The sequence below is a fragment of the Lepisma saccharinum genome, chromosome 26 (genome assembly GCF_977018435.1).
Source record: "Lepisma saccharinum chromosome 26, izLepSacc3.1, whole genome shotgun sequence".
NCBI lineage: Eukaryota > Metazoa > Arthropoda > Insecta > Zygentoma > Lepismatidae > Lepisma > Lepisma saccharinum.
Genome location: NC_139254.1, coordinates 59196329 through 59257276, shown reverse-complemented (window position 1 = coordinate 59257276; position 60948 = coordinate 59196329). Strand labels below are relative to the sequence as shown.

At 43.0% G+C, this 60948-nt stretch overlaps 2 protein-coding genes across 2 annotated transcripts; both read left to right on the top strand.

Moving 5' to 3' along the window:
• The first annotated feature begins 10545 nt into the window (after positions 1-10545).
• Positions 10546-14775, top strand: LOC145979683 (uncharacterized). Its single transcript, XM_083112647.1, has one exon. It carries the CDS (start codon positions 10546-10548, stop codon positions 14773-14775), a length of 4230 nt encoding a protein of 1409 aa, XP_082968773.1.
• A 4587-nt stretch (positions 14776-19362) lies between these two features.
• Positions 19363-20694, top strand: LOC145979682 (uncharacterized protein F54H12.2-like). The gene has a single exon (XM_083112646.1). It carries the CDS (start codon positions 19363-19365, stop codon positions 20692-20694), a length of 1332 nt encoding a protein of 443 aa, XP_082968772.1.
• Positions 20695-60948: the final 40254 nt, after the last annotated feature.

Genomic DNA, 60948 nt, shown 5'->3' with positions numbered 1-60948 from the left:
GTTGACGACATAATTGTACAATCTCACAAAGTGATTATTGATTATGTTGTAGATTTTTGGATACCAATAGTTGTTGGTTTGGACGTGAAAATGTGCAGAATGCTCAACCTGTGTTGTTTCATCTTGTATGTGGAATTTAGGCTATTGCATTTGAAGGAGACTGGTTCAATACTATTATTAGTATTGCTTTCAGTGTTTTTCTTTAAAAGTGTGAATTGCACAGAACAAATATTAGTGGCATATTAGAGTTAAGAGCTAAAAGGAAGAGCCCATGGACTGAAGTGTATATACTCATAGTAAGCATATTTCCCGGGTTCGAATCCTGGCCTGGATATGGATAAGGTACTTTCACCAAAGGTGACCATAGTTAAGCTTTGACAATTTTTTATAATTTTGTGTTGAGAGATACGTTCCTAATAATTTGTATGTGAAACATTGGAAGCATTGGTAACATTCAAAACATGGAACCGTTTTAAAAATGTAATAATAACTACGTCATAATTGTTGTAAAAAATGGCTGAAAGTGGGCAACCTTGCGCACAGGGGTACCAAAGGTGGCCCACTATTAAAAAATATGTTTGCTAGTCATGTAGATGTGTCTCGAAAACAAGAAACACTGTGTTAAACAATAGGATATGTATTATTAGAAAGAAAATACACCTGTTGCTAATGGTTATACAACATATGAAATGATTGTAATGTTTGGAAAATTGCATGCGTTGTCTGATAATATTTTTGAACCAATATCTCACAGAAAGTGAAAATGATGTTAGTGAATTGTTGTCCGGTGTCCTAGCGCTACTTACACCAACAGAAAATGATGTTAGTCAATTGAAATCCAGTAGGTCAAAGTTTTTCACTATTTACTTCGCCATTGTGAACCACCTTCGGGACAGTTGCATGACATGACATTATTGTATAACAGTGACTATAAATACTATGATACGTTTAACTGAGTATCATCGTCTAAAAGATATGTCCATACACTGACAAACAATGTGCAATGTGTGTACTATGCCTTGCATTTAATGAGTTTAAATTTAAATTTTCTACTCACCTCCGTCTTACACCAGCCACAAAAAGGGTGTCACTCAAAAACAATAACGTCTGCAAAATGGCTCCTGTGCACGCTAACAGCTTGGTTTTTGGTAGTGTGCACCAGAGTGGGACTGCATTCAATAAACTACTGCCATCTTCCGACCAAATGTTGTACGAACGCAAATATCGTGTGGTGGGCCACCTTTGGCACATGGGCCACCTTTGGTGAAGGTACCTTATTGTTTGTAAGTGTCCAGTTTCATCATATCACTCATTCTCACCTTCGCGATCAGCCAGAAGTGGCAGAAAAGCGAATTAAACTAACCCAAATAAATCAACCAATCAACGTATAGTATGATAGCATATGTTCTATAGCTTTCGCAACGTTTCAAGTGGTATCATAGTAGACTGATTAGTGTCATTAATACCCATTAAGGGAAGGAAGGATCCTATAAACTAAAGTCGCGACCTCCTCTAAAGTGGGTCATAAAATTTGCATCCGTTACGAGCGGGCGCCGGTTCGATCCTCTCCCCCTTCTCTCTTCGACATAAAGGATCAGCCTTCTTAGCGAGTCAGAACGTGAAGTTATTTTAAGAACGCCTCCCACATAAGGTCTGTAGGTTTTTTTTTGCACATCTTCAGAGAAACCTCTACGTCACGCTTTAAAATTAGACTTTGATATTTACAGTGGACTATTTTTTCTCGAACTTTGACGATTTGAATTATTAGGTTATGCAAACATAAGTTTATTTAAGTTGAAATCATCTATAATGATACATCTCTCTCTAGCCTTTTAAAACCCGAAGATCATGTCTGCGGCAACACAAACCTTCCGTCTGTCCTATCCTGGGCAAGATCAATCCAATCTTTTCCATCCTTATCGCTTTCCTTCAGGTCCGAATCAACGTTATCCCTCCATCACCGTCATGGTCTTCCTAATGGTACCTTACCATCAGGTTTCCCAACAAGACTCTTGTTTACTCTTCTAACCTCTCCCATTTGTGCCACATGGCCTGCCCACTTAAGTCTTCTTGATTTAATCATTCTAATAATATCCGGACAGGAATACAAATTATGCAGTTCTAAATTATGTTTCTCTTGTCTGTAGCTATTAAGAGACGTCCTGTTCGGTCGCACCATAATGGTCTAAAAGGAAGAGTTCTCGAGCTTTTGTAATTGCGTCTGACATTGCCGAATTGTCATTGAAAATTGACAAGTGTATATAGTGTATTTGTTAAAACAAACTTCATTTCTTTGTTTGAATAAAGAGGAAACAATATCGAGTCCACTGGCTGAATGAACGAATAAAATGTGGTTCTTAGCTGCGAAAGATGGATTATGATGAACTGTAAATACATAATGGTATAGTACCTTACCCAGATTCTATAAGAAGAAAATACCTACAAAGAAAAACACATTATGTTCTGAGTGAGTTAAGGCAGTGAGAATAACAAGCAAATCTGTACCTTAGAACCTCCAATACTGTGTACAGTGGCAGGTTGAACGATAGGGCGACAGTATCGACAGGGCAAAGGTTTACAGGAACGCTTGCTTCTACTAACTTTGAAGAAAGGCGAATAATAAATGTGGATTTTTCCGATTACTTCTTAGAAATGGTATTTGACTGGCGAGAAAATCACCTGACACCTGAAACTAGAAGATCAAGTTATAGCCCCAGTCACCACTTTGACACCACCTGCTCCAAACAATATACTGAATTTAATGTCTTAAGGATCTTAGAAAGGCTGTGATGGAGAATGTAGTTGCATGCAAGCAGATTATGTGTCCCTTACCAAGATGTTTCCTGTACGAATTTCATTCTTGTCTTCAGTGTTTCCAGATAAGACAATGATGAAGATGTCGTTGGTCAACATGACAACGATGAAGTCGAGGAACTCTTTGATTCAGACATGTCTTTTTTGGTGTGTTACCTACAGGAGTGCATTACCATACTTACAATCCGATTTAGTTTGTGAACAGAACGTGACACGTGAAAACAACAGCCTGCCTGATGAGACGGCAAATACTAAAGAATATTGTCATTCCTTACATACCAAACCCATTTGCCAAATTCCATTTTGTTACAAGTCAATTCCATTCTCATGCGAAATATTGAAAGTATTCGCCGTGCTTCCAATATGGCGCCGTTACCTACCGTGTCAATAATCTGGAGAAAACTTAACATGCTGTAATTGATGTTAGCAGAGTTAAAAGAAAAATATACAGCGTGTCCACAAAAACAATCCGTGATTATTAAAACATATACCATAGCTCTCGGTACTCATATTTATATAGAATTGGTGCCATTAGAAGCAGAAACTCAACAATTTTAATACCTAACTACCTACCTCTGTGGCACTCAATGTGTGCTCCTCGTGTCACGCTGCAAACATCAAGGCGATATTCCCACTCATGCGTTACAAAGTATCTACAGTGACGATAGTGGCGGCAATGATACGACGTTCCAGCTCTTCCAGATGTTGAGGTAGTGGAGGTACGTATACAAGATCATTTATTTGACCACATAAGAAGAAGTCGTATATATATATATCACATCAAGGGACCTCGGTGGCCACTTGCAGAACACAGCATCTTTGTTTCCGGAGCGCTCAATACATCTTCCTTCAAGTTTCTCATTTAGAAAATTCCGAACATCGAGATGGATTATTGAGCTCTACACAATTTGCTTCTAACAACAATGCCATTTACAATAACACATTAACAATCGACAGATTTCTCCTTTTTTTATTTTTTCATTCTTTTATTGTTATGCCAGCTATCGTTGTAGTTAACGCCAACAATTGCACATCCGCTAAAATTATTTCGTAATATACATAATTAAAATTTTGTGGTCGTTTATAATCACGGAATGTTTTTGTGGACACGCTGTATATCAAACAGAAAGATATTGTCAATTAGTTCTTTTGAAAGTGAAATCTGGGATTTATCCGCCATTTTTCAATATGGCGTACCTAGAGGCAGGGTGATCGCCTGGGACTTTTGGTATGTTGTTACTAATGCCACTAGGATGTTATATACACCAAACTTCAGCTTTTTATGAATTAGTTCCTTTATTTTTCCTAGTTTGACTGCACTAATTCAATACTGGGGGGGGGGGGTATGTCAAGGACATGGTGCATTCAACCACAGTGACACTATGGAACAGCTTGGTGAAAGGATTACAGTAGCCACACATGCTACAGGCCACCTGGCGGGAAATCGAGTATTGACTGCGCATCCTCCGTGCGACTAGTGTGACATGTAGAAATGTACTAAATGTACTAAAGTTATTCTGAATGTACTAAAATATACTATTTGTACTAAATATATAAATTACTACTTTCACAGAAACTTTATGGCTATGTATATTCATTTGGATACATCAAATATATGTGGAGTTACAGACAATTGCAATTAGAGCGTTTCAATTCGGACATTCTGTACATACAGGGTGTCTCATAAGTAATAGCGCAAACTGACACAGGTGAAAGTACACGATAATAGAAGCAAAAAAGTCTCAGTAAACATGGGTCTGCAAAGGAGCCGTTTTCGAGATAATCGCGAATGTGTGATTACAAGCCGCCACTGACTTCATTGTTTGTAAACGTCGTCCTAGTTGGTAAAATGCTAATAATGTGTGCGAATGTGTGAGTGCAAGCCGTCATTGATTGAATTTTGTAAACATCGACTGCTTTACATCTTGCGCGGTCCAAGGGTTGCTCTTTGTTTACAAAACATAACATTTCCGAGAGGTGGCGTTGGAATCAAACAGAACCAACTAGGACGAGGTTTACAAACACTGAAGTCAGTGACGGCTTGTAATCACACAATCGCGATTATCTCGATAACGGCTCGTTTGCAGACCCATGTTTACTGAGACTTTTTGCTTGAATTATCGTGTACTTTCACCTGTGTCAGTTTGCGCTATTACTTTTGAGACACCCTGTATAATAAATAGCCTTAGGCGTACATGAAAACTTGGTATTCTGTTTCACTTTTTATGGAATTGCCCTTATACGTATATTAACAGCCAGTTATATTGCGATAGCATAGCACCGAACCCAACTGACGGTATGAACCCTTTTTCCATACAATGCACCACAAAAAACAGCACAGAGTTTCCATACCAACCGCATCTTGCCATTGGCGACACGTTTTTCACCTAGTCATCGTTAGAGTTCGTTACACACAGCGTTCATGAAATCAATTAATTTACAGCGCCCGGGCAGGCGGCAATATGAGATACAAGTTTTTTCGCCGCTTCCCTTCGTCACGCTAGGTAGGGAAAAAAATCGTTTAATTACGAACAGGCAATTGCGCGTATAACGACGATTTACATGCGACAAACATGGCTACATTCAAACAAGGGGATATTCTGTTAATTGAGCGTGTATGATCGTGTTCTTTGTTAATACCACACGCACAATTTGCTTTCCGGATTATTTGCATGCGGTGTTGTAGTCGTAAAAACTATATTGGTTGCTTTGTTCTCTAATTTATTATTATTTTTAGCCAGTTGGTGAGAATTAAACTTTTTGCTTTGGAGAGAGTGTGCTGGGAAATACGTCCGATGAATGCGAATATTTATTACTATTTCTGACGCTGATCACACGGTAACATCAAAGTATGAATAACTAAATCCAATAATTCATTAAAGTTCGCAAACTAATATTTTTTCTAGTATTCGCTCTTCCACGGCTTGTTGCAATGATATTTTTTTTCAAAAATTATTATTGAATTTTGAATAAAAGCTTTAGTCTTGAATTCTTGTTAACAAATCATTTATTATGACTAGCTGAATACCCGGCGTTGCCCGTGTATTCATTTATCCCAATCTTCTATTACACAGGAAAATAATGAATTTATTAATTTAACTCAAAACTTGATTATAGACAACATTTTGAGTTTCACCTCCAGGAGCAAGAATAAATAAATTGAACGGCATTGGGGGTGTCGCTATTCATCTTCGCGACCCCGAAAGATATGGATTCCACACTAATATCGGTCGTTTTCGATTACTTTTACATGTCACCCCTTCCAACCCCCACCCCTATGGGTGTCAGGGGTGTCTTACTCCCACAGTATTTCTTTCCAGATTGTAAGTCGTATGGGTACCAAGTTTGGGTGAAATTGCTCCAGGCGTTTGAGAGTTATGCCGAAACAAACATACATTGTATATACTCACATCCATCCATTTTTATATATATAGAAGATATTTTATATATATAGATATTTCTTAATATTGTGTATTACTAACACAATTTGCAAAATATCAAATTATACACATGCGTTCAAACTTTACTATATTATATCTTCATACCACATAATAAAATCAACAAGAAGTTTCCATGACATCAACTATATATAACTAACTAACTCTCTAGCCTTCTTAAACCCGAAGGTTCATGGCTGCAACAACACAGGCCTTCCATCTTTCCCTATCTTGAGCAAGTTCTATATACTCCTTTCCATCCCTACCGATTTCCCTTAGGTCCATCTTAACGTTGTCCCTCCATCTTCGTCTTGGCCTTCCTACAGGTCTCTTACCATCAGGTTTCCCAACAAGAATCCTGTAAACTCCTCTTTCCTCTCCCATTCGTGCCACATGGCCTGCCCACCTAAGTCTTCTTGATTTAATTATTCTAATAATATCTGGACATGAATACAAATTATGTAGTTCTAAATTATGTAACCTTCTCCACTCACCTGTCTCCTCATCCCTTTTAGGTCCAAAGATTTTCCTAAGGATCTTATTTTCAAATACTCTCAATTTATGTTCCTCTTTCAATGTAAGGGACCAAGTTTCACATCCATATAATACTACAGGCAAAATTACGGTTTTAATAGTTTTTATATATATATAAAATTTGAATTTATGGCTATTTCAACCCATGTCTGCATCATAGTTCTTCCAAGTAACATATAACAATATTGCCCTTGGTTGCAAAAGAAAAACAATAACAAAAATAATATATCTGGAGCAAGAGAACGGAAACAAGTATATGTGCAAGTAGTAAGGCGAGACGGCTCCACTAATTAACACGTGAAAGGGAATGGGATTGTGTGGAGGGGAGAAGCAACTGCTGTTACCAGCCATTGCAGCAGCGTGTGCTGCATTACTCAACCCACTCACTCGATTCAAATTCTCTGTTGCTATGCGCGGCCTTGCTCCAGAGATAACTGCGACAACTGGTAATATTATCAAACTAAAGAGTGACTTGTGCAGTGTGATCCATTAGTATTTCCATGCAAATTGTCCATCGCCATATTCGTGCACTTTATTTGACCCAATAAGAGCTTCAAGAATTAAAAGAAAACTCAAAACAAGCTGTTGACAACTTTTGCACCAGCATACATAAAAATCCATCGCTTAAAAACACATACGATGTAAGAGAAAAATTAATGAAAGTAGTCATGGACAATTTGTCGAGCTATACTAGTGGATCCCACTGTACAAGCCTTGGCCCTCTCTCATATTGACTATTGCAATAGTGTGTACGATTGTCGTGCGATGCTGGCAATGAGAATTCGAATAATTCAGAACCTATATGTACGATATACAGGGTGTTTCACTCGCTCTCGGCCCCTGATTTATCCTTATAAAAATCAAAATGTTGGTCATAATGCAATGACATTTGCTAAGGACATACCTTGGTGTATGGGAAGCATGGTGAAGTCATTGGAGATGGCCCAAGAGTCTCTCTAGTCCTCGCGTGGGCATGCGCGTGCGTCTGGACGATTCTACCGTTCAATGGCAATCGTAATGGCGTGTGCTTTAAGTCTGAGTTCTTGCGTTGCTGTTGTGGTGCACCCAGTAGTTAAGGGGTAGCCATAGCACGATAACCAATCAGTATCGATTACCTTAATCGATTTCCAATAATCGATAAGTGATCAATACATTTTTTTTGGGTGAAATCGATTTTTTTAAAATTAGGTGTGGGTGGGGGGTGTTTCCAAATAAGGAGTTGTATGTAAGGGTATGTGGGTGTTGTTAACCTAAGATAGTGATTGATTGATTGACAGGTGTCATATTTATTTATAGTTTTTCCAAATAAGGAGGGGTTGTATGTTAGGGTATGTGGGTGTTGTTAACCTAATATAGTGATTGATTGATAGGTGTTTCCAAATAAGGAGGGGTTTGTGGGTGTCCTAATAATATAGTGATTGATTGATGTAAATGATATGTTTGTAGATTGTTGTATTGTTAAACCTTATTATAGTTGTTAATATTATTGATAATAATATAGATTGATTGATCGATTGTTTCTATAGGTGACGTCATCGTTTGTACTGGGTGGGTGCATGATGTCTCTGGTTGTGTTGTCGTTGCTGCTCTGTGCTTGGTGTGTGCGTGTTTGTGGTTTATATAGTAGCGGTGTGTTTGTGGGGGGTGAATGCGTGCGCATGCTCTGTGGGGGAGTGCAGGTGGTGTCGGCAGCTGTGTGGATAGAATATTTTTAGGCTCTGCGTGGGAGCGTCGACATCTGTGAGTATTGAATTTTTTGCTCTGCGTGATATGTGGACGTGATGAAAGATAATACTCTGTGGGGGGTTCGTTGACATCTGGCGGATGTTCGTTTCGAATGTCTCTCTCTGTGGGGGGTAGTTTTGGCGGCATGTGTCCAGTTCAAATATACATCTCTCTCTGTGGCGAGCGTTGGCATCTGTCCAAATATATCTCTGTGGGGGAGCGCAGCTGTGTTGTTTCCTGCGAGGTTCGAATGATTCTCTGTGGGAGAGTCCGGCAATGGTGTCTGGTAGTTTCAGTAACCGTTGCGATGTTGTCGGGCGAAGAAGCAGAATTGATAACTTCAGCGTTGAATGGTTGCGGTTGTTTTCCGGGGTATATTGATTTGTATTGTATGGCTGTGATATTGCAAGAGTACACACCAAGGAAGCCCGTGTTTTGTGCTGGTTGTTGGGAAATGCCGCCTAACCAGGAGGGTCATGTATGTTTGACGGAGCATTTTCGTTATTGTGATTCGGAGGAAAGTCGCGACGATAATTGTGAGAACTGTATACGAAGGAAGGTGAAAAACGCGTGCGACTATTTCCGCGATCCGTCGAACGCTGAGCATGTATTTGCATATTACGAGCCAAAGCATGTGGAGGTATGTGGAGGTTGCGACAAAACAGTAATGGAATTGTACGGTGGTCTTCAGAGAATGATCGAGGACAGTGTTTTGATGGAGGATCTTGTACGTTGTTTGGAACGTAATGAGAAGCTCAACGGTCCGGAGTTGTTTTGGGCTTTACGAGGAGAGTAAGGTGAGGAGAAGCAGATGTGCGAAGCAGCTGCACATTGTGTTTTTTTTGTTTGTTTGTTTTTTGTATGTTTAAGTGGTTTGGTTTGGTTTTGTGATCATTTGTCGCGAGGGGATGAATGCGAGAAGTCGTGCGGGGTCGATGGGTAGAGGTTTTGACGGTCGCGTGGGTGTTTTCTGTCGTTTTCTCCGAGAGGGTGTTGTTCGTACTGACGAGACAGGTATATTGAATAGCGAGAGGTCGCGATTGGCTACATTTAAGAGGTGGGGTGTTAGGTTTATGAATCCGAAATCTCTAGCAAAGACGGGTTTTTACTTTATTAGGTTACCGGACGTAGTAAAGTGTGTGTTTTGTGGTGTTGAGATAGGAAATTGGGAGTTTGGGGATAGTGCAGAGAAAGAGCACAGGCGTTGGAGTCCGTACTGTCCGTTCCTGAGGGGTATGTTTGTGGGGAATATTGAAGCGGAGTAGGCACGGGGAATGGAGTTTGACGATAACGTCTGTGTGAATTCGATAATGTCGCCGTGTACGTGTTTACCCGACAGTTTGGATATGTACTGTGTTTTCCGCAGTATGACCAGTTATACTCCCGAGTACGCTGTGTTTTGTATTGGTTGTTTCGAGGGTTACCCAGACGGCGAGGCTCATCCGTGTGTTAGGGAGCATAATAGTGTCTGCGGCGGCCGTGGTGTAGATGGTGACTGTAATGTTTGCGTGCGGAAGAAGATACGAAGGTGGGTTAGCTACGCCCGACAGCCGGAAAATATGTATCATATGTTTGCACACTTTACTCGCGACCACCGTAGATTAGTCGACGGTTCCGGCGGAGACGACGATACGACGGGAGTGGAGTTTATGTTTTACGAGACTTTGCTTCGATTGGTTGAGTTGCCATCGCTGATGAGGGAGCTGGTGACGTGCATCGCGCAGAACGAGTGGTTGCACGGACAAGGTAAGTGGAGCAGTTGATGTACAATGTGTGTGTGTGTGTGTGTTGGCACCTGGCCATCTGCGAGGATCGAATTTTTTGCTCTGTTGTTGGCATCCGGCCAGCTGCGCGGATCGAATTTTTTGCTCTGTGGGGGAGCGCAGGTGGCCGGATGCGCGGATCGAATGACTTTCTCTGCAGCTGTAGATGCGCATGCGCGCGCGATCCCTGGAGTTTGGGTAGGATATAAGGGACCGTCGATCGGTGTGAGCATCTTTTGCGGTAGGGAGGACCACAGGTCAACCAGTACGCTATGGTGTTGTTGAAATCGGGTGAGATATACGTGAGCGCCTGCGATATTCTGTTGGACCAATATGAAAGGGGAGAAGGTGGAGGATCGGAGAGGAAGAGGATGATTCTACAGGAGATTATCCGAATGATGGGTCGTGGCGAACCATGCCGACGTCTTGATTTGCTGGAACGTTTGATGTCCGAAGTGCGTAGTTTGGACGGAAACCAGGAGGGAGCGGGAACGTCGTCCAGTAGGAGGGATGACGACACCGGCGGCGACCGCGATTTCCTGGTAGAAGAGGACGACGACGAAGAAGAAGAAAAAGAAGAAGAAGGACAGGAAATGGCACCCCACACGAAGTATGTGGACATCAAAGAAATGAATGTTCGTCGAGTGAAAAAGTATAACGCTACGTGCACTACGACGACCTTTACCTTCAGGTCGCCGGACGAGAGCGGAGATGTCATGAGTTGGGTGCACGAGGGGTTGGATGCTGTGCTGAACCACATCGTGGATCGACACAAACCATCGGACAAAGTGGGCGTAGTGTTGGAGAACAAGTCTGACGAGTCGGTTCGACCGATTGGTTTGTCGTTACGGAGAATAGACCAACTGGGTGCTGATATGTTATGGAATGTGGTCGCCAGGGTGTTGCAATCGAACGCCACGTTCTTGTCGACGGATCTTCTACAGCTGCGTGTGTCCGTGATTGGCATGCCTGTCGGTTACGGACGACAAAAACTGAACTCGCGCGAGCTTGTAGCGCACGAGAGATACGCAAAAGTGAAGAGAAGTGTGGTGACTGTGAAGAGCGAGACCAGAGGTGAGAAGATATGTCTGGCCAAAGCCCTGGTGATCGGTCGGATGTATGCGGACAAAGAGTCAGATCCTGAGTATTTCCGGAAATACCACAAACAATTTAAGATGGGGCGGAGAGTGTTGACGTCATCGGCGATGGAGTTGTGTAGAAAGGCCGGGGTATCACTGGAGTCGACGGGGGGAGGTCTCGCCGAATTGGCTGCGTTCCAGCGTTATTTTGGAAGTGAGTACAAAATCTTTGTGTTCAGCGATCTGGAGAAGCCGGAGGTGTTGTTCGCCCAGGAGGTACCTCAGGCAAAGAAGTCGATATACCTGTTGCTGAATCAGAGAGACAACCACTATGACGTCATTGTGAATCCAGTGGCTGCGTTCTCGATTCCTTATTTCTGCGAACGGTGTTACGCTTTTTCCCGAAACTTGCGGCACGTGTGCAAAAATATGTGTCATCTGTGTCACACGTCGCCCGTGTGCGAGAAGGAAGATGTGGTGCATTGCGAACGATGCAACAGGATGTTCAACAGCGATGTGTGCTACAATAACCACCTAAGCACTCGCTACGGCGGGGGTACGGTGTGCACGCAGATACGAAGCTGTACGGGATGTTACCAATTGTTGGACGCCACCCATCCGGAGAGTGCAAAGCATCGTTGCGGCTACAGGTATTGCAAGACGTGCAAATCACAACGCGAGATGAACCATCTGTGCTACATGCAGAGGGACAATGGAGGTGGTGAGGAGATCAGCTGCAAGAGATACCTGTTTATGTTTTATGATTTCGAAGCCACGCAGTGCACACCCTATGTCGGTCGACCTTCGACATATGTACACGAACCATGCTTGTGTGTGGTGCAGCAAGTGTGCAGTGTATGCATCGAGGACACAGATATGATGAAAGATTGCTTACAGTGCGGTATTCGCCAGCACTGCTTCGAGGGAGAGGATCCTGTGCGACAGTTTATGGACTACGTGTTTGTGGAGCGACCCTACTTCAAGAGGATTGTGTTGGTGGCCCACAATTTCCGAGCCTACGACGGTATGTTTGTGTTGTCCGATTTGCTTAAGAGGGATGTGGAAGCTCCCGAGGTGATCATGGACGGTACGAAAATCCTGTTTATGAGCGTGGGGAAGAAGTTGCGATTCCTGGATTCCTTGAACTACTTGCAGATGCCCCTGTCGAGTTTCTCAAAGACGTTCGATTTGGAGGAGACAAAGGGGTTCTATCCGCATCTGTTCAACACCAAAGGAAATCGCGACTACAAGGGTCCCTTCCCCAACGACCGGTTCTTCGATCCGGACCACATGTCGCCGCAACACCGCCAGAAATTCTACGAGTGGTACAACAGAGCATCGAAGGAGTGTGTGTTGTACGATAACGCCCACGAGTGTCGCAAGTATTGCATTCAGGACGTCACAGTACTTCGAAGAGGAGTGCTCAAATTACGTCGGTATTTCCTGGACATCGCCAATGTGGACATTCTACAGGACTGTTTCACCATAGCGTCGGCATGCTCCCTGGCGTACCGAAGACATTTCCTCTCGGACAACACCATAGGCGTGATTCCACGTGACGGCTACCGCAATGTGAGTAATCAGAGCAAGATCGCGCTGAAGTGGTTGCTGCATCTGGAGAAGTCGGAGAAAGTAGAGTTGGAGTATGCCGGTAAAGAAAGGGAGCATGTGGCAGTGAATGGCATCGCTGTGGATGGGTACGACAAAACCACAAGGACCATCTACCAGTTCCACGGGTGCTATTTTCACGGATGTCCATCCTGCTATAAGGAGCGATCGAGACCCGTGTCGAAGAATATCCAAGCCGACCCGGCGGATACGATGGGTGCTCGATACGAGCGAACGCAGAGGGTGACATCGAACTTTCGCCTATTGGGTTATACTGTGGTGGAAATGTGGGAGTGCACGTTCCGCGGGATACTGCGGGACCGACCCGACCTCAGCCGCGAACTAGAAGAACATCCGTTTTTTCGGAGTTCTCCGCTGGTGGCGAGGGATGCGTTGTATGGAGGTAGGGTGGAGGTGTTTAAAATGCGAGGAGTGGTTGGCGTCGGTGAGGAGGAGGAGGAGGAGAAAATACGCTACTACGACATCACATCGCTGTACCCGACCGTCAATAAGTTCGCCAAGGCACCCGTGGGACACCCAGAGGTTCTGTTCGGTGCATCAGCACCGACACCAAAGGAGGTATTGGAAATGGACGGCATAGCCAAACTCCGAGTGCTTCCGCCTCGAGACCTATACATTCCAGTGCTGCCTATGAAGACGGGAGGGAAACTGTTGTTTCCGTTGTGTTGGAGTTGCGCAACGGGGCTCCGACAAGAAGGAGAGTGCGACCACACGGATGCGGAGAGAGCAATCACGGGAACGTGGGTGCTGGATGAAGTTCGCCTCGCCGTCGAGAAGGGTTACAAGATTCAGGATGTGTACGAAGTGTGGAGGTACGAGGTGAGCGTCTACGACCCGACGACAGGTGAGGGGGGTTTGTTCGCTCAGTACGTGAACACGTTTCTGCAAATCAAACAGGAGAGCAGTGGTTGGCCAGTGTGGTGCACGGACGATGAGAAGAAGGAGGAGTATATTGGTACCTACAAAGAGCACGAAGGGATCGAATTACGTAAGGAGCGCATCGACAAGAATCCAGGACTGCGTGCTGTTGCAAAGTTGTGCCTGAACTCGCTTTGGGGTAAATTTGCGCAGAACAGTAACAAACCACAGACGTCGATCATACGAGAACCCCGGGATCTCTTTGAAAAGTTGACGGAACCCGGTGTCAACGTGAAGCAGGTGTTGTTTGTCAACGATGACACGGTGATTGTGAGTTGGGACTACCTGAATGAGTGTGCACCTCAAAACAGCAAAGTAAACGTCGCAATAGGTGCGTACACGACAACCTTCGCCAGGATCCGTCTGTACAAGCTGTTGGACGCTGTGGGGGAAGATATATTGTACTGCGACACGGACAGCGTGATATTTCGCGAGACCAGAGGATCACGCGGGAAACTACAGTTGGGCGACCACCTGGGAGATTTGACGGACGAAATGTCGGAATTCGGCGAAGGTGCCTACATTAGGGAGTTTGTGTCCGGCGGTCCGAAGAATTATGCTCTGAAGGTGTGGTCCCCAACAAAGGGAAAGGAGTTCCACGTGGTAAAAATGAAGGGTATCACGTTGGACCACGCCGCGAGTTCGAAATTGAACTTTGATGTGGTGAAAGATTTTGTGCTGCACATGAACGAGAAAAAGAAAATGGTCATCCAATACCCCAGACGGATTGCGAGAAAACGACGTTTCGTGCTAGTGACAGAACCTCAGGAAAAAACATATCAGGTGGTGAATACAAAACGACGGATAAGAGATTCCACGTTGGACACCCTACCATACGGCTACCGTAGCGTCCAGGAGGAGGAGGAGGAGGAATAGAAAAACGGGGGAAATGCGGTGAAAGACACAGTCGTTGCGATGGTTCTCCAATGGAAACAACCGTTCCGATGCATCGTGGCTGGTCCTAGTGGTTGCGGCAAGTCGACTTTTGTGTTGAACCTGTTGCGAAATAGAGGTGAACTTATCGATGGAGGAGGATTCAAGAGGATTGTGTGGTGCACGGGATCAAACTTCGCACCTCCCAAAGTGGAAGGGGTGGAACAACATAACGGTATGCCGAATTACGACGATTTGAGGTCCAGCCCTCCATGTCTGGTGATCCTGGACGACCTTATGAACGACGCCTACAACGCGCACGAGGTGTCCGACCTGTTCACCAAAATGTCTCATCACGATCGAATCAGCGTCATTCTTTTGACTCAGAATTTATTTCCTAAAGGTTCCCAATCGCGAGATATCGCCCTAAACGCTAACTACATGGTGATCTTCAAGAACCCGAGGGACCATCTGCAGGTGTCGACGTTGGCGCGACAAATATACCCTTCCAAGTGGCGATGCTTCGAAAAGGTATTTAACGATATCACCCGACAACCATACAGTTATTGTTTCCTGGACTTCACGCAGGACACACCGGAGCCTCTACGTATACGTTCGGAGCTGTTTCCAGAAAGATACAGGTACTGTGCGGTTCACGTTCCCGACCCCGATCGATGTCTGTCGTACGACCGAGATGAGCAAATATATACGCTCCAATAAAGCGCTTTTACATACTCTCCGAACGTCGAACCCGCGGATTCGCAAGGCCATCCTCAAGGAGGCGGATCCGAAACTGGTGAACGCCCTGTCCGAGTGTTGCCTGAACGTGTTGAACAAGAACGTACCCGTTACGAAGGTGGTCAAGCGCAAGTTGAGACAGTACAAAAACGTGTTGCGCAAACTCGCCAGCAAGAAGGTGCCGCTGCGGCATCGAAAACGTCTTCTTGTGCAAAAAGGAGGGTTCCTTCCTGTGCTGTTGGGCAGCGTGATTAGCGGTCTGCTGGGAACACTCCTGAATCGGTGAGAGAGAGACATGGCGTCGTCGACACAGTACAGAAAACTGATCATGATGACCCCGGATCAGTTCGACAAGTTAAAAGGCAACGACCTGAATGCGCAACTGTCGGATCTCGATCAGGAGATGCAAAAAATCCTTCGCTCTAAAATCATGGACGATCACCAAAAGTGGTCACTGTATCGACAGACCTTGGACAAGTATCTGCGAGTGATTCGGAGAGGGGAGGTACCGGTGAGCATACCTGTTGTGGTGGAAGGTGATGGTGGTGGAGAGAGCGCGACGCCACCAAAGGTGAAACGAGAAGAAGATAAAAAGATCGAGACGCCACCGAGACAGTTTCCATTCGCACAGACGGAACGGTGGTCGTGGCCTAAAGTGGGGGAGGAGGAGTTTGAATCGACGGAAGAAGAAGAGGAGGAGAAACGGAGAGTTAAGAAGAAGAAAAGAGAAGAGAGAACACCTATCAAACTTCGACTACGAAGACGACCCGTGGGAACAAAGAGACCTTGGTCGAAACACGTAGCATGGGAGCCGCTGAGGATGTGAACAAGACGCTTCACGACGTCTACTACGCTCCCGAGAAGGGGGAGTCCTTCACGACGACGGAGAAACTCTGGGAGGCGACAGGGAGACGGATACCGAAGAAGAAGGTGCGGGAGTGGCTCCAACAACAGGATACGTACACCGTGCACCGACCGAAACGCATCCATTACCCCAGAAGTAGGTACAACGTGACAAACATGGACGACCTATGGGAGGCGGATCTCAACGACATGCAAAACCTTCAAAGGTACAATCGTGGTTGGAGGTATCTGTTGACTGTGATCGATGTGTTTTCAAAACGCGCGTCCGCCGTGGCGTTGAAAAACAAAACAGGTCCGGAGGTGACACGAGGGTTCGCCGCCATACTGCGGAAGGAGGAGGGTCGTAAACCTTTGGTTCTACAGACGGATGCAGGTTCCGAATTTAAAAACACGCATTTCCAGAAACTGCTGAAAGAGAAAGGGATAGAACATCGGATACCCAGAAACACGGACATGAAAGCGAGCGTAGTGGAGCGATTTAACAGAACGTTAAAGACTCGAATGTGGAAGTACTTCACAGCTCGCGGTACATACAAGTACACCGACGTTTTTCCGAGACTCGTGGAAGGGTACAACCACTCGTACCACAGAAGTGTAGGCATGAAGCCGGCGGATGTGAACGAAGGTAACATATACACGGTGTGGAAAAACCTGACGAAAGGAGAGAGAGGTATGCAGCAAGCTACAAAAACAAATACAAATCTCCGAGTGGGCGATATGGTTCGCGTGAGCAAGTTGAAACTCCCCTTCGAAAAGGGGTACGTACCGAATTGGTCGCGTGAACATTTCAAGGTTCACCGAACGATACAACATCACCCTGTACCGGTGTATCTGGTCGAGGACCTACACGGAAACGTGTTGGAGGGTTCCTTTTACGCTGAGGAACTACAGAAGATCATTGTTCCCGAAGACAAAGAGTATCGTATCGAACGGATCCTTCAACGTCGCACTCGTAACGGGAAACGCGAATATAAAGTCAAGTGGCTCGGCTACCCCATGTCATTTTCCTCCTGGGTAGGCGAAGAGGACATTCGGCGAACGAGGTAGAACAAGAACCATGGAGTCCGACGAATTTATGATGTTCCTACCGTCCAACAGTTCAATGGATTATTTTCCCGGAAACACTATCGCCCGGTACACGACCAAACTACCGGAACCCGTAGAGTTGGGTCCGGGGTGGGAAGTGGGTCTGTCCGAGGTTCTCTACCCATTGTATTTCGACAACGTAGTTCGTTTGGACGAGACTCTACTCTTGAAGTTCCCTGTCATGCAGTACGACCACGTGGCGGAGTTGACGATGATGATGTTCGATGCGCTGAAACACGAACCTCGCGAGAAGATGCGCGCCTACATCGACGATTTCATCAGCAACATAGAGGCAATCTTTGGGAAAGGTGTGCACAAAGACGAAGAGGAAGACGAAAGGAGAAGAAAAAAAGTGCGTGGAGAACGAGATAAGAGAGATGACGTCGACCTCTTCTATGGCGTGACGTTACCGATACCAGGAGAAACGCTGATACCCACCCCTGAGGAGGAAGAAGTGGAGGAGGAAGACTCGAACGTAGGACGTGGATCTGTGTCACGAAAATTAGATGATATTGGTGGTGGTGGTGGTGAGGAGAAGAAGACCAAGGAAGATGACCCTAACGTGATACGTGTGCCTCCACCGGATCACAAGAAAAGGAAGATGAATGAAAGTGGCGACGAAGGCGGCGGCGGCGGCGGAGGTGGAAAGTCTCACAATTACCCGTACAACGTGAAGGTACTCTCCACAAGAAACACAATCAAGATCGGTCTTCACGATCAAATCCTGGAACTACCGCCGCAACTGTACACCTCCCCGACCGAACTGTTGGCCAACATTCACAATCTCCTCCCGGACAAGGGGGATGCGGAAGGTACAAAGAACGACATGATCAATACCGCGAGTGCCCTGAGATACAACCTCGACAAGGTGGATCAAGATGGTAGATCCGTCTTTCACGGTGTCCCACCCACGGTCACACCATTCAACAGCCAGCTGGTCTTTGTGTATTGCGACATTATCGAGCACCAATTCACCGGCGACGTCAGGTCCCGCCTGTTGCGAGTGATTTCCCAGGATTTTTCGATGTTGGGTAACCGCACCGTGGCACATCACAAGTTTGACAGAGTGTACTATCACCCGCTCGACAAATACACCTTCGAAACCATCGACATCGAGTTCCGGAACGATAAAAACGAACCCTTACCTTTTCACGCCAACAACATACCATCCCTAGTGGTGCTACACTTTCGACAAAGGCGGCAGCAGAGAGATCCTTAAAAGATCGAGACGTTAGTAGAGATGGACATTCGGAGAAAGTCCGTCACGATGACCAATTCGATCGTCGACTACTATACCTTCCAGGCTCAAACAGGTCGCGGTGTGGGTCCGTACTACCAGGGAAGAAGGTACCAACGTGGACACGGCATATTAGGTTCTTTTTTCCCCTGGTTGTTCCGCACGGTGAAACCGCTGGTGGTGTCTGGTGCTAAAGCGTTGGGTAAGGAAGCGTTGCGGACCGGAGCAAATATATTAGGAGATGTCGCCACGTCGCAAGGACCAGTCCGCGACATTGTACGGAAGCGTCTGCACGAGTCCAGGACAAATCTACAGAACAAGGCTGAGGCGAAAGTGAAGCAGATGACAGGTTCGGGCATCAAACGAAGGCGGTTGAACAGACCACGCAAACGAGCACGAAAGACGACGAGGCTGGTCGGACGAAGAAGAAGAAGAACAGCACGCAACACAAAAAGGAAGACGTCAACGACGACGAGGCGAAGGACAGCCAACGTAGTGCACCATCGTCGTCGTCGCGGCCACAACCGAAGAAACTTCACGGACCTATTCTCCGCGCCCTAGTATAGAGAGAGACTAGAACGTTATAAAGGCACTGAAACCAAGACGAAGATTCCAGTCGAAGTGTTTGTGCTACCCGACGTGGATCTCGCGAGCGAGCGAGCGCAATGACCATGGAGGGAATGTTACCGGAAATGGATATATTCGAGGAACCATGTCTCCAGACGGCGATTACTGGGAACTTCCAGGAAATATGTCACCCCATCTCGTCGATGGACAATGCGACCGTTTATCAGTTTCTCAGCAAGGGACCAAGCAATTCCTACAGATGGTTGCCAACAACACGTCTTGGTGTTACGTGTCGGATGACTAAACCGGATGGAACGTTGTTGACATACAACGCAGCCGAAACAAAGAAGTGGGGTGTGGTGAACAATGTGGAGCACTCGCTCTTCAGTCAAATTAGCGTCTACCTGAACAACACGTTGGTGACAGGTTCTAGCACCAATTACCCCTATAAGTCGTATCTCACCAACGTGGTCAACTTTGGAAAGGACGCTTTGCACACTCACCTTACATCGAGTGGTTTCTACCTGGACACAAATAACGAACCCAACACGACCACCAACGAAGGATTCAAGAAGCGTTGGGAATTGTTCCAAGGTGGGAGCGCCAACGATGCCGACACGAGCGAAATCCAGAATGAGGTGGAACTGATTTCGAGACTCAACGTGGACTTTTTCAATCAGGAGCGGTACCTTCTGAATGACGTGGACATGAAGGTGGTGCTGACCAAGGCGAAGAATGAATTCTACATTTGGGGAGAAGGTGCAACCTCGCCGGTGACAATCCAGATCCTGAAAGCAGCTCTCTACGTGAACCACTTCACGATCAGCCCATCGTTCCTGGTGGCGCACAGCATGGCGTTACAGAAGAGCAACGCAAAATACTTCTTCAAGCGTTCGGAGCTGAAAACCTTCACTGTACCTTCGGGCGGAAAGTCGCTGACATTGAACAACATCACCAACGGCACGATACCGACCTTCCTGCTCTTCACAATGGTGCCCAACAACGCGTTCGTGGGGACTCCCAACACGAACCCGTTCCACCTGACGCCGGAGTCCCTCAACTACTTTGCACTCTACGTCAGAGAACAACTCGTTCAGACTGCACCGTTGGAAATGGATTTCGAGCGTGGAGCGATCACCCGAGGCTACGAGACACTCTTCACTGGGACGAACATCCATCACTCTGACAAAGGTCATATGATCACCAGGGAGATGTTTGCAAACGGTTACTTCATGCTGTGTTACCTACTGACACCGGATCTCGCTGACGACAACAGCTGTAGAAGTCTTCCGGAAAAGGGTGAACTCCGCATCGAGGCACGATTCAAGAACCCTCTCAGCAGGGCGATGACGTGTCTGATCTACCTGCTCTACGACGCATCGGTGGAAATTACAAAAGACAGACGTGTCATCTTTAACCACGACGGGTAGTCCACAAAGATCGCTAAGAAGAAGAAGAAGAAGAAGAAGAATTATAAAACAGTGTTCAATGCCCACATGTGAACTATTTGGACGATGAACACGACCCAGATCCATGATGCCCTCGCTGGAAACCACGTAACCCGGGCCGCATTCCAAGGGGTGTACCCGAGCGACATGTTGGCCGACGTCGTCGTCGTGAAGAAACCTGCAGTGTTCGTGGCCAACACCGACCCATACGGCAAAGAGGGTCAACATTGGGTCGCCATACACGTGGACGTCCAGGGTTACGGACGGTACTTTGATTCCTACGGGATCGAACCTATTCGACCCTCATTTCGTCGCTTTTTGGACCGCAATTGCATCCGGTGGGGGAGCAACTCTCGACAACTGCAGGGCTTCCTCAGCACAGTGTGCGGACAATACTGTTGCGTGTACCTGCATCATGCATGTCTGTCAACGTCGGAATATCCGTTTTACTCGCATTTCACCGATTGTTTCACGCAAAATGATCGGGAAGTAGTGCGCCTGTTTAACCACTATTTCCGATCACCCTGCAGAGCGTCGCCACTGCAGACACGTTGCAACCAGATCTGCCGCCCACGGTACAACAACCACAAACGCACCCCTCCTCCTCCTCCTTGTTGTTGCAGCAGCAAGAAATGACGTCGAACAGCGAGTTCCATAAGTACAGAGAGCGAGACGTGGATGTGGCAGAGAGTCGAGCGGAGGATGTCGGAGACGGAATTGCGAAGAAGAGGAAGAGGTTCAGCTGTGATGGAGCAGAAGGTGGTTGTGGTAGAGAGCGCGGGAAAAGCACCAGAAGAAAAAGACAACGATTTCCAAAGCACATCACGTTCCCACCCTCCTAGAATCGAGTACCTGCTCCGCGACGCATTGGTGGGCAAATGTGTCATCCTTAACTACAACTACAAACGGTTCAATGAGTACAAGTGGTAACAAAAACAGATCTGTCTCACCCTCCTCCTCCTCCTTGTTGTTTCAGTAGCAGCAGCTGCAGATGTCGTCGTCGTCGAGCAGTGAGTCTGGTGACGCAACCCCATCGATGACGTGGCGGCGACGGCGGCGGCGCTGGCAGCGGGAGCGGCAGTCACATAAGTACAGAGAGCGAGACGTGGATGTGGCAGAGAGTCGAGCGGAGAGGGAGGATGTCGAAGACGGAAGTGCGAAGAAGAGGTTCAGCGATGCTGACAGCGGAGAGCGGCGACAGCCGGGGGAGAGCACCAGAAGAAGAAGAAGAAGACAACGATTTCGCCTACATCCAAGGGACCAAAAAGAGCAGCAGAGTACGTTCCGACGGTGGAGACGGTCTGTTCCTCCTACCCAGCATCGAGTATCTCACTCCGTCGCACACCAAATGCATCCTGATCGGTTATCGACGTGTTTTCGGCGGCGGCAGGGAAGCAGGATGTGTTCCTTGCGTGTTCCTTCGATCTCACCATCTGGACATCGCCGTCGAGTGGAATGTGTTCCGAAAATTCCTAGCGCTCGATCCCGCCCCTATGGCGCGATACTTCAAGACGGGCGAGAGGTACAGCTTCGACCTGAAACCGGACATCGCCGCCGGTGAAGAAGAAGAAGAAGGCGAGGTTGCAGATCAGCAGGAGAAGTGTATGGCTATCGGTACCATGACGTTGTTCTCCAAACACCATCTCATGCTGATCGTGGGCGATAGGAAGATCCACTGGAACGAAGCTGAATTCTACCGTTATCTGAGCATCAGACGACTTCTGTCGGCATACATGACCTTCTACGAGCATCTCCACGAACATGTCTCAGCTTGCGTGCAACGGCACGCCGAGGACGACAAGCTAACCAGGGTACTTCCCCCTCCCCCTCCACGTCGCTCCATACTTCAACGTTTCCACAACGACCTTCTGCGCATCGTGCGTGCGCAGCTGCAGAAACCATAAATATAGTGAAATCTAGAAGTTCGTCGCCCAGTGTGTGACTGCAGCAGCATGGAGAAGGTCGTTTTCGCCGTTGACGAGAGCCTGGAAGTGTCCGTGGTGGACAAACAGGATGCCACTTCGGTCGTCTTCCGCAAGGATGAGTCCACGGTGATCCTCGACACGGACAAGTACATCGAGCTCGTGAAGACTCTGTCACCGATATTGCATCTTTTCCACGAACGTCATCTGGATTGTTCTCGTCGCAGAAGCGTCAAGTTCGTCATCACCTCCACGTTCCGAGTGATCGTCAAAGACTGCATGAGTGACTTTGTGGTGATCCTCCAGGACGAGCACGGAAGCGTTGTGATGAGTGCCGCACAATGGGAAGAATTTCTGGAGCTGTATCATCCCATCATGAAGGCTTACTTCCGACGTTGGCATGCGCAGTGACAGAACCTACCAACACCTACTACTACTGACGACATGGACACCCCTTAACTACTTATGTCGATGGTGATGCAGAACAAGCCTTCTACCACTACTACTACTTGTGGCACCCCTTAACTACTTATGGCGATGGTGATGCAGAACGTGCCTATTAAGACTACTACTACCTGTGTGGCACCCTGAACTACTACTACTACTACGAATACTGCTGCTGCTAATGATGATTTCTTATTTTGTATGCTTTTGTGTGTTTTGAGCAATTAAAATGATATGTTCACATATATCCGTTGTGTTTCATTTCAACGCATCCCTTCCAGAAGAGCGGAGAGAGAGAGAGCGAGAGCGAGAGCGAGGGAACCCCCTGCGCGCGCGGCGGCCAAAGGCCGTCCAATGGCGCCAAAGGCGCCATTGGACACCACTTTGCGTGATTCTCTCTCTCTCTCTCTCTCTCTCTCTCTCTCTCCTAGCCGTAGCATAGTAGACTAGGTCGACTGGAGAGAAGAAAGAGCGAGAGATATGGCTCAGACGCCTCTCTCTCTCTCTCTCTCTCTCTCTCTCTCTCTCTCTCTTTCCTACCAGGTCGGACTCTCTGCGCTAACCACTACACATCCACGAGGTGGTCGACCGACCTGCTTGCTTTGCGAAAGAGCGAAATGGCTCGAAGAAGAGGAAAAACACGACATCTGGCGGGACAGCAGCGCTGTCGCTCCCCCTCCTCCCGAGCGACAGCTGGCCTAGTCATCGACACCGCCGCCGCTGGAAGTCATTTCTCCCGCGCGGAGGGAAAAACTACATCTGGTATTCTTTACCCTGGGGCTGCAACACTGTCGGGTTTTCGCCACACGTGCGAATTGTTTTTGCTCACCCCACACGTTCCTGCTGCCGGTTGCCGATCTGGGGGAGATGCCCTCCACGATAAATGAACCTCTTGCAGAGATCTTTAAATGCATAAAAGGACGGAATACGCTATTCTTTCCCTCATTTGTACTTTTAAAACGTGCGCGTGAAAAGTTTGAGTATTAGCAACATGCAACATCAACATTCGCCCGATGTGGTTTCCCTCGTAAGTACCATTCCTCTCTCTCTCTCGTTTTCTCTCTATCTCTCTCTCATCCTTGGTTCGACACTCGTAGCATATATACACTTGTGTTAGCGCCGAACCTTGTGGCGAAGTGGTTAGAGTCGGACGCCTCAGTAGGTGTCACACACAAATACGTTAGTTTTTGCCGACCCTTGTGGCGGAGTGGTTAGCACACGCCAGCCGGGAGGAACGACCTGGATTCGAATCTTCTTCTGCTTACACAAGCATAAGTTAGTTTTACCGACCCCTGTGGCGAAGTGGTTAGCATACGCCAGAGGGGGAAAACGACCTGGATTCGAATCTCAGTAAGGATACACTCATTACGAATCTTCTCTTTACACACGCATAAGTTAGTTTTGCCGACCCTTGTGGCGAAGTGGTTAGCACACGCCAGCCGGGGGGAACGACATAGATTCGAATCAGCATGGATAGACTCAGTGCGAGTTTTCTCACCAAACAAAACAGTGTACATATACACAGCTATTCAAACTCTAGTTTGAGGTAAACAAACAAACACGCACAGCGTTCAGGGAAAAATCTTTTCTTTATTTAGTTTTGCACACACGTTCTACATTCTACGGTACTTATACATATCACACGCACTTCGCTTAGTGTAGTAGAACCTTATGGGTTCTCCACACACACACACACACACTTGCAAGAAAATGAAAAGAAATAAAACACTTCTATTTGGGGGCACGACTTTATAGTCCTGAATATATCCCCTCTCGATTTGCTACATTCTGTAATAGTGTAGTAGGACCTTATGGGTTCAGCAAACAAAAACAAAAAAAAAAAAAAAAAACACTTCTATTTTGGGGGGCAGGGCCACCAGTTCTGAATATCCTTAGAGAATAACTACATTCTGTATTTAGCGGTGAGAGACTTATCTGCTCCCGCGAAGTTCTGCTTCTTGAATAGTTTATACAAATCATACGCACTTCGCATTGTATAGTAGGACCTTATAGGTTCCTCGTTCACAACTCTTGCAAAAAACATTTCTATTTTGGGGCACGACTTCTGTAGTAACTGCATAGTCTGGTACAGGGCCACAAGTCCTTGAATATCCTTCTCGATTGATTGGGCTTTTGTCTCCAATGCTAGGATCAGGTTCTCGATCCCTCCTTCTTTCCTTGTCAGAGCTTCCAAATAGTACGCAGACTCGTCAATCTCGTTCTCACCACAACTTTCTCCCATCACGTGGATTCTTTTGCATGGTAGACAGTAGTCCCCGGGAAACAAAACTGGTGGCGATGTCTGCAAAGAAAACAATACACACTTGTAAATACAAAACATATTTCCTACTTCTTTTTTACTACATTTACCTATATTTTTTACAGGTTGTCACCCGGGAAATTATAGAAGTAGAAACGGTTGAAGTAGGAGGGCGGGTCGTACAGAGGACCAGATGCGTTGTAGAAAGGGAGGGGAACGTGTATTACGTCCCACCCGATCACCCTTTGGTTCAGGGTGACGTCAACCTATTCATGGGCTGCCGTTTAGAACCCCAAGAACCCCAACAACGGCAGCATAGACCACCCACACCTCACCCGCATGCACCGACACCCCCTTCCCCCAACCCGTCCTACAACTACTCCCCTCCACCTCCTAGAAACAACCCCTCACCCCCGGACAGCTTGGCGGAGGAAGAGGAGGCCGTATTTCAACCCGTTGACGGCCTCCTAGTCCCTGCTTTTGATGACCTACTACCTTACTACCCCCAACAGTAGTAACCTCTACCCTTCTTCTCCCTCTATCCTTCATTTCCCCTTCTTTTCATCTACACGCTTACTTCTTCAAACAGAACCTCCCCGTAAGTACTTTTTTTATTTATTTTATTTTTTACTAACGACATATAAGTGTTATTATTTATTTGTACTCACCATCTTGTATTACTCGTTGAACAATTCTGATGCTAGCAGTGGGACGGACTCTCCTTCTACTTCCGCTATCACTTTCAACTCCTCCTTCCTTCGTCTTCTTCTTCGTCTACTGTAGCTCTCGCCGGCGTCGCTGCACTCGTTCTCGGCTGTGTCGCTGTCTCTGTCGACCTCGTCACGATCCTGTAGCCAGTTAGACAATGTTTCACTTAGTTGCACTTTCTTTCTTTGCGGTCTCTCTCCGGCACGTATCTGTCTTCGCACCCTCCAGAGACTGTACATTAATTCGTCCAGCGGTAAACCCTCCCCCGGATTCATTGCTATCGGCTTCACCAGATTACGGTTCGGATGTGTGGTATTCAATAGGAAATCCCCTAATGTGTGCTGCTCGGTGAGGCGCCCGTGGAACAGACTAGCAAATCCCAACATTTTTGACATAACATAGGATGCTTCCAGATTTGCTGTTTCCGCAGCAGCGGTCAGCAAATCCATCCTTGCCGTGTTTACTATGTACATATTTTGAAATGAACCATATCTAGCAACACCGTGTCCCTCCATTTTACCCTGAAGAAACATTTCCAGAGTGGAAACGCGATTTCCGAACGGAACTGCAACACCATCTCTTTCCCCCATCGTTGGCACCTCTTTCTCCACAATATACTGGACATTACATTCATCCATACACCAAAGCTGGCGACCAAACTTTACATTTACTCTCTCCTCACAAAGACATTTTCCCTTATCACCTATCGCGCTCGCTTCGTAGATATACAAAGGACCACACTCCTCCCCCTTTGTCTGCAAATCTCTGATCACAGACATATCCCTAGTCTGAAAACTAAAGTGAAAATATGACGGGTGATATTTGTGTAACACAAACGATTCACACATTTCATACCCACCGCCGTCGCCACCTTTCTTTGACGAAGTACTCACAGCTACCTTGCAACGAACTGTTGGGGTGGTCCTACGAGGGACATACATCATATCCACATCCCCTTCCCTACATTCTACACTCGTTAATAACTCCCCATCAATACTAGCGGACTCCACATCTACACAGAAACGTATCCATGGACGCGCACAATTCATCTCTCTTAGACAACAACGATGAAGCCGCAACAACCTACAACGAAAACAGAAATACTCTGCGTTACACAACTTCCTTCTTGAATCTACATTCACGTCCGTCGTCAAAGGCAAAACAATCTGTACAATCACGAGTACTTTTATAACTAAAATCCCCGCAATAAACACAGAAAAAATCATCTGACAACCTCGTACGCAACCCACCAGGCATAAACAAAAACTTGCCTTCGCGACGGAGCACATACATTCTATACTCGCTACAGTTCACATTCACACAGTAGTAACGAGAATACCCGTAATCTGGGAAATCAAACACTTGAACGTCTTTACAGTATGGACAGTGAATTGAACGACTACTTTTTACAGTCCCCAGATACAACGACATCACAACCCACAAATCTCTTTCGGTAATGCGTAAGACAGACAGTATACACACCTCAGACTCAGCAGCAGCAGCAGCAGCAGAAAAAAACTTCTCCACTCTCAGAGACAGACACATCGAACTCGTCGATGTCAAACATATTTATACCAACAAACCGTGGGAGACTCCTCCCCACACAAACACCGCACTCCCCCACAGAGATATATATTTGATCCACACACCTGCGATCCCCCACAGAGCAAAAAATTCGATCTGGTCAGATGCCAACGCTCGCCACAGAGAGAGATGTATATTTGAACTGGACATATACCGCCAAAACTACCCCCCACAGAGAGAGACATTCGAAACGAACATCCGCCAGATGTCAACGAATCCCCACAGAGTATTATCTTTCATCACGTCCACATGTCAGGCAGACCAAAAAATTCAATACTCACACATGTCGACGCTCCCACGCAGAACCTAAAAATATTCTATCCACACAGATGCCGACAGCACCTGCACTCCCCACAGAGCATGCGCACGCATTCGAACCGAGCATCCGCCAGATGTCAACGAACCCCCACAGAGAGATCAATTTCATCAGATCCACATATCACGCAGAGCAAAAAATTCAATACTCACAGATGTCGACGCTCCCACGCAGAGCCTAAAAATATTCTATCCACACAGATGCCGACACCACCTGCACTCCCCGACAGAGCATGCGCACGCATTCATCCCCCACCACAAACACACCGCTACTATATAAACCACAAACACGCACACACCAAGCACAGATCAGCAACGACAACACAACCAGAGACATCACCCAGTACAATCGATGATGACGTCACCAATCACCTATAGAAACAATCGATCAATCAATCTATATTATTATCAATAATATTAACAACTATAATAAGGTTTAACAATACAACAATCTACAAACATATCATTTACCCCACCCACATCAATCACTATATTATTAGGACACCCACATACCCTAACATACAACCCCTCCTTATTTGGAAAAACTATAAATAAATATGACACCTGTCAATCAATCAATCACTATCTTAGGTTAACAACACCCACATACCCTTACATACAACTCCTTATTTGGAAACACCCCCCACCCACACCTAATTTTAAAAAAATCGATTTCACCCAAAAAAAATGTATTGATCACTTATCGATTATTGGAAATCGATTAAGGTAATCGATACTGATTGGTTATCGTGCTATGGCTACCCCTTAACTACTCACCCGGGTTTGGGATACTGAGAATCCGTACACTGTGCACAAAACACCTCATCATGATGAAAAAAAGGAGTGTGGTGCGCTGTATCAAGGCGCCGCATTATTGGTATCGTCTTTTTCGACACAACAGTGGATACAGAAGTCTACGTGCGAATCTTCTACGAGTATGTAGATCAGTTGGATGACGAGGAACTCCGTAATAGCTATTTTCAGCAGGATGGGGCTACTTGTTACACTTCCAACGCCAGCATGCAAAATATTGTGTCCTTCTTTGTAGATCGTGTCGTACTAATGGCCACCACTTCCAACAGTCGCTGTGACGTCACCATTCTTCTTATACGCCAAGGTTTGTCAATAGCAAATTTCATTACATTTTGTTTGATTTTTATAAGTGAGAATCAGGGGTGAGAGCGAGTGAAACGCCCTGTATATTTAACCTTAATAGGTATGATAGTAGTCCTAGTGGCCGGGTACTGAGTCATCATTTGGCGCTCGAATCATCATTTGGCGCTCAGTGTTGCCAACTCACCCCACGAAAATTCCACTATATGATATTTTGAAGCCTTTCACGGTGTATGTTAACCTCACCAGCAGTGTTTCCAACTCGGCGTAGCTTTTCACGGTGTATAATTTTTTAGCTTTTTGTGTGAGTGTACATGTGTTCGGGCGAGGCGTAGCTTTTTACGGTGTATGTTAACCCCACTAGCCTCAGCGTACATGAGAGTTCTGAATTTTTTTTTGAGGCTCGAATCATCATTTGGCGCTCGTCGTAGCCTTAATGGATTTCTCTCGTAAGGCATGATCTCCACTTGATGTATATTTTGAGGGGTAGAGTTGGCAACACTCTGGGCTCACTGTAGCCTTTTATGAGGGGGGTCTATTGTTTTTTGTTTACATCTGGCAACACTACCGTAATTTGACAGTGTTGTTAACCTACTGGGTTTTTTTTCACTGAGGCTCGAATCATCATTTGAGGCTCGTCGTAGCCTTTTATGATGTATATTTTGAGGGCCTAGTGTTGGCAACACTGTGGGTTTTTACTGTAGCCTTTTATGAGGGGGGCCTATTGCCCCCTGTTTACATCTGGCAACACTACCGTAGATTTTTTTGACAGCGTTGTTAACCTACTGGGTTTTTTTCACTGTAAATTTTCATCAAAGGACCTGAGGGGTCCATGTATTTTTTATGTCTGGCAATACTGTTGGGGGCCTAGTAATGGCGACACTGTGAATTTTTACTGTAGCCTTTTATGAGGGGGGTCTATTGTCCTCTTTTTATATTTGGCAATTTTATTGGATGTTCCTTTTTTGAGTCTCGAAATTATTATTTGAGGCTTGAAATCATCATTTGATGCTCGTCGGTGTTGCCTACCCACTCTACAAAAATTCTACTATATGATTTTTCACTAGCTAAGCTAACCCTACAAATAGGAGTTGGCAGCACTGACTTATAAACCCATTGGGTTCTCTTGACATGTTTTTTCATGATGTGTTGCTAGGCTATTGAGCATCTTGGCGTATACAATGTATATATTTTGAGAGGGGGGTTATAGCTTTTTATGCTGTACGAATACTGGAAGCTTGACAGTGACAACCAACAGAGTAGGTAAACCTACATCCAGGAACTGGCAACACTAGTTTCTGACAGTGAATTTGAAATAAAATATTAAACAAAATACATGAGTAAGCACTGTGATTACAAATAGTACCAGTATTATGCCCCCCCAACTCCAACTGGACAACTGGGGAAAATAATTGTACAACAATTTGTACCTAATTGTACAATACTTGTACCTAATTGTACAACATATACACAGACATAAAAGAAAAAGCCTTCCCGTAACTTACTTCATGTACAATTTATATGATTTTACAACTGTGAAAAGAAAGCATATGTGTTCTGTATGCACACATTTATTCTTATTTTTCGAAGTTGAATAAAAGCACGTGTTTTTACGCTCTCGTAATACACCTTGCTCCACTGATTTTAAATTGCTTCCATCCGCTTTTTTTTTCTGTGTTATTTCCGTATGCACGCAACATTCGCTTTCAATAGTATAATGAAACACAGAAGGAGTGTTAGTATAGCAGGCTTCGAGTTTACAATTATTAAGGTTTTTTTTCTTGGTCTAACCTAGCCTAAAGCAAGGAGCTGGCAACCTTACTTGAGGCTTGCCTTACAGTGCATAAAGCAAGGTTGCCAACCTACTGGTACTTTTGCCATGGCCTTTTACAAAAGAGAGAGGAGAGAGAGAGGGGGAAGAGTTAAACAACCGACAGCCTACCTACAGCTTTTTTTTGGTCTAAGGCCGCGTCCGAATCGGCAGCAGATGTCACCTAGAGCACTGTTCCATCGGGGGATCCAACCAACCTCTGTTGTCCGAATTCGTGGCAGACGTGGAGTCTGAGGGAAGAGCAGAGAGGCGCGACAGATGCACGCTTGAACTCGCTGTGACGCTGCGCTTGGCAGCCATATTCTAACTTTTATTTTGTCCAGACAACATTTACTGATTAGACGATGTAAAACTCAGTTATATTTTAATATTTTATCAATAAAACTGAATGTAGAAAAATTGTAAATGATGAAATAGCGTGTTATATTTTTAACTAGGTGGAAATTATTGTCATGTTTGTTTGGCGTCTGCCTTCTGCTTCCGTGAGATGCGCCTGCGCCCCAGAGCGCGGTTGGTGAAGTTCGGGCTAACACCTGGCAGGAAAAGTGACAACCGTACTACAAGGGGACATGTAGATTCGGACGACTTGGACGCGACTTCTACGGCACTCAAGAGCAACGGTAGAGAACGGGACGGAGTGCTTGCCAATCTGGACACGGCCTAACCTAACCTAAAGCAAGGAGCTGGCAACTTTGCTTGAGGCTTGCCTTACAGTGCATAAAGCAATTTTTGCCAACCTACACACACTGGGCAAGGAGAGCCGGCAACAAATATGTACTGTCGTAAAAGAGAGATGGGTGTATGGCAACACAGTATGCTCCGTATGGAACGATGTGCCACACACACGCACGCGCGTGCTTCTTATTATTTCCGTATTGTGATGCAAACAAACAAATAATAATTGTTGTTTTTTAAGATACCTGGCCCCTATAACCTCGCCAGGAGTGCGTGGTGCCCAACCAAAAAAGTAAAGGTTTTCCCGTACGGTTTTTGAACGTAAAATTGATTGACGTGGGGGGCGAATCTCTTCGGGGGTTTTCTGTTTGGTGTCTATTTTGAGCAGTTTGCCCGGCGGCAAAGTTTTATTGTTCTTAAATTTTTTGATTTTTTTATGCAAGGCCATAATTTTACGTATGCACGTGACATTAAACATGTCCTATGAGAAATACACGTGAAGATCAACTTCCGTCCAGCCGGTGTGAAATTCGTGACGCCACAATAAACATCAACTTCCGTGCCGGGTGGGAAACACAAACATCGCTTGTTCTGCAATGCTTTGCTGAAATAGTAATACAGGAAATACAAGTTGAGTTTGTGCCCTCGAACCTGGTCTGCGCGCAACACGCTCTGGCAGCACGCTGAGACGATTGTTTGCACGAGTCCGTTTTTCAGAAACACACGTCTCTCACAAGCATCGAATCCTGGACGTTGTACTGCAACAGATCGTCTATCTTGTTTTTCTCGTAGAGCGTCTGCATGGTTTTGCCCTCGGGTATTATCTTCTCTCCCAGGTTGAAGTAGACCCAAATAGAGAGTTCACAAACCGAAAGTGGGGTTTGGTGGGGCTTGCCTTAATGGTTTGTTTTTGTAAGGCATGAGCCTCATTTTCTTGTAGTGTTGCCAACACTTTACTCGAAAAAATCACCAAGGTTTTTTTCTTGGTCTAACCTAGCCTAAAGCAAGGAGCTGGCAATTTTGCTTGAGGCTTGCCTTACAGTGCATAAAGCAAGGTTGCCAACCTACTGGTACTTTTACCATGGCTTTTTACAAAAGAGAGAGGAGAGAGAGGGAAGAGTTAAACAACCGACGGCCTACCTACAGCCTTTTTCTTCTTGGTCTAACCTAACCTAAAGCAGGGAGCTGGGCAACCTTGCTTGAGGCTTGCCTTACAGTGCATAAAGCAATTTTTGCCAACCTACACACACTAAACAAGGAGAGCCGGCACTGCCGTAAAAGAGAGAGAGATGGGTGGATGGCAACACAGTATGTGTGTGCGTGTGTGTGTATAATATGTAGCATTATTAACTAGAGAGTGTTGGCAAACCACCTACAACTAAAAAAATAGAGATGCCAACGTTACTGTAAGATGAAGAGAGATAGAGATTTATGGCTGGCAACAATGGTGAGCGAATGCACCTTATCGTAATTTTCCAAGTCCCCGGGGGACCAAATGTTTATATATTGTGATCTTTGTAAACCTCTCTCGGGGGAATGATGTGCCACACGCGTGCGTGCCTCTTATTATTTCTGTATTGTGATGCAAACAAACAAATAATAATTGTTGTTTTTTAGGATACCTGGCCTCTATAACCTTGCCAGGAGTGCGTGGTGGGGTGGGTGAAGTCAGATTCAAAGAGAATGCCACGTGATCATTTTGATTTAATAGCTCCGTCTAGTTTGCTGCACTTTTTGACTGCACTCACGCGTCTAGTTGGTTACACGGTGCAACCTACCTCGTTGATTTTGGGTGTCATGTAGTGTATTTGGTGTCTGCACCACGTCTTGGAGAGGTGTAATATGTGGTGTGGTGTATGACCACGTGGTGAGTGGTTAACTAATCAAATGAACGTTTAAAGCAGCAGACAGGTATTTGTTGAATCTTCTGAACTTGAACACTGCTATTCGTCTACTTGGTTGAACGTTATTTTCTTTCACCAGCCTGACACCGGGATACACCTGCACTGCATCTAATGTCAAAGAAGTGCAGCGTACTAGACGAGGATATTAAATTGCTCTGTTGTAAATGAGATGCATGATGTTCTCTCGTAAGTTGTTAATATGAATTGATGTTACTGTGAAGAAACTGAAGGCAGAATAATGCCAACGCTATCTGGACTCGCTTAGTTAATTCAAGATAGTAGCGACAAACGTAAACGGGCTGTGCAGGACTTGGAAAATTCTTTCGATTGATGAAAATTTGGTTCTATGATGATGACCTATACTAAATTTTTGGTATGGGAGGACAGAGGATACCGAGACTCGACCAACACACTAAACCCCAGACCTCTCTATGGCTACATGTTCGGAAGTTACGAGTGATTAAAAGTTTTGGGAGGGTGTGTGCAAACATCTCTTACTCTTGAACTCAGGACCACCAAACTTTGGCATACATACGCTACATCCCCAAAATCGACAAGGGGTGGTGTTTGGGGGGGATTTTTCGATTTATTTTCGTGTAATATCTCACCGTTTTCGAGTTATTTGCAATTTTTAATGCTGGACTTGGAAAGTAAATAATTATCTATCTTATTAATAAATTGAAATATAAAGGAATAATCATACTACATCTACGAAATGTCAATATTATGCTATTGCTTTAGACAGAGGGGGGGGTTCAACCATGATAACCTATGTTTATTTTGTTAGGAGCCAATGCTAGCGCATGTCTCTACGATGATCCTATCGAAAAGAAATTGACAATTGGCCCACCCTTGACCTCCAAATTTCGTACACGTACTCTACATCACCAAAATCGACAAGGGGGTCTTCTGCACAACTCTGACGTGTACGTCCTGTTTCGCGAAGAGTCGACAACCTTCCACAGCTGTTTGTATTATATTACATCAGATATTATATTGCATGAGTGAGTTGGCTGTGTGTATAAAGACTAGTTTCAGACATGGACGCGAATATAATGCCATGATAATTAGCTGCTGTCCAAAGTTATTGCATAACTTAAAATATTTATATATAAAAAAGGATATTTATTGTACTGTGCTTTCTAGCGAAGGTATTATTGTAAACTATATTGTTTGTAAATGTGGAAAGTTAGAAGCTCAGTCCCCGGCCTATCAATGATAAAAAATTTCATCACGGACAACAACCAAAAAAAAGGGTGTGCACGTCACAAAAGCATTGTCATATGGACTGACGATTATTATTTTTTTAAAAAAAAACAGACCTAGTTACGATGGGTTATAACCTGTGCTGTCTTGCAATTGTTTTTGCTTATTTCAATGTCAGCGAGCGTGATATGAAACATGCATGCGAAGAAGGGAGGGAGATCATAACAAAATAATTCACACTTCGATTTTATTACTTTCGCTAGTCATGTTTCACCTCCTATCTAGAAGGATACTGGACGCTACTTTATTTGAAGATGGCTAAAAGCGAGGGAAGGAGAGAAATGTTACTTTTTACTTTTTTGCCTGTGTGTGACGAAAATAGTTTTACATGCATACGGCTGTATCGTGATCTGCTTGAATCATCATTACGTCTGTGAGTTTTCAGTATTGCTGAATATATTTACATATCAACCAACGGTTATGAATTGCGTAGAAATTGGTTTTTGTTAACGGTCCAGTGGCGAAGTTGGAAACAGAGAGCGGTCACATCAGACAGGTGCTCCGGGTATCTAAAGAAATGCCCCCTCTTACAGAAAAAAATGGAGTGTTAGAAAGGAAAGATGTTATACCCGAATGAACGGGGAGTCTCGAGCATCTTCCAATCCTCATCTTCGCGTTCAGCTAACGAGGAAAAAAAAGAAACTTTACATATGGGGGACTCAACAGCTGCTGTACGGTATTGTCCATGGATGTTAAAACTTTTGTTTTTTTTTCTGAATAGACGGACATATCAGTGTTGCAATCTCCAGATGAGACCGGAGCTTATTATTATTATTATTATTATTATTATTATTATTATTATTATTATTATTTTGGACATGGGGGATCAGATCAATGTATGGACTAAAACTTTTTTTTACATCAAAATAAAACAGAGGATTTTTTACTCCACTGCTTACTTATTATTGTAAAGAATGAGGTGCCGCGTCTTATTGTATAGTCTTCCAACAGCACACCTCGGGGCGTAAATTTCTGCTTCTTCATGTATGCAAAATGTACTTAACTTCTGTTGTGAAGCGAATGGAGAGTTTGTTTTGCTGCTGCGATTAAATACTAAACCAAAATCTTATTACATAACTTTGAAGTATATTTGTTAATACGATCTATATTATATGTCCTCCTCCGTAGTTGAGCGGGTTAAGGCGTTCACTCGTCTTGAGATCGTTCGCTGCGGGACGGCGTAGGTTCGAATCCGGCTCTGGTTGGAATTTATTCGGCCTACGTATAGGGCCGGTGGCAACCCACCATCGTGAGGAAATTGGGAAGCTCCGAGTGAGTGAGCGTAACCTGGTCAAGAAGACCTACAATAACGGCTGGGGGTTCGTCGGGCTGATCACTCGTCACCCCAACACTGGTCTGAGACCTCCACGTTATAACAGGTGACGGTGGAACAGTGTGGGAGGGAGACCAGCAGTCGGTAGGTAAGCCAAGGCCCGCCATGGTGCTGTAGAGCTGTAGGGTTATGTTATCTATATTATATCATCGCTATAGGTGGTCCATATTATGCGCAGGAGAATTTTTAAAAAATGTCTTGTTTCTCGAACCTGTGACCTGCAGATTTGCTTTTGCTGGCAACAGAAACAGAAAATGGCACTATGTTATTCTATACTGATACAGGTGTACTGTAATCATAACAATTTTCTAGTAACAAAACAACAACTATGTCGGAAAGAAATGGTGGGGGCTTGTCTGTGTGGGGTCTTATTAACTACTTCACATCTGTACCCGCACAACTCATCGACTACAAAGCAACAATGTTAGGAAGTGTGTGCATGGTCCCAAAAATACAAATTTAAAATCACTAATGAGACATGAACTCCCTTCACTGGTGTATATTTGAATATGCGAAAATGAGGTACTTTGAATAACCACAAAAAAGCTTGCAACGGTATAGAAAAGGGTCATAACTTCAAACTTTAGACGATTTTTTGTTAATCTGCAAAGGGCCAGGGCGTACGGTAAATTGATTTTATTGAAAAGTATGCAGAAGCAGTGTTGGAAGCAGTTTGAAGACTGAAACGGCTATGGAAGGACACTTATTATAATGTTAATATTTCAGTATAATGTTTTCAGAATTGCTTTTCAATAATGCTCAGTACTTAATTTAATCAATTGTTAGACAAAACACACATTCGAATTCAAGGACGGAAAATATGAACAGCGAATGAATGCTTTAGAGTAGATGTGATATTTAAAGGAGGTGATTATTTTTTTACTTTCTCAATTCAAACAAAAATTCATGAATATTATTATCATTGAATGGTTGGTTAGGTGCTCGGTTTATCTTGTCCCTCCGAACGAAAGATGGAATGTATACAAGCCTGTGCCTCCTAAGTTTATTGTGGCTATGAGGATGAATCGCGAAATGAAACGAACTGGAAATTTTCAATATATATATTTTATAACATACTTCACTAAGGAGGTCAAATGACAAGTTGGATTGCTATTTTTTTTATAATTTGTTAAATTTTATTACGAACGAGGAAAGAATGCATGGCACTTAATGCTGTAATGTTATTGATTAGATCATCGTTTATCTTGTCCGCATCGATTAATCTCCTTATGTTTTTTTTTTCGTCTTTTCGTCGCGTCCATCTCTTCTGTTATCACAATCGAGACTTCTAGATTATCATTTCTTCTCCCTGCAATTTTAGAAATGTAATTTTTCATGATCATCCAGCGAACGCCTGAGACATTTCAGCAAAATGTCGATTATTCAATGGATGTTGTAAGGTTCCATGTTTTTTTTTCACTATCTCTTGTTTGGTCGATTTGAATTTGGGAGTTATTTTTTTTATTTTGCCTTTCGCGACATGTTCGACTAATCGTAACAATACGTTTTAACCTTTCTGCATAAACGTTGAAACGTTTCAACGAACGATGTTGTAAGGTTCCATGTTTTTTTTTTATTTTGCCTTTCGCGACATGTTCGACTAATCGTAACAATACGTTTTAACCTTTCTGCATAAACGTTCAAACGTTTCAACGAACGTTGAAAAAACGAACGTTGAAAAAAACAAAAGTTTTAACATCCATGGACAATACCGTACAGCAGCTGTTGAGTCCCCCATATGTAAAGTTTCTTTTTTTTCCTCGTTAGCTGAACGCGAAGATGAGGATTGGAAGATGCTCGAGACTCCCCGTTCATTCGGGTATAACATCATTCCTTTCTAACACTCCATTTTTTTTCTGTAAGAGGGGGCATTTCTTTAGATACCAGGAGCACCTGTCTGATGTGACCGCTCTCTGTTTCCAACTTCGCCACTGGACCGTTAACAAAAACCAATTTCTACGCAATTCATAACCGTTGGTTGATATGTAAATATATTCAGCAATACTGAAAACTCACAGACGTAATGATGATTCAAGCAGATCACGATACAGCCGTATGCATGTAAAACTATTTTCGTCACACACAGGCAAAAAGGTAAAAAGTAACATTTCTCTCCTTCCCTCGCTTTTAGCCATCTTCAAATAAAGTAGCGTCCAGTATCCTTCTAGATAGGAGGTGAAACATGACTAGCGAAAGTAATAAAATCGAAGTGTGAATTATTTTGTTATGATCTCCCTCCCTTCTTCGCATGCATGTTTCATATCACGCTCGCTGACATTGAAATAAGCAAAAACAATTGCAAGACAGCACAGGTTATAACCCATCGTAACTAGGTCTGTTTTTTTTAAAAAAAATAATAATCGTCAGTCCATATGACAATGCTTTTGTGACGTGCACACCCTTTTTTTGGTTGTTGTCCGTGATGAAATTTTTTATCATTGATAGGCCGGGGACTGAGCTTCTAACTTTCCACATTTACAAACAATATCGTTTACAATAATACCTTCGCTAGAAAGCACAGTACAATAAACATCCTTTTTTATATATATAAATATTTTAAGTTATGCAATAACTTTGGACAGCAGCTAATTATCATTACATTATATTCGCGTCCATGTCTGAAACTAGTCTTTATACACACAGCCAACTCACTCATGCAATATAATATCTGATGTAATATAATACAAACAGCTGTGGAAGGTTGTCGACTCTTCGCGAAACAGGACGTACACGTCAGAGTTGTGCAGAAGACCCCCTTGTCGATTTTAGTGATGTAGAGTACGTGTACGAAATTTGGAGGTCAAGGGTGGGCCAATTGTCAATTTCTTTTCGATAGGATCATCGTAGAAACATGCACTAGCATTGGCTCCTAACAAAATAAACATAGGTTATCATGGTTGAACCCTCCCCCTCTGTCTGAAGCAGCAGCATGATATTGACATTTCGTAGATGTAGTATGATTATTCCTTTATATTTCAATTTATTAATAAGATAGATAATTATTTACTTTCCAAGTCCAGCGTTAAAAATTGCAAATAACTCGAAAACGGTGAGATATTGCGCGAAAATAAATCGAAAAATCCCCCCCAAACACCACCACTTGTCGATTTTGGGGATGTAGCGTATGTATGCCAAAGTTTGGTGGTCCTGAGTTCAAGGGTAAGGGATGTTTGCACACACCCTCCCAAAACTTTTAATCACTCGTAACTTCCGAACATGTAGCCATAGAGAGGTCTGGGGTTTAGTGTGTTGGTCGAGTCTCGGTATCCTCTGTCCTCCCATACCAAAAATTTAGTATAGGTCATCATCATAGAACCAAATTTTCATCAATCGAAAAAATTTTCCAAGTCCTGCACAGCCCGTTTACGTTTGTCGCGACTATCTTGAATTAACTAAGCGAGTCCAGATAGCATTGGCATTATTCTGCCTTCAGTTTCTTCACAGTAACATCAATTCATATTAACAACTTACGAGAGAACATCATGCATCTCATTTACAACAGAGCAATTTAATATCCTCGTCTAGTACGCTGCACTTCTTTGACATTAGATGCAGTGCAGGTGTATCCCGGTGTCAGGCTGGTGAAAAAAATAACATTCAACCAAGTAGACAAATAGCAGTGTTCAAGTTCAGAAGATTCAACAAATACCTGTCTGCTGCTTTAAACGTTCATTTGATTAGTTAACCACTCACCACGTGGTCATACACCACACCACATATTACACCTCTCCAAGACGTGGTGCAGACACCAAATACACTACATGACACCCAAAATCAACAAGGTAGGTTGCACCGTGTAACCAAATAGACGCGTGAGTGCAGTCAAAAAGTGCAGCGAACTAGACGGAGCTATTGAATCAAAATGATCACGTGGCATTCTTTTTGAATCTGACTTCACCCACCCCACCACGCACTCCTGGCAAGGTTATAGAGGCCAGGTATCCTAAAAAACAACAATTATTATTTGTTTGTTTGCATCACAATACAGAAATAATAAGAGGCACGCACGCGTGTGGCACATCATTCCCCCGAGAGAGGTTTACAAAGATCACAATATATAAACATTTGGTCCCCCGGGGACTTGGAAAATTACGATAAGGTGCATTCGCTCACCATTGTTGCCAGCTATAGGTCTCTCTCTCTCTTCATCTTACAGCAACGTTGGCATCTCTATTTTTTAGTTGTAGGTGGTTTGCCAACACTCTCTAGTTAATAATACTACATATTATACACACACACGCACACACATACTGTGTTGCCATCCACCCATCTCTCTCTTTTACGGCAGTGCCGGCTCTCCTTGCCCAGTATGTATAGGTTGGCAAAAATTGCTTTATGCACTGTAAGGCAAGCCTCAAGCAAGGTTGCCAGCTCCCTGCTTTAGGTTAGGTTAGACCAAGAAGAAAAAGGCTGTAGGTAGGCCGTCGGTTGTTTAACTCTTCCCTCTCTCTCCTCTCTCTTTTGTAAAAAGCTATGGCAAAAGTACCAGTAGGTTGGCAACCTTGCTTTATGCACTGTAAGGCAAGCCTCAAGCAAAATTGCCAGCTCCTTGCTTTAGGCTAGGTTAGACCAAAAAAAACCTTGGTGATTTTTTCGAGTAAAGTGTTGGCAACACTACAAGAAGATGAGGCTCATGCCTTACAAAAACAAACCATTAAGGCAAGCCCCACCAAACCCCACTTTCGGTTTGTGAACTCTCTATTTGGGTCTACTTCAACTTGGGAGAGAAGATAATACCCGAGGGCAAAACCGTGCAGACGCTCTGCGAGAAAAACAAGATAGACGATCTGTTGCAGTACAACGTCCAGGATTCGATGCTTGTGAGAGACGTGTGTTTCTGAAAAACGGACTCGTGCAAACAATCGTCTCAGCGTGCTGCCAGAGCGTGTTGCGCGCAGACCAGGTTCGAGGGCACAAACTCAACTTGTATTTCCTGTATTACTATTTCAGCGAAGCATTGCAGAACAAGCGATGTTTGTGTTTCCCACCCGGCACGGAAGTTGATGTTTATTGTGGTGTCACGAATTTCACACCGGCTGGACGGAAGCTGATCTTCACGTGTATTTCTCATAGGACACGTTTAATGTCACGTGCATACGTAAAATTATAGCCTTGCATAAAAAAATCAAAAAATTTAAGAACGATAAAACTTTGCCGCCGGGCAAACTGCTCAAAATAGACACCAAACAGAACACCCCCGAAGAGATTCGCCCCCCACGTCAATCAATTTTACGTTCAAAAACCGTACGGGAAAACCTTTACTTTTTTGGTTGGGCACCACGCACTCCTGGCGAGGTTATAGGGGCCAGGTATCTTAAAAAACAACAATTATTATTTGTTTGTTTGCATCACAATACGGAAATAATAAGAAGCACGCGCGTGCGTGTGTGTGGCACATCGTTCCATACGAAGCATACTGTGTTGCCATCCACCCATCTCTCTTTTACGGCAGTACATATTTGTTGCCGGCTCTTCTTGTTTAGTGTGTGTAGGTTGGCAAAAAATTGCTTTATGCACTGTCAGGCAAGTCTCAAGCAAAGTTGCCAGCTCCTTGCTTTAGGTTAGGTTAGGCCGTGTCCAGATTAGCAAGCACTCCGTCCCTTTCTCTACCGTTGCTCTTGAGTGCCGTAGAAGTCGCATCCAAGTCGTCCGAATCTACATGTCCCCTTGTAGTACGGTTGTCACTTTTCCTGCCAGGTGTTAGCCCGAACTTCACCAACCGCGCTCTGGGGCGCAGGCGCATCTCACGGAAGCAGAAGGCAGACGCCAAACAAACATGACAATAATTTCCACCTAGTTAAAAATATAACACGCTATTTCATCATTTACAATTTTTCTACATTCAGTTTTATTGATAAAATATTAAAATATAACTGAGTTTTACATCGTCTAATCAGTAAATGTTGTCTGGACAAAATAAAAGTTAGAATATGGCTGCCAAGCGCAGCGTCACAGCGAGTTCAAGCGTGCATCTGTCGCGCCTCTCTGCTCTTCCCTCAGACTCCACGTCTGCCACGAATTCGGACAACAGAGGTTGGTTGGATCCCCCGATGGAACAGTGCTCTAGGTGACATCTGCTGCCGATTCGGACGCGGCCTTAGACCAAAAAAAAGCTGTAGGTAGGCTGTCGGTTGTTTAACTCTTCCCCCTCTCTCTCTCCTCTCTCTTTTGTAAAAGGCCATGGCAAAAGTACCAGTAGGTTGGCAACCTTGCTTTATGCACTGTAAGGCAAGCCTCAAGTAAGGTTGCCAGCTCCTTGCTTTAGGCTAGGTTAGACCAAGAAAAAAAACCTTAATAATTGTAAACTCGAAGCCTGCTATACTAACACTCCTTCTGTGTTTCATTATACTATTGAAAGCGAATGTTGCGTGCATACGGAAATAACACAGAAAAAAAAAGCGGATGGAAGCAATTTAAAATCAGTGGAGCAAGGTGTATTACGAGAGCGTAAAAACACGTGCTTTTATTCAACTTCGAAAAATAAGAATAAATGTGTGCATACAGAACACATATGCTTTCTTTTCACAGTTGTAAAATCATATAAATTGTACATGAAGTAAGTTACGGGAAGGCTTTTTCTTTTATGTCTGTGTATATGTTGTACAATTAGGTACAAGTATTGTACAATTAGGTACAAATTGTTGTACAATTATTTTCCCCAGTTGTCCAGTTGGAGTTGGGGGGGCATAATACTGGTACTATTTGTAATCACAGTGCTTACTCATGTATTTTGTTTAATATTTTATTTCAAATTCACTGTCAGAAACTAGTGTTGCCAGTTCCTGGATGTAGGTTTACCTACTCTGTTGGTTGTCACTGTCAAGCTTCCAGTATTCGTACAGCATAAAAAGCCATAACCCCCCTCTCAAAATATATACATTGTATACGCCAAGATGCTCAATAGCCTAGCAACACATCATGAAGAAACATGCCAAGAGGACCCAGTGGGTTTATAAGTCAGTGCCGCCAACTCCTATTTGTAGGTTAGCTTAGCCAGTGAAAAATCATATAGTGGAATTTTTGTAGAGTGGGTACGCAACACCGACGAGCCTCAAATGATGATTTCAAGCCTCAAATAATAATTTCGAGCCTCAAAAAAAAAAAACATCCAATAGAGTTGCCAGATGTAAACAGAGGGCAATAGACCCCCCCTCATAAAAGGCTACAGTAAACCCCCACAGTGTTGCCAACACTAGGCCCCCAACAGTATTGCCAGGCATAAAAAAATACATGGACCCCTCAGACCCTTTGATGAAAATTTACAGTGAAAAAACCCAGTAGGTTAACAACACTGTCAAAAAATCTACGGTAGTGTTGCCAGATGTAAACAGAGGGCAATAAACCCCCCCCTCATAAAAAGCTACAGTAAACCCACAGTGTCGCCAACTCTGTGCCCCTCAAAATATACATCATAAAAGGCTACGACGAGCCTCAAATAATGATTCGAGCCTCAGTGAAAAAAAAACCAGTAGGTTAACAACACTGTCAAACTACGGCAGTGTTACCAGATGTAAACAGAGGGCAATAGACCCCCCTCATAAAAGGCTACAGTGAGTTTATAGTGTTGCCAACTCTACCCCTCAAAATATACATCAAGTGGAGATCATGCCTTACGAGAGAAATCCATTAAGGCTACGACGAGCGCCAAATGATGATTCGAGCCTCAAAAAAAAATTCAGAACTCTCATGTACGCTGAGGCTAGTGGGGTTAACATACACCGTAAAAAGCTACGCCTCGCCCGAACACATGTACACTCACACAAAAAGCTAAAAAATTATACACCGTGAAAAACTACGCCGAGTTGGAAACACTGCTGGTGAGGTTAACATACACCATAAAAGGCTACGCCTCGCCCGAGTTGGCAACACTGCTTGTGAGGTTAACATACACCGTGAAAAACTTCAAAATATCATATAGTGAAATTTTCGTGGGGTGAGTTGGCAACACTGAGCGCCAAATGATGATTCGAGCGCCAAATGATGACTCAGTACCCGGACACTAGGACTACTTATGATCATTTGACGGAATATTATAATAAATTAGGCTGGATTAGAATGAACGAATACATTGATTGATTTGGTGTTTTAAGTCCACAGTAAGGCTAATCGGGACTGGCCCTTCAGTTTAAAGTGGGATCCAAACCACTAGATGCCTCCACCTGGTATCGAACCCGGGACCCCTTGATTACAAGGCGACGACCCTACCACTGTGCCATCGGGGAGGCCCTGAGCGAATAGAAAGCTAGTGTTACATCACTGAGAGACGTCTCGCATTACGAAATCCTGATTTATGATACACAAGTTCTAATCTGTTACCATAAAAACTCTTTTACTGTATCAGTGATTGATTGATTAATTGAGTTTAGGATTTAAGTTCACTTTATGCACAGTAAGGCTAATCGGGACAGGACCTACAGTTTAAATTGAGAATCGAACTACAATGTGCCTCCACCGGGTATCGAACCCAGGACCCCTTGACGCTACCACTGCGTCATCAGGGAGACACTACTGTATCAGTTGAACGCATTCTCGCATGAAATAAGAAAGTCAGGTTCGATAGGTATCTTTGAGAGAAGATTAGAAGAGGTTTTGTGGAATGATGCTACATACACTTATAGCTACAAAACATAGCCCTACCCTGTTATGTAAGCATAAATGTGTTGTATATGTCTATGAATTGCTATTTGATTATACTGTGGTTTGTCTCTTGTGAACGTTATTTGTGTATTCAATGACTTTTATTTTTACATGCGAAACATATTATGATGGTATTTTACATTGTAAATCATTGTGTAGAAGGGCCCGGGAGAAAAAAACATGGTAAGTGACATTTTGTTCATTATTAAGTTATAAAGTAAACAGCGCCATCTTTCAATTTTCACTTGTAATTGCCATGTCATGCAATATGCATTGGATTCATTGAAACCTTTTGATATGGGTACAGCGCCTTAAAAAACGTAGTGTGGAAAACGGCACGGTTCTGGGCGCTCTGGCTGGTTCCACTCGAATATGATACCGCTAGAGGCGCTGGTGTTGGTCTCGGCGCATGGTATTCGTCTGCTTAGAATGGAAGTAAATTGAGTTTTCGCTGCAACGTCTGATTCTTTTACATGAAACATTTCTATGAATGTGATAATTGATATGATATTTAGTACAGTGGTCGCGAAGATATTAACGAACATTTTCGACAGTCGACCACGTCCTGCTTTCTTTATACTTTCATTAATAATAGGGGAGAAAAAATACGCGTGGAATGCTCTTGGTAACTAAATTTTTGTGTATGAATTAGGTTCATAATTATTATCAATATCATCATTTCTTTTAAAATATACACACTGAAGCATTTATATGTTTTATATTTACTGTCTCTTTTCTTCCGCTTTAAACTAATCGCGGCAATGATGATAATGATGATTGCATGAAACGACAAGGGGAAACACACAAACGTCCTTAATGCCATCGACATGGGTGTAAGGAAACTTTCAGACCAATGTGACAAGCGACACGGGGTGTTTACACTGATGTGACTAGTGACACAGACACTTCCAGACTGTAAAATAGCATTCATTGCGCATTAGGGTCGAAACAGCAAACGACACGTTCATATGTCGTATTCGCATGCTACTTCTTACTTCGGTCGGAAAGCTCCTTAAAGGAAGGGTGCGCAGACCGAAGCGACGCGCTACAGGGGGAGTTCCCATCTAAGTGACAAGCGACAGCCTTGAAGCGGCACTTCAGTCTATTAGCAAGCGTTTTCTGCTAATTGTGCGAGCAACAGATCTAGGCGACACGATAAGCCACACGTGTCGCTTTGTCGCTTGTGTGTCGCTCAACCTGGGCCATCTCCTCAATAGCTTGCAACGTGTTGGCGTGGTTTGTTGTTCGCGCATGCGCAATGCAGTGAGTGTCTTCCTTTAGGGATATTGCGTACCAAAGCGGCACGCGACACTTATCGCTTGAGGATTTCACCAACCGAACGCTGGCCTGTGCTGCCCGTCATTCCTTTACAATGTGCAATGTTGCTCTTGATTGGCTCGTTTCCAAACGACATGTGTCGCGTCTCGCTTTGGTATGAAAGTTGTCTTGGACCGAAGAACCCGTGTCGCTTTGGTGTAAAATCCTCGTATCGTTTGTCGCGTGTCGCTTTGGTGTAAAATCTCCTTGAGGAAACGGTGCAGTCAGAGCATGTGTCCCTACGGTTCGAAAGGCTGAATTGATTACCTACTGCTCGCTTTCAAGCGACACTTGTGGTATGTCGCCTCGGTATGAAATATCTCTCAGGATACTATTTATATTCAAATAACTTTTCTTTCCAGATTAATGCCATTCCGTGACTGCAAATCACTCCACAAATGTAACTGTTTCCATCAATTCACGTACCGCCTTTCAAGACAAACAAATCTACATAATATATTCCAAAAACTAACAAAGCCGCATTACTTTCATAAGAAAATTAGCACCGACACTGATCGCACTGCCATCTATGTTCTCATTCGTCTCGGGAACCAGTTTCTAGGGTCGTTTTCCACACTACGTTATTCAAGGTGCCTGTAATATTGGTAAACAGAACACGAAAACAATTTATCTACAGTTTAGCTTCTAATAATCTTTTAGTTTCATGAACTCAATAATGAATAATGAATGATTATTATTATTATATTATAATATTAGATTTGAGTGTAAGTCAAGTCACGAGACTTAAACTCCAACATATAAAATAAGAGCTAATAATAAAAGAACTAATATTTAAATTCCTGTCGCTTTTACCTGATGCTAAGAGACCTGTAGGAAGGGCAAGATGAAGATGAAGTGATAACTTTGAGATGAACCTAAAGGAAATCGGTAAGGATGGAAAAGATTGCATTCATCTTGCCCAGGATAGGGACAGATGGAAGGCTTGTGTTGCAGCAGCCATAAACCCTTGGGTTTAAGAAGCCTAGAGAGTTACTTTGTTAATATTTAAATTCGTTTATTTTGGTATGAACTGCCCAAAGCAGTTCATAGACTCATACTTGCCCAGCAGGTGTTTAAGGAGTTTGATTGACGGAAGTAGAGTTGACGAGCTGTATCTTTGCGGATAATACCTGACTGGGCCCGGATGCGGAGTAGGAAGTAGGAGAGTTACAGCCAAAATCTATGAATTGAGGCAAGGATACATGATTGTCTTGACTCCAGTAAGACACAAATTGCTGATGTCACTTGTTGTGTAAATAAAATCATTTGATTTTATTTACAAAATTTCATTTGATTTTAAAATTTATAATTTTGCGTCGCATTTCTGGCACTTTTGGCTAATCGGGACCATGAGGATTAGTGATGATAGGATGTAATTGATGAAGGTGACACTCACGAACAACACCTTTGTTCAGACCGGGATTCGAACCTTAGAGTCTATGAGTGCTGTGCTAACCACTCTGCCAGGAGGTCAGAAATAATGTAAGTTTCACGGGGAGAAATTATTTTAGAGAAATGTGTACAGGGGTGTTTTTTAAGAGCTGTTCCGTGAGATGCTGCATTCATTAAACATATAAAGATACGTAATAATAATAGCCCATGGCGCAAAAGCCCATAAAGGACAGGGCCTACGTACCGACTGCTAGCCTCACTCCCGAGGTGGGAGACCTTCCATAAAGATAAGTGGTGATGTATGGTCAGCCCGACGAACCACCAGTGGTTGTTGTAGGTTTCCGTGACCAGATTACGTTACTCATTCGTAACTCCTAATTTCCTCACGATGGTGGATGGCCACTGGGCACATACACAGGCCAAAATCTGTTACGCTTCCCCCCAGATGACTCCAACCTGCCCGTATCCTGCAGCTGGAGCCCAAAACTTGCGCCTTAAGCTTAACGCCCACTGAGACGCGGAGAAACGCGGCAACAGAAAGCAACAGAACTTCTGTTGTCTGCTTCTATTGAAATCAAATGGTGGAACGCCCATTACAGTGAAACACGCGGAAGCGAAGCAATAATTTCCGTGTCAGAAGTCTGCATGTTATCTTAAAAGGTTATCGTCAACCGAAACGGGTCTGTTGCATCTCAGTGGGCGTCAGCACGCCCATGGTGTGAGACATTGAACATATCAAACAATACAGTTTCAACTAAACCAGATTTTAATGTATAACTGTGTCAGTTGATACAACCAAAAATGCAATAACCTTGACTGCATAGGCTTCCTTTCCTATATCTTAAGCGCCTATCCCCAAGCAAATGTCACTCACACGTGTCCCGCATGGTTGATATGCAAGGATACGTGCCACCTTTATTTCAAGAAATGTCATATATCAATTAACCATGCATCCATTCGGATTAAGTACAGCTCCAACTGCCATACACCCTGCGCAAGAACAACCCCTCCGTCGTAATATGGCCCTATTGCATATCGTCCTCCACCCTCTTAGCTATCTCTTAAGACTAACCCGTGCGAGCTCTCCATAAAGAGGGGAATAAAATCCCATACGGCCCCGTTCGCTCCTGCCAGTTCGCTCTGAAAGTACAAATTTTACCACCATCAAAGCGCCCTCTAAAGCTTCCAGAGTGCAAGGTGGAGGGTCGTAACTGAAAATATGTACACGTATGGGAGAAAATAGGTGAAAGGATATGCGATGTCTCTCCGTCTGAATTGCCTCGTCTACTTTTATGCGTGGCATATATGGACGCTTTACATGTTTAGTTAGTTCCTCAGGAAGTCGCAAGAATTCGCGCCGATCGGTAATATATACAAAATGTAGTTTTCAATACCTTCAACAGTACGCAATAACATTGATTTCAAGTAAAGATCAACTTATTTAAAGCAAAATTAATTTATTAAACAAAATTGTTAATTAGAGAGATTGGGCTAAGTTGCTTAATTTAGAACCAGGAACGGCGACAGGGGTGGGCACGGGTGGGCAAGCGCTTACCCAAAAATTCCTGTGACCACTCAATCAAATTCACTAAGTACATATACTTAGAGATATGTGAATGTTGCAATAAATAAGTGTATTCTGGTGTTCATTACATGCATATTTTACTAATGAATATTGTCTATACTAGAGATGTTCACACATCATCATCCCATAAAAAGCTCATTTAACTTTGTCATTAGAAAGCAAGAGGAATTACTGGAGATCTTGAAACAAGAAAACTGTGACCAATAGAATACGTCTATGATTAGAAGAAGCTAGTGGGCTTAGGAGACTCAAACGTATGCATGGTATGGTCAAAATGAGATCAGGATTTAGGGTGAACTTGAGGGCTGCAGCTCCGGGCCTTCAATGGGGAATAAACTGCTTTGAAAAGTACCACATAAAAAAATAGGTACTTTGGATGTGATGAAAAAATGGGGTGGGGTCTTGGTGTTGTAAGCTCCGGTTCTTCACATATATAAATCCCGGCCTGCGTATCATTAAAATAATATCTAAATAAACAAATAAAAGCCTTCAGCGTTGCTTCCTCCAGCAACACAATAAATTATTTTGACTTTTTCATTACGTCTACATTAAAATTCCAGAAGTGTCTCTTTCTTTATTTCATTACAATTTTTATATTTATAATTTACATACGTGTCATTTTCAAATATCTACTTGGTATACAAAATAACAACATTGTATTCGTTCTACTAATAAATACAAATAAGAAGCAATCACAATAACCACTACAATACCGAGGTGTATTAATTTTGTGTAACAGTTATGTGGATTTGGAAAAAGCAACAGAATTATTGAATTGATAATGGATGGCTAATTCTATTTAGTAAAATCCTAGTTCCACATATATATTTTCTTATCAGTTACGTAATCATACGAATTTTCTTGTGATTAACTTACATAGAATTAAAAGAAGAAAGGGTTGGAAGAAAAGCTTTGTTTTGAGGGCGTCAGAGAACTAATCAATCACGATGAGAATGGTTTAAACTTTGGAAGCATCAGAAGTTTAGCCGAAAAGGTCAACAGAATGTGCAGATGCAGATGAAGTAAAGAAGAAAAGGTATGTCACGAAGTATCCATAAGAAAACTTTGTTTATTTGTTTTTAAGTCGAATTTTATACTCAGATAGGCTAATCGGGACTAAACCTACAGTTTAAAGTGGAGTCCGATCCAGTGTGCATTGTGCTCCCACCACGGGACGGGCAGTAGAAACTAGAACCTCTTCATTATAAGGCGACAACGTTATGCCATTGGAGGAAAAAATATTCAGAAAGAACTCACAGAGACGTGTTACATTAACACCATAAAGATGCGTTCATTTAAGAGGGTGTATTGCCAGAGACAAATATTTGAGACTTTCGGAAAACAACGTTATTGTTCACGGAGTTAGCTGCCTTGATCCAACAATGTAACACTGTGAAATTGAAACTACCACCTCAACTTTCGAAGTGGCATGAACTAATGAACTCCACTTTCGGAAGAGTAAGTGTCCAAGACGACAATAAAATAAGAATGGCTGCTTGCTTGGAAGCGCAGATGATTGCATAAGCTATTTTTGAAATTATTTTTTCTTCGATAAAAGAACTTCGTAAAACTTTTAACTTCGCAAATTACTTTCAGATAGCTTAAAACGTACTTGAACAATCATTTCCAAAATTCTACAACAATTTCTAATGGTCCTGTAAAACTTTCGAAAATCATTATCATCAAGAAACATTACTCAGGGAAGACAAAATACATTTAGAGAAGAGTTATACTAAACCAATCAACCGTCCTCCGTGGCCATAGCGCGACTGCTACTGGCAATAATTGATTGAATGATTTGGTGTTTTAAGTCCACTTTATGCACAGAAAGGTTAATCGGGACTGGACCTACACTTTAAAGTGGGATCCGAACCACTATGTGCCTCCACTGGGTATCGAACCCGGGACCCCTTGATTACAAGACGACGACTCTACTACAGAGTGAACGTGAGGACTTTTTAAACTCACTTGGCCTTGCCTGAACAGATTGTTCTTACAATATACTTTTCAGTAACTAATTTGTGAATACTCTGTATTTTCTTATATGGAAAATACTTTGTTGTACAGTCACGGACACTTCTGGATTGCAACAGCACAAGTGTGATTGTTACAATCTGAAAGTGTCCGTGACTGTACATTACAACTATAAACCCTTCTGCTTCTCAAAATGTCTAACTTTGAAGTAAGATAAGAAAGAAACAACTGGAAGTTTTCTCTCCTGTTGAATCATCCTCTTCTGGTTTTGAGGTTTTGAGTTGCGCTAGTTTGAGTGACCTTGTTTTCCTAAGTCAGATTCGGTGATATAATGATTATCCGCTTTCACTATTACTTACTGGATTAGCCAATCCTGTTTACTGACAAAACACAGCTGCAACTGCTCCCTGTGTAGCTACACCCGTTCGGACGACAAGATTCTCACACGGTCAGTGCTTACCATCACAGTCTAGCATTAAAGGTTATGTTTGATACGTTCAAGAGCCTGTATTATTATACTATTAAACGTATTATTATATTTATTAATAATTTAATAATACTCATTAGTGAACGACGAGACTCGGTGAAGTACACAGACTCCTCTCAGGTACAGGGATAGTGTTAGGCAAAGACAATATTCACAGCACAGAGAAATAAAACCACATTACAGCAGTATGTATAAACTGAAAGGTTTTATTCTTTATTTATGACAATTATAATGCAAATATACTTCAGACGAAGGCGAGAATTTCACTTTGTCGATGAATTGACTCAACTAAAACGCATAAACTCAATGCGGGGCTATCGGCATGCCTATGATAGCATAGGCCTAGCTTGCGCCCCGAACTTTCACACCAAGAGATATGCAATAATAACTGAGCCCATAAAGCTCTTTAGCCTTTCATTTCCAAATTAATCCTTAGGCTAGCTTTATTATTTAACGTAGAATGGTTGCAGTATTGTGCATAGCATCAATGCATGGCTATCGGCGTACCTATGTTCACATAGGCCTAGCTTGCGCCCCGAACTACCATACCAAGATGTATGCACAACACCGAGGAGTTCTTTTTAGGTTTAAAAGCTTCGTAGATCCGTGGCGAAAGTGTGTAATTTTTACGCGATATCCTCGCTTTTATACTATTTCGAGAACACAGATTCAAGTACAGATGAATCACTCACTATTTACAAAAAGATGCTACCAACAAAACTGACATCTATACATGTTTAGAAATACAAATTCGTATAGTGCACTCTCGCAAACATGAAGATACATTAAACTACTCATAATACAATAAACATAAAACATAAAATACAATAAACAATAAACAAAAGATATACATTACACACAAGGTGCATTATTACATATAATAACAAGGAAATTATGTTCTTTTTTACAAATATATATATATATATTAGTGACATATTTTCTACTGGTGACGTCACATAAAAATATGGATCATATCATCTTCCACTAATTTATCTTTTCCAAAGATTGGCAAGAACTCCAATTCGCATTTCTCAAGGTAAGATCTGTTCTTACTGACAGTACATAGAGAAGTGGTCCACAACGAGTCGTTCACAGTGATAGAGTATAAAGAATGGATACACTGTCAAGCTCGCTGAAACTATCGATTCATGGTGTCCGGATAGTTTGCCACCGGACGTTTTGCCACCGGACGTTTTGCACCAAAATCGTAAAAGCGGACATTTTGCCACCAAAACCGAAGTAAAATTGTAACTAACCAATATTATCCCATAATCAATGTGCAATGTATTCATGAAGCACAACCCAAATTTGAATTTTATTTGTTGTTACATTTATATTTCTAAAAAATGAAAATGAAAAATGAAAGCATAATGCAGCTTACTTGTCACAATTAAATTTATCAACGTGTTTTCGTTACAATGAAAACTATGTCTTCAGTACAGTGCTATTAGGTTAGGCTAGATTAGGTTGGTGTAATGAGATGAAGATTGCCGGTGGAAAACTGTCCTCCACCATAAAACAAGCGGTGCCAAAATGTCCGCTTTTTAAAAAAAATCCTGGCAAAACGTCCTGTGGCAAACTGTCATACACCCATCAATTCATACCCCATGTTTAAAAGAAATCTCGCACAATATCTTGTGTTACAGAAGTGGGATGAAAAATAGTCAAGGGACATCTTATAATTCTCTAAACGTTAGTAACTCTTGTCCCTTATTAGAATGCAATGTTAATTGGTTATTTAGTGCTTCTACTACCAATAACTATTCAAACACTACGGGGCCTCCCCGATGATGTAGTGGTAGCGTCGTCGCCTTGTAATCAAGGGATCCCGGGTTCGATACCCGGCGGAGGTACATAGTGGTTCGGATCCAATTTTAAACCGTACGTCCAGTCCCAATTAGCCTTTCTGTGCATAAAGTGGACATAAAACACCAACTCAATCAATCAAACACTAGCTTCAAAAGAGCATGTCTTCTGTTGTATTCACCAACCACCTTGTTGAAGTGTTTATCACAGCACGCTACGACGCAAGGATTCGAATCCCGGTCTCCACTCTTCAAGTAAACAAATCGTTCTTCCGATGGTGGAGATTGGTCCTACGGCAGACTTCTAATTATGTCACAAACTCCAATGCACTAACGGGGGGGGGGGGATTGGTTCCAGGCGCCAGAGCCTCGTTCGCCTGTAACAATGCAGTTATCGGTGTGTAATACATTGAAGAGAGGATAATTTTCGTGTACCTTCTCAAAACTTCACCTCTTACATACCACACCAATAGATTCTTGATTTAGTTTATTTTACTTCGCTTTTGTGCCACTTTTACAAATCGCGAAGTTGAGGATGAATGGAGAAAATATGATATTGGTGAAGGGACAATCACAAACATATAGGGACGACATATGAGGATTATACTGGATGTGAGTCCAGTCTAGAAGCCAGAATCTCACTAGTCTTCAAAATGCAATCTTGGTTGTAATACGTAGAAGGGAGGTGTATTGATATAGGGACAGACCTTGCACTCCCATCAATTGATTTGATGTGGAATGCATCCCAAATGAAGAGCAGTCGGACAGAAAGTAAGCAATCTTCGTAATAAAATATCAAAATAGGCAAATACTTTTTGAACACCCTGCACAATAAATTGACAAAAAAGTGCTAGGAATTGACCCGTAACAGATTTCCTTTCATCCTCTTGTAAATTTATAATAAACTTGCCTTTTACTCTGCGCTTTGTAGACGGACTTTGCAAAGGTTCGAAAATAAACAAGCATGAAATAATATTATGCTGAGAGAAAAGTTTTCGCCTTCTTGTTTGAGTTCGTTAATTGGAGATTGGCTGAAGATGACTCGGAGAGGGGGGAGAGAAATGTGCTTCGAAGAAGATCAGAAGTGCATGCTGGCAGTAATATTTCGGAAGAAGCAAGGGGAGGGGGAAAGAAGGGGGAGCAATGTGAGAGGGAGAATGAAATGCTGAGAGACGGAGAGGAGAGTGTAAAGACACAGAGAGAGCATCGATAAAACAAAAGAGACAATTGTGAATATATATAGAGATGGTCACTCAGAGAGAAATAAAAGAGATGAAAGAGAGTGAAAATAGAACAAGAAAGAGACCAATACGAATGTACATCATAAAGGGAGACAGAGAGAGAAAGAGAGAGAGAGAGACGAGAAAGTAACAAAAGAGAAAAGAAAGAAGGTAGGAAAATTGATTTGCTCTTCGCTTCTTGTTCCACTAATTTGCGAAGACGGTGATAAGTGATGACATAATGAAATTGATGAATGGACACTCACAAACATCCATGACCAGGCCGGGATTCGAACCCGGGGCCCCTGGCGTCGTAGAGTAAGAGAAAGAGAAAATTTAAAAGAGGCTAAGAGAGAGATAAATTAATTTTGATTTAATTTGTTTTATTTTACTTCCCGTATCTGCCACCTTTGGCTAATTCTTAAGATGAAGGTGAATGATGATAAGATGAAAGGACAATCACAAACACATATGGACAGCACATAACACAAATCCCACAGAGGATTATACGGGCCATGGGCCTAGGCGCCAGATCCTCGTTAGTCTGCAAATACAGTCCAGGGTGTGTTACGTGGAAGTGAGGATGACATTTTGGTGTCTCCGCAAAGGTCAAAGTCATAAATGGAGATGGTAAGAGTGAGAATGTTGATAAACAGATCTCATTTTGTTCTTTCAACTTCACTTTTGTTCCACTTTCTTCTAATCGTGGCAATGGGGACGAATGGTGAAAATATGTGATGAAAGAAGAGACAATAAAAAACACATATGGACTACACAACAGAGGATTATCATGGGGTGGGTCCAGGCGTTAACAACAATGCAGCTTAGGGAGTACTACGTTGGCGTTGAGTTCCTTCATGGAAGGTCACCGTTCATTCCACACCGGAATTAATGTACAGTCACCAGCAATAAAAATGTAGCACCTTGAAGGCGTTATGTGTGTTGTCTAGCTCTAAGGAGATAAGGATTTAATAGCAAATTTTCATTGGCCGTAGAGTTAGGCAACCCACACAACGCCTTGCAGGCAAGCGAGTATTTCAAAATCTAGCTATCCACTTTTTATTTCCAATGGCTGTACATAGAGTAAGAGCGAAAAACAAGTAGAGGGAAAGAGATAGAAAAAAAAGAAGTTGTAAGAACGTAAGAGTAAATAAGGAGAAGAGAGAAAGAGAGTGACAAAAAATAGAGATGTGAGATGAGAATAGTGAGATGACATAGTGAGATAGTCATTGAAAAGAGAAGGTTATTGAGAAGATGAGAGATAGGAGAGCGAAACAGAAAAAAGAGGAAGTGAGAAGATGAAGGATGAAAATAAACAGAGAATGTGAGCTGGAGGGATAAAGTAATAACAAAGGAGAAGATGGTAAGAGCGAAGAAATACAAGCAAGAAGAGGGAGAGGGAAAGGAAGATAGAGTAAAAAATAAATAGAGAAAATGAAAGAGAGAAAGGACAGTAGAGATTGTGGAAAAGAAAGAGAATGGAGAGTTTTAAGAAGAAAAAGAGAAAATAGAGAGAAACAGAGCTAGAGATGGAGAGAGCTACGAAGAGGAGGAGACACAGAAGAATCTGGACAGGAAATAGCACAAGCACTTGTCGTCCTCGCGACGCGAGATGGCGTCTAAATCGCAGCCAAAGTGGGTCTTCCCTTGTAGCCTATGGGCAATCGGAGAGCAGGAGGTCGGGACGTCCCGGACATTTCCCTTGCCAGTTAAGAAGGGTTGCATAAATGGGAGGGGGAAAAGAAGCTCCCTGCAGATTCCTCCGGCGACATGCTCCTTTCAGAGATGCTGCGAAAAAGAACAAGGCAATCGACCGCTTCGAAGAGCGGGAGCATCTTCGTAGCATCCTTTGGAGAATAAAGCCAAAATTCATGTAGCATATCGTTACATTTCCCTCCCCCCACGACGCTTCTTCGCGAAAATATACAAACTTATCTTGAGAGCCGCTGATTCTTTTTCTTACCCTCTCTTTCCTCACATCGCTGAGGCGGAGGGGGAGGGAGGAACACAGCCTGGCAGCTGTTGCAACACAAGAGATCTTCGTTTCCTTTATTCTCCCAACAAAGCTGGAACGATATTCCTATACCTGTATTGAAGACGGGAGATCAATAGTTAGCTTGCAGCGACTGCGAAATACGAATGCGGCGGTAATATATGGGCCACATTTAAAGCGATTAGCGCTATCCGGTTTGGGCGGGAGCTTGCTCGGCGTGTAGCATACCGAACGCTGGAGGTCTGCGAGTGAAAAATGATTTCTCGGTCTTTGGTATTCAGTTACCTCCTTGCCAACACTTTTTCGGTTGAATCAGGGGCGTTTCACACGCATTTCCTTACTCCTTTAGCACGTGTCTAGAAGGATGGAAAGAAGTGGATTTATACAGGGTGGCCACAAATAAAGTGGCCCCACTCAGAGCCCTCTGTAGCCCGTTCGAAGTAACAAGATGCGGTGAAACTGGGTATAGAGGTTATGGAGACAATTATGAAGCGAATACTGACGAAAATAATAGTTCAAGTTCTCACCACCAGGTCGAAATGTGGTGCTCAAATCTGATGCACAGTAAACAACATACCGGAAAACGCCTGTTGTACTCATTGATCACACTGCTTGCAAAGTGTCAATCACGTTGACAGGGAGCATATTGAACACTGCTGTATCGACAAAACCTCAAATAACTGGTTGTTGTTACTTCAGCGCCAGATTTAAACCTGGTGGTAAAACTTTGAAGCATTTTTCCCGTCATCATTCGCTCTCTCCTGCTCCCTCAGTACTAGCGGGAGAGGGTCAAGTGAAACGGTACCTTGTAGTGTGTCTCCGGTGATATTTACAAACGATTCAAACTGCAACATCCTCGTTTGGTGTTTTGTGAGTTGACCTGTAAGGAGGATGTTCAGGGAAACCGTGGCAGCAAATCGTCACTATAAGTATCTGAATGTTAACAGTGGTTCTTCATTAAAGTGCATTGGACTTTATCCATTGTCTAGTGCTTCCATTACATATACGTATTCTTGTATGTTTCGAGAGAGCACTTCTTCTCTCATCTTGCAGTAAATATTTTTTTCTGGTGGTGGGAGATGGAAACTACAACGAACCTGCAATTGAACATTAACTATCGTGAAGCTGACAGTACACAGTAGTTTATTATCGAGAAATACGAATCGTACTTAACAATTTATATTAAGTACTTGTTACTCTTGACTAATATTAGTAAAATATAAGTAAATTTAATGGAACAATTTTATACGAAGGGAAAGTTTATAACATGGCAATTTCTCCTCTTTCATCTTTCTGATATCAAATATCTACTTGCACAAGGGGACGAAGTCAATGAACCTTTTCCAGTGTGTGTGTGTGTGTGTGTGTAAAGAAAGAAAGAGAGAGAGAGAGAGAGAGAGAGAGAGAGAGAGAGAGAGAGATATTAAGAAATAAGAAATTTTTGTCTATTTATTTCTTCCTTTCTCTATCTCCCTTTTCTCATTCTTTCTCGTTCTGCTTCTATTCTCTCTCTCTCTCTCTCATGAGGAGTAAAGAGGAATATATATATAGAGAGAGAGAAAGAAGAGGAAATAGAGAGGAGAGAGAGAGAGAAAGAGAGAAGGTCCATTGCGAACTCTCTCTCTCTCTCTCCTTCTTTGTCTATCTCTCTCTCTACAAAGAGAGAGAAAGCGAAGGGAAGAGAAAAAAAATAAATGCTTCTCTTAATTTCATTCTTCCTCCCAAACTAAAAATTCTGAACAGCAAGCAGTGAAACAATAAATACTCGGAGGAGATAATTGTTATAGACCTATGTGATTGTGTACTTCTGGCTCTATTATTATACAGTAGTAGTTGCTGACATTAATAATAGTAATATTAATAACGCCTGAGTGCAAACATATACATTCAGCAATTGATGATACCCCAAACCAAAGGTTTGACTTGAGTGTTTTCGGATAATTGTTGAACACACAAAAATATAAGACAAATACACATTCTTGTCTCTTCCAGAAAACATAAATTCTCAATGACTTTCTGAAGGATTATATACTTATAGAATTGCATCAAGAATACCACAAATTCTTAGTCATCACATTCTTATATGCAATTTCCTGAATGAATTGGCGCCATAGCAGGCGATCCTATTTAATGTTCGATACAATCTTTGGGTGTACGTTAAATAAAATCTTTGAGCTATTTTCATTTAACGCAGCTACGTTTCAGTAAATATATAACCATGCATTCATCAAGATAAGGATAATATGTAAGCTGCACCATCTATCGGTTTATTTTTAAATATTATATGTTTCAAATAAATTGAATTTATTATCAGGGCTTAAGCCAAGCGTGAGTAAGAGTGGGCCGAGTCCCAGCCTGTAACAATGTGAGGTAACATTATCGTATGAGGGAAACGGATTCCTTCAAATTTACAGGAGAAAGTACTTACGGAAATAATTTTCTTTAGCGTTGTGGAAGTTCCTGAATGTAGATTTGATTTATTTTAATGTGAATGCGTGTTGTTGTCTGCGAAAATCTCTGTCCGACAGGCTGTTTCTGCTCCCGCCATTTGCTTCCTGCACGAGAGTGCAATGTTCCATGTGTTCAGATGATGCAACCCCGTAGCCAGTGTTTCAGCCTTGCCGTGTTTTCACTAGAACCACGTGTCGAGTATTTTTAATTTTTTTTTTAACTATGCTTGCCTAACCTAACTTAACCTAACCTAACCTTACGGAAAATGGTTTCTGGGGCTAACGTGAATGGTTTTTGGGGCTAGCGTCAATGGTTTGTGGGTCTAACGTCAATGGTTTGTGAGGCTAACGTCAATGGTTTGCGACGTATTAGCATAATTTCAAATCCGGGCACGAAAGTCGATATTTCCCGGTGACGAGGTTGCAACACTGCATAAATCGACAAAACACTCTCAGAACGCCCCTTAAACCAGTACGCTATCACGGCCATAATGTGTTACAGATTCGAAACAACAAGTAACAGTAAGTACTCGTAAATAGAAGAAATAGACATTATCTTAGTTAGAAATGCATTATTTCACCTTAAGAAATGTTCCGCATTCGAAAATAACACGTTAGGAAAATTAAATAAGTCCGAAATATATGATTCGTAGGTGTTTCCCTCATACGATAATAGTACCCAATGTGACAAATTTCGCGTTGAAAAAAAAAATGAAAATGTAAAAACATGGGCAAGTTTCGAATCCAGGACACTGGTTTTGCAGCACACTGCAAACATTGAATGATTGAGGCCTGAACCTAAACAATAACATATTTTTCAAGGAAACATTTAAATTTGTGTATTTTTTACTCCAATATTAATTTTCCATTCGTTTCTTTAAAAATTAGTTTGGCGCCCCCCTGTTTGTTATTCATATTTCATTTATTATATACTATAATTACAATTATTGATAGTCAGTACGAAATAGGAAAATACAAAAAAAACTTTGCAATTTTATACAGTTTCACACAACAGACTAGTGGCAAGAGATTAACCGTTGAATGCGGTACGCCCATCTTGTCTTAATTGTCTGGAGTATTTTTGGTGTAGAAACTATGTGTGTCATGTTCTAAGATATGGACCAAAGAAAAATAAGCCCCCTTCAAGTGGAGAATATTCGATACTGGGTTCAAAACTTTACTTATGTTATCTATCTTCTATATATATAAAAACAGATGTATGTGTGTATATATGTTTGTTACTACATAACTCTCGAACGGCGAGAGCAATTTCAACTAAACTTGGTACCCATATGACTTACAATCTGGAAAGAAATATTGTGGGATAAACCACCCCTGGCACCCCTAGGGATGGGGGTGGGAAGGGTGTGACATGTAAAACAATCGAAAACGACCGATATTAGTGTGGAATCCATAACTTTCGGGGTCGCTAAGATGAATAGTGGCACTCCCAATGCCAATTTATTATTGCTTCTGGAGTTGAAACTACAAATGTTGTTTATAATCAAGTTTTCAGTTAAATTAATACTATAGTGAATTTGTAAAAGATTTTACTTTATAATTTGTATACTATACGTATACTTTTAAATATCAGTAAATAAAATTTGTTACATTTTACACTATAGTTAGAATTATTTTCCTGTCTAATAGAAGATTGGGATATATAAATACCCGGACAACGCCGTTTAATCAGCTAGTATGAAATAATTGTTAACATATTATTTTTCACAATGGAAGTACATCTTAATATACGAGGGACGATCAATAAGAGATGATGATATTAGTTATTCCAAAACTTCTTTAGATCTTAAATGAAGAAATTCGACTTTTTTTACATACAAAGACATACAGATACAAACTGTACAGAAATTGCACACAGCACTAAAAATATATTTATTGCAGAATGGGGGAAACCGACCTCAGATTGTACTGACTTAGTTTATTTATATTACTTCGATTTTCTTTCACTTTTCGCTAATCGAGAAGATAAGGATGAGTGATGATATTTATGAAGAAGCGCT

Coding starts and splice junctions, on each gene's coding strand:
- LOC145979683 (XM_083112647.1), top strand. CDS start 10,546: ATGGTGTTGTTGAAATCGGGTGAGATATACGTGAGCGCCTGCGATATT.
- LOC145979682 (XM_083112646.1), top strand. CDS start 19,363: ATGACCATGGAGGGAATGTTACCGGAAATGGATATATTCGAGGAACCA.